The sequence below is a fragment of the Homarus americanus genome, unplaced genomic scaffold (assembly GCF_018991925.1).
Source record: "Homarus americanus isolate GMGI-L3 unplaced genomic scaffold, GMGI_Hamer_2.0 scaffold23939, whole genome shotgun sequence".
In the NCBI taxonomy this organism is placed as follows: domain Eukaryota; kingdom Metazoa; phylum Arthropoda; class Malacostraca; order Decapoda; family Nephropidae; genus Homarus; species Homarus americanus.
The window spans coordinates 111,231-183,319 of record NW_024755797.1 but is presented as its reverse complement, the minus strand read 5'-3'; the positions used below and the strand labels follow the sequence as shown (position 1 = coordinate 183,319).

The window sequence follows — 72,089 nt, the reverse complement described above, 5'->3', positions numbered from 1 at the left end:
ACCTGGTGTGTCTCACTGTCGATATTGACCATGTCTATACTGCTTGTTATTACCCTATATGTTTAGTCCTCTCTCTCTCTCTCTCTGTTCACCTCTCTATTTCTCTTGTTATTTTTTCATCTCTCTCTGTCTCTTTCTGTATATATATTTTTCCCTCTCATTCCCATCTGGTTCTTCACGTTATTATTGACTTCCGTTCGTGTAGATTAATTAAGGGTTATTAATTCATGTTTATTCTCTATTCTCTCTCACCTCTGTTTCTCTCTCCTTCCCTCCCTCCCTCTTTCTCTCCTTCATTACCTCTGACATTAACAATTAGTTAACACGACAAAGTGACTGCTTGGTCAACACCTCTGTTAGACGCTGTGTAACTAACGTGAATAATGATATTGTCGTTCACTTATTTCTCCTTATTACTGTAACTATGTGTTCACTGATTTCTCTCTATCATTTCATCTATTTATCTAACAATGTATCTATCTTTTATGTCTATATATGTATGTGTGTCTATGTAGGCAGCTACCAAACAGGGAGGTACTACCGCCTGGGAAGATATTGGAAGCATAATGTGTTGTCTAATGGTAGACCCTGCTGCCATATGGCATCACGAAAATTGTGACCAAGTCCCAGGTTGCTGATCTGACTTTCTGCCTCATTTACACACAATTGCAGGGTCTTAATTGTTTCTCTTACTTTGGCAACACAATATTTCTATCGTTTCTCACTCTTGATCGGTTTTTATTTTTCATTTTTCTAATATCTGTATTTGCCCCGGTGTGGGTCGGTGACCTTTGCCCCGGTGGGCTGATCCCCATAAAAATATCTATCTATCGATCTGTCTATCTGTCTATCTGTCTAGTCCTGTCCTGAAATAAACTATAGAACAGGGGGAAGAAGAGAAAGAGACGAAAGACTATAAGTAAAACATGAAATAAGAGAAATGGGTAGAAAATTGGCGAGGGAGGGATGTCTGCGATAGCACAGTCAATGAACGAAGTCGTGTTCACTCGCTATGCACTCCCTAAATATAAAGTAAATTAGGCCAAAAGAAACAAAATAATATCACCACACTCACCATCACTATCACCACCATCACTATAATCACCAATATGAACCGATCAGACTTCGTGTTATTGGAACGTTACAGTATCCACCAATCAGAATTGACGTCATTGAAGCCTCGCAGTATCCGCCAATCAGAAGCTGTGCTGTAGCAGTAAATTCGCCGCTGGATATAATGCACTAGAATGACGTCATTAATTGCCGGCAAACTTGTTCCCCAAAACGATCATGTAGTCATTTACAGTGATAGCGGTAGTTAGTCTGTTTCATGGTGCCATTCTGCCATGATGGTGCTGAAACTTCGTGTTTAATGTCACGAAACATTACTACCCATAAAAGACTTGATCAGTGTATTTTGTCGTCCATGAGAGAACTTGGGTGGTTGTTATCGTTACCTGTTGTACTAGACCTTACCTGTGTCTGAGGTATTAATTTGTAGCAGCCTCCCTCCCTCTCTCTCTTCCTTTATCATGTCATTCTTCTTACAAGTCTCCTTCAGCTTGAACAATAACAGGACGAGGCACACACCTAACAGCGAGGACCAACACAGGGATTCTGCCAATACTGTGACCTACATTCAAGAGGAACTTACTGTTGTACTTAGTGAGGGAAAGTGATTATTATCCAAGGGTGCCAAACGGTGCCTCGCGTGCCACATATCTGAGGACCTACTGTAGAAGTGTGAGGGGAAATATGACTTTAAAGGTTCCTGATGTTGGTTCGGTAATAGTTAAGGGGAAAGACGTGTATAGGAAGGGAATTTCTCTGACGCTAAATTACTCGTGAGGTAAAAGAACCTGTACACGAAGAGCGCTTGTTTCATCGTCAGGAGGTAAGGAAAAGGGCGTAAACAGTAAGTGTATTACCACTCTCATCTAGTTGCTGGGAGTCTATGATGAGGAGGACGAGCAGGTGGCTGGTGGTGCTTCAACAGTGTGTTAATGACAGGCATCAGCTTAACGAGGAGAGAGTCTGGGTGGTTCAAAGAGGCGAATGGGATGAAGGTTTGAATTTCGCCAGAGCATTGACCCCTCACTCTACCCTTACTCCCTCACTCCTCTCCTCCTCCCCCCCCACCTTCTCCCCTCCCTCCTGCCCTTCCCGAGTCTTGCTAACCGGGGGTGTTAAAGCTGACCACTTGAGATTATTCTAACCAAAAAGAACTATATTTTTCTTAAGTTTTCACAAGTTGTATGACTTAGTGGCCGGTGATTACAGAGTTTTCAGTAGTTTTTGAGACACATAAGTGGGAGTCTTTGAATTCATGCTGTTACCTGTTGGATTCACCTGGTAATTGAATTTTTTATAATGTATAATTGCATTTAATAATAATAATAATAATAATAATAATAATAATAATAATAATAATAATAATAATTTTATAATAATAATAATAATAATAATAACAATAATTATAATACAAATTACTGCAACGTAATTTGTATTATATTATTATTATCACCATTATCATTACGTCTCATGTGTTTGAGTGTATTACTGTTCCCCTCCTATTAGCAGATTGGAGGAGCACGCTTCTCTCCAACGTACACAAACTCCATTAACCAAATGCTTACACATACACACACACACATGCACACGACCGACTAAACACCCTCACGTGCCTTCCTCCAATGCCCTTAACCTCTCAAGTACGAATACAGGATCAGATATTATTACCTCACTATATACTAGATGGCAGATCATTAGTGTTCAACATGGCATCGAGTTACAATTCCACAAAAGGGCTCTCTCTCTCTCTTCTCTCTATTAGGGCACTCAGTTTCTTTGGGGATGTATGCTTCTCCTCCTCCTCCTCCTCCCTCCTCCTCCTCCTCCTCCTCCTCCTCCTCCTCCTCCTCCTTCTTCTCTCTGTATCTCTTTTTCCAGAGAGGCACCTCTTCTTTCTGGTAGTGAAGCATCTTCCTCCCTTCTCCCTCTCTCCCTCACCATGGTACTGCACTCCCTCATCCAACGGTGAATATATCTTGCTTCTTTTCCGCGTCTCTCACCCTGGGTACGTTTCTCAGTCTTCTCTTCCCTAGTGAGAGAATTCCCTGTTTCCTCTCTTCTGGTCTCTCCGTCCGTTTCTTCCTCACCCCAGGGAGAGAATAACTCGTTCCCAGTTTTCTCTCCCTGGTCTCTCCTTCACCCCAAGAAGAAAACCTCATGCTGTCTCTTTCTCTGTCTGTCTCTCCCTCGTCCCTTGGAGAGATCTTGCTCCCTGTCTCTCCCTCACCCCATGGATATATCTTGCTCCCTCTCTCCCTCAACCCATGGAGAGATCTTGCTCCCTGTCTCTCCCTCACCCCATGGAGATATCTTGCTCCCTCTCTCCCTCAACCCATGGAGAGATCTTTGCTCTGTCTCTCCCTCACCCCACGGAGAAGATCTTGTTCTGTCTCTCCTCGTCCCTTGGAGAGATTCCTTTGCTCTGTCTCTCCCTCACCCCACGGAGAGAAGATCTTGCTTCCTGTCTCTCCTCACCCCATGGAGAGAGATCTTGCCCCTGCCCTCCCTCACCCCATGGATATATCTTGCCCTCTCTCCCCCTGCCAACCCATGGAGAGATCTTGCTCCTGTCTCCCTCACCCCACGGAGAGAAGATCTTGCTCCCCTGTCTCTCCTCACCCCATGGAGATTCCCTGTCTCTCCCTCACCCCATGGATATGGTCTTGCACCCTCTCCCTCACCCCATGGAGAGATCTTGCTCCCTGTCTCTCCCTCACCCCATGGAGATATCTTGCTCCCTCTCTCCCTCAACCCATGGAGATATCTTGCTCCCTCTCTCCCTCAACCCATGGAGAGATCTTGCTCCCTCTCTCCCTCACCTCACGGAGAGAAGATCTTGCTCCCTGTCTCTCCCTCACCCCATGGAGATATCTTGCTCCCTCTCTCTCCCTCACCCCACGGAGAGAACATCTTGCTCCCTGGCCCCTCATCAGGAAGAGAACGCCATCGCCAGAGTTGCAAAATGTGACATAATTTGTTAGCCAACTTTCCTTCGATATTTGATACGAACATTAAATTTATTCATGAACTTTCTCTACCCCGTTACGAGAGTCTTCCTGGAATGGTGAGGAGATGGTGATGGTGATAATGGTGACAGTGATGGTGAATACTGTGATAGAAGTGGTGATAATGGTGTCAGTCATGGTGAATATTGTGATAGAAGTGGTGAAAATGGTGACAGTGATGGTGAATACTGTGATAGAAGTAGTGAAAATTGTGACAGTCATCGTGAATACTGTGATATAGGTGATGGTGATAATGGTGATAGGGATGGTGAAAACAGTGATAGAGGTGGTGAAAATGGTGACAGTCATGGTGAACACAGGATAGAAGTGGTGAAAATGGTGACAGCCATCGTGAATACTGTGATATAGGTGATGGTGATAATGGTGATGATGGTGAAACAGTAATAGAGGTGTTGTAATTATGGTGAATGGTGATAGTAGTGACTACAGAATATAGATATACTGTTGAAGGTGAAAATGGTGACAGTGATGGTGAATACTGTGATAGAAGTAGTGAAAATTGTGACAGTCATCGTGAATACTGTGATATAGGTGATGGTGATAATGGTGATAGGGATGGTGAAAACAGTGATAGAGGTGTTGGTAATTATGGTGAATGGTGATAGTAGTGACTCAAGGTGAATATAGATATACTGGTGAAGGTGAAAATGGTGAATGTTGTGATAGTGGTGAGAGTGATAATGGTGAATGTTGATGAAGTATGGTGACAACAATAATGATGAACATGGTGATGGCAAGAACGATGGTGGTGATAAGGTTGATGATAGTGATGAAGTTAGTTGTAATGATGATGATGATAATGACAGTAGTAATGGTGATAATGGTGATAGTTATAATGATAGGGAAGAAGATGGTTGTAAGTATTATCCTGGTGATGATAGTACGATGGGTGGTGATGGAGACAGGCGATTGAGGGATAGTGATGGTGGTGGTGTTGGTAGTGCTAGGATGATGGTGAGAGTAATAGTGTTAGGATGATGGTGACGATGATGGCAAAACAATATCGAGAATGTTGAATGGTGAATGTGATTGGCTCGATGTGTATGTATGTATGTATGTATGTATGTATGTATGTATGTATGTATGTATGTACCCTGTATATGTATGGATAAATATGTTTCTTTATCTATACTTAATTCATACATTTAGAAAACTAATGGAATACTTATAGTCAGACATTTCACAAAAAACAAAAAAAAATGCAACTTTAGATAAATAAATTCGAGTTCGATGACAACTTGACCCCTGGCAGTGTGAGAGAGGAAGGTCACATTAGTAAGAGCTCTCTGTGGACAGTTCTAATTACATCGTATAATTACCCTGTAAAGGCACAGTTGATTAGCGCCGTCTGTTGACCATCAGAAATGAAGCAGGGACATAGGCTTCACCCAATCAGAAGCCTCGAAGCCTCTGGATGATGAAAGGTAGGGGAGAGGAAGGGGGATAGGAGGGTGGGGGGATAGGGGGAGGGGGGATATAGGGGAGGGGGGTGTAATGACTCAGTTGTTAAAAGACGAGCGACTCGAACCTTTACGACACTGGGTTTGAACTCCCTCCGCGTGCCTCTTGATATAAGTCGTTCATTCATAATTAGTTCAGTGAATCCGGGGAGGTTAACGGCGTTTACCTTATGATTGTACTATCGAATCCCGTGACGTGACATATAGTAGCTAGCTGATGGGTTATTAGAGACTGTGTTAAGACCCGACGATGCAGGGTTCGAATCCCCTCGAGTGTTATATATGTATTTTTTTTTATCGATTGAAAAGAATGTTGTTCATTTTTAAGAATGTCTGTGTGTGGGATTGTCGCGACTGATTAGTAGAATGATGATGATGATGATGATGATGATGATGATGATCTCTACACCACCAATGACAGACGATCAAAGAAGAATATGACAGTGAAGAAGGTGAGGAAGATAACAGTGAAGATGTGCGTTTATCTTAAGGATATCGATGACTTCGACGGCGACGATGAAGGAGACGAATTTGCCCTGAGAGGTTATCGACGGTGGGGGCGATGATAATGACAATGTAAGCGCTGCAGATACTGTTCTTGACGGAGGAGGAGGTGGAGGGGAGGAAGAGGAGGAGGAGGAGGAGGAGGGGAGGTTGGGGAGGGAGGGGAGGAAGAGGAGGAGGAGGAGGAGGGGGAGGAAGAGGAGGAGGAGGAGAAGGGAGGAAGAGGGAGGAGGGGTGGAAGAAGAGGAGGAGGAGGAGGGGAGGAAGAGGAGGAGGGGAGGGAAGAGGAGCAGGAGAAGGGGAGTGGGGCAGGGGAGGGGAGGGGAGGAAGAAGAGAGGAGGAGGAGGGAGGAAGAGGGAGATGGGGAGGAAGAAGAGGAGGAGGAGGAGGGGAGGAAGAGGAGGAGGGGAGGAAGAAGAGGAGGGGAGGAAGAGGAGGAGGAGAAGAGGAGGAGGAGAAGAGGAGGAGGAGGAGGAGACCCTTGTCAACGTTTACAAAACTCTTCAAGTGAAGAAGAAGATAATACTGCTGATGGCCCTGTTTTCAGCTCAGTTTCTCAGAGGATCTCGTAAATTAATTTTTTCCCCACCCTAAATGAAGAGGGCAGAACGTAGCTAAGTGACTTCCTTAAAGCTACAGTAATAATGACGTCAAACTTGCACTGAGACACAACCTTGATATTTACGAGAAAGGAGAAATAATCGTAAGTACTTTCTGAGAATTGGGGGCCTCGGGGTTTGACAAATGGGGAAGACCGCGAACTTTCGGTAACAATAACATTCTCTCCCCTCCTTGTCTTCCTCCCAATCCATCCATCCATCCATCCATCCATTTCGCCTCCTAACTCTTGAGTTGACATCATCAGTGGAGATTGATGGTGCTATTGATCTCTCTTCGATGTCGCACTGTTTTCAAGGTACAGATTGACGTCACGTGATCAGAATGATGGGGAGGGTTGGGAGAGGTACTTGAATAATGGCATACAAGGTAGAGAGAGAGAGAGAGAGAGAGAGAGAGAGAGAGAGAGAGAGAGAGAGAGAGACCTGCCTTGTGGTTCATAACACTGTTGTATCGGGAACACCTGTGTTAATACCTTTTACTCTGGTCTTAAATTCAATCTCACATATATATTTGTTTATTCCACCACTGCCAGTCTACAGGTGTGGAACGAAATACCTGTAAGTTAATAAAAAACACCTATATATTTGATCATTTTTTCCCCTGGTGTGATGACTAGTAGACCAATGAGACTGGAATTAAACTGTAGAAGTGTCAGTGCCCAAGGCTCTATGATTTTAAACATTGGGACCTTCGCAATTATGATTTAAACGAGCGTACCTGTGAGTGGAGGAAACGTTTAAAACAAATTCTTGGTGTTAATCCTTGAAGTTATAATGAAATGTTGCCTGGCCAGATGTCTACACCTTTAGTAAAAGTGGAGTTATATCCGTAGTGCATGAGAGTAAGTGAAACGTGAAGGGAGGAATCCGTAGAGTTTATATCTGGTTGCCGGAGATTGGACCTGGGATTTTTCACGTGCGAACTGAATTACGCCCTTCGTCGTATGTTGTTATATTACAATACTATCGTGTGCAGATGTAGGAGGTGGTGGGGATATGATAGGTAATTGAGGTAATTTCATTGTTCACCATGATTTATTTAGTTAAGTTTGTTTAAATATATGAATATAAAGTACCATTACCTTATAAAGTATATGATTAACGTCCATTTATATAAAGTATGTGTGTGTGTATGTGTGTGTGTGTGTGTGTGTGTGTGTGTGTGTGTGTGTGTTTGTTAATTTGTATTTTTTCATCTTCCTTTCATGAAATAATATGTAGCGTGTTAGCCACTTATCTACAGGCTTAATAACAGTTATGAATAAGTGAAGAAATTAATTTAATTTTATAGCAAAAAATGAATTTAGCCAAATACGTACATTAAGCCTCGGGAGGTCCCGGAGGGGGCGAACCAGCGTCTCAGAGTACACGAGATGAAGCTTGTACTAAGTGACTCGCTACACTTAATACAATAATATGTAATTTGTACTAAAAGGGGTTGATGGATACGTATGGTCCCTACCTGACGATCTGACCACGGAACAATAGGAAGGTAATAGGTAGTAATAGATTAGTAGGTAGTAGGCAGCTACCAAACAGGGAGGTACTACCGCCTGGGAAGATATTGGAAGCATAATGTATTGTCTAATGGTAGACCCTGCTGCCATATGGCATTACGAAAATTGTGACCAAGTCCCAGGTTGCTGATCTGACTGACTTTCTGCCTCATTTACACATAATTGCAGGGTCTCAATTGTTTCTCTTACTTTGACAACACAACATAAAATCGTTTCTCATTCCTGATCTGTTTTTATTTTTATTTTTTCTTCAATTTTTTTTTGTTTATTTATGGTGCAATTTTTTTTCGTCCCGCCAGGCCCCGATGTGGGTCTGTGATCTGTGTCCAGGTGAGCTAATCCCCGTAAAACAAAAAAAGTAGTGAAACTTACGATCGGGGAATGACTTTACAGACAGAGAGAGAGAGAGAGAGAGAGAGAGAGAGAGAGAGAGAGAGAGAGAGAGAGAGAGAGAGAGAGAGAGAGAGAGACACACACACACACACACGATAAAATAAACAACATTTTTAAGCATCTCAGCGGTCATAACCAATGCAACTTAACAACCATTAGCGCAACAAATACAACTGTTAACACAACAACTATAATATCATAAAGAAAATGAACACAACAACCACAACATCTCCTCGGCAACCTTAATAACAACAACTAGAATATCAACAACCACAACTCGATAACCTGAACCACATGAACCACAACCTACAACATCAACAACTCGATATCAACAAACAAAATAGAGTACAACATCTTGACAACAACCGCAGCCATACCCGTACTCAGCCTCCCCTCACTCACCCCTTCCACCACCCCCACCACTCACCCCACCACCACCCCACCACCATCCCCCACTCACCCCCACCACTCATCCCCACTCACCCCACCACTCACCCCCACCTCCACCACCACCCCCCACCCACCACCCCACCACCACCCCCCACTCACCCCTTCCACTCACCCCTCCCACCCATCCCTCCACCCACCCCCACCACCACCCCCACCACCCCCACTCACCCCTTCCACTCACCCTCCCACCATCCCTTCCACTCACCCCACCACCCCCACTCATCCCCCACCCACCCCACTCACCCCTCCACTCACCCCCTCCCACCACCCCACCCCATCCCACTCACCCCCACCACTCACCCCCACCCACCCCACCACCACCCCCACTCACCCACCTCCCACTCATCCTTCCACTCACCTCCCACCCACCCCCCACTCATCCCCCAGCCCACTTCCCACTCACCCCACCACTCACCCCCCACACTTACCCCCCACTCACCCCCACTCACCCCTCCACATACACACCAGCCAAATGCCTCTCACAGGAGGACCTCTTGAAATTTCCCCTTTGTATTCAAATTTTGCCTCCCAGCAGCTTAGGATGATGAAGCCTTGGGGGAAGGAGGTCAAATTACCGGGCTCAGGATGCCGGAAGCCTCAACCTTAAGAAAAGAAGCTTTATTCGGAGACAAAGAAAAGGGGATTTTTGACAAAGAGGAAGCCATTTTTATCTTACAGTTACTGAGATAGATAGATAAATAGATAGATTGATAGATAGATCTTAATATAGCGAGATTAATAGATGGATAGCTTAGATAAATAGATAAAGGATTAGAGAGAGAGAGAGAGAGAGAGAGAGAGAGAGAGAGAGAGAGAGAGAGAGAGAGAGAGAGAGAGTTTATTTTAAGGAATGGTCGTTGTATACCGAGAAAAAGTCGTCGATTTTTAAGGAATAAACTCCTTTGTCTGGGGAGATTTTTCGACAGCTAAAATTTACTCTTGTGTTAATAGTTAAAGGTAGAGGAACCATCTGTTGGCGAAGAGAATTAGAGAAGGATTTTTTGCTTGGGTCAGATTTATGAATGAAATATCTATTGTTGGGGAAACCTTATCGCCCAAACCCATTCTGTTGGGGAAATTTTAAGACACAAACGCCATCTATTGGGGAAATTTAAGACACAAATATCATCTATTGGGGAAATTTAAAATAAACACCATCTATTGGGGAAATTTAAGACACAATATCATCTATTGGGGAAATTTAAAATAAACACCATCTATTGGGGAAATTTTAAGACACAAACACCATCTATTGGGGAAATTTATGCCACAAACACCTTCTGTGGGGAAATATTTCAGATACAAGCAGCTTTCTTATTATTAAAGAAAGAATTGTGTTATGAAAGGAGGGAAGGTGTATGATAAAAGACTGTGGAGAGAGAGAGAGAGAGAGAGAGGGGCTAGAAATAGTTCAATCATTCCATCTTGTTTTCCCTGTAAATATTTAATCTTAGAAAACCTCTTTGGGACTCACGAAGCTTTACCTGTAGTGAAGAATGTAACTTTTATGTGTAGTAAAAAAAATGTAACTAAAAAATAGAGAAGAAAAAAGTTCCACCTCCGATAGATGAAAACACGCTGAGACAGACTGTTGAAAATATCATTGTGGCAGATGATTCTTCGTCTTCGTCTGTCTTAATGGGGTAGGAAGCAGATCGAGACAGCCTGCATTAACTCTTGACACTTGCAAAATTGTCGAGGCGTCTCTCTCTCTCCTCCTTGACGGTGCGAGAATTTTTACCCACTGCTGCCTTATAAAGCTTCTGGGAACCTAATTGTCGCTGTGTTGATGAAATTGAATATAATACTGAGATACGGTCTGTTCCTCCTCCTCCTCCTCTCTCCCACCTGAGCTCTGATGGTCTCTTGCTTGCCCGCCACCTCTCCCTCCCTCCCCCTCAGTCCTCCTCAGTTCCTACCTCAGCTGAGATCTTCTAGACACTTGGTGTCGGTATAATAAAACAAAAATATATATATAATACTCCATCGTCAAATAATTGTGTTATTACTCTTTAACCAACCATGTCACTTACCGTTCACAAATAGAGCTCTCCTATAATAATTGTATCACAGTATAATTACTTAATCAACTTTACGGTACTTTTGTGTCCTGAAATAATTTTTTTATGCCAAGGGAAACAATTTGTATCGGGCATAACAACTTCCTCGGCAGGTAAAAAACCCACAACATGCTATTTACATGGTAAACAGATAGAATATTCCTTTGTGATTGGACACTCTCCTACACTTATAATGAATTCAACTTTATAATTGGATTCCCGTCAGTAGTGTTGAAGCAGCGACGCCTCACTATGAGGGTCTCTGGTCAGCATGACATTTTGTATGACACTGTAATATAGCTCTAGTCAGCTTGGTCAGGGACGATTATTAAATTTGTCATAACATTGTGAGAGCCAACATGGCACTGTCAGTTGCTTCCAGGTAATATTACACTTGCATGGTGGCACTGTGGGGTTATACTAGGACGGTGGCACTGTGGGGTTATACTGACATGGTGTCACTGCGGGGTTATACTGAAATGGTGGCACTGTGGGGTTATACTGGGACGGTGGCACTGTGAGGTTATAGTGGCATGGTGGCACTGTGGGGTTATACTGACATGGTGGCACTGTGAGGTTATAGTGGCATGATGGCACTGTGGGGTTATACTGGGACGGTGGCACTGTGAGGTTATAGTGGCATGGTGTCACTGCGGGGTTATACTGACATGGTGGCACTGTGAGGTTATAGTGGCATGATGGCACTGTGGGGTTATACTGGGACGGTGGCACTGTGGGGTTATACTGACATGGGTGGCACTAGGGGTTATAGTGACATGGTGGCACTGTGAAGCGGTGGCATGGTGTCACTGCGGGGTTATACTGACATGGTGCCTGTGGGTTATAGTGGCATGATGGCACTGTGGGGTTATACTGACATGGTGGCTGACTGTGGGGACATGGTGGCACTGTGGGGTTATAGTGACATGGTGGCACTGTGGGGTTATAGTGACATGTGGTGGCACTGTGGGGTTCGTGACATGGTGGCACTGTGGGGTTATACTGACATGGTACTGTGGGTTAACTGACATGGTGGCACTGTGAGTTAACTGAAATGGTGGCACTGCGGGGTTATACTGGATATGGTGGCACTGTGGGGTTATAGTGACATGGTGGCACTGTGAGGTTTATGAAATGGTGGCGCAATTATACTGAAATGGTGGCACTGTGGGGTTATACTGACATGGTGGCACTGTGGGGTTGTCTTGATATGGTGGCACTGTGGGGTTATAGTGACATGGTGGCACTGGTGGTTGCTACATGGTGGCACTGTGGGGTTATACTGCATATGGCTGCATGGCAGGTATACTGGACATGTGGCACTGTGGGGTTATACTGACATGGTGGCACTGTGGGGTTATACTGACATGTGGCACTGTGAGGACATGGTGGCAGTGAGGTTATAGGCATGATGGCACTGTGGGGTTATACTGGGACAGTGGCACTGTGAGGTTATATGACATGGTACGTGGGGATTACTGACATGGTGGCACTGTGGGGTTATACTGACATGGTGGCACTCAGGGTTATACTGGCATGGTGGCAATTCACTGTGGGGGTTAGCTGGCATGGTGGCACTGTGGGGTTCTCTGGCATGGTGGCACTGTGGGGCTTATACTGGGACGTGGCACTGTGGCACTGTGGGGTTATACTGGCATGGTGGCACTGTGGGGGTTATACTGGGTTATACTGACATGGTGGCACTGTGAGGTTATACTGACATGGTGGCACTGTGGGGTTATACTGGCATGGTGGCACTGTGGGGTTATACTGACATGGTGGCACTGTGGGGTTATACTGGCATGGTGGCACTGTGGGGTTATACTGGCATGGTGGCACTGTGGGGCTATACTGGGACGGTGGCACTGTGGGGCTATACTGGGACGGTGGCAGCATTACAATAAAATATTTAACAACAAAGATGAGGAAGAACATAACAGTAGATGAGATAAACATACAGTACATCCATCCCTCACGCGTCAGCAATATTCATCAGTCATGTTAGTAAAGGATTAACCAACTTGTGTTTGACTTAATACAACTTAATACAACCTGCACATCGAGAGATACTTTTTGAAATAGTTTCTTATCTTTCTGTATCTCTGTTCTTTATGTACTATTGTTTATCGCTATTGTTTATCGCTATTGTTTATCGCTATTATTTATCGCTATTGTTTATCACTATTATTTAACGCGTCGCCCCAGATGAATGACAGTTTCATCTTTTCGTGTTTTTAATTTTCCCTATTTGTTTTTTCTTACGTCTCATATATTGACTGAACTTTCTATTTTAATAAAGTCAGTAATTAATTGTTCCTCTTCCTTTAACCCCGTAATTGGCCGGGGCTTCCTCTCACCTGAATAAAAATCACCTGCCATTAACCAGAATAAAATACTTAAGTACGACACTGTTCCTTCAAGGGTTAGAGAAGACTCATGAACTATTGTTTTATCTTTTGTTGCATCGATCATGGCATTGTTTTTATGTTTTTATTGCTTTTATTTACTAGAATTTTTTTTTTGGCCTTTTTTGCTCATGTAAATTGGGATGTTTGGTCTCTGTTCTTCTGTCAGTCTCTGCCTAACTATTTGCCTCTAGGTCAAAGGTCAAGGTCAATATTCATTAAAAAAATAAACAAGATTTCGTTTCCTAATTATAATTCTACTTCCCAATGTCAGACTCTTAAAACAGAAGGTCACTATTGATTACTGGGTTCACTGTGGGAATATTGAGAGAGGTTTAATTTACTCGGTTTAACTTCTTTCTTAATAGCTGTAGTAATTATCTGATTTTTTAAAAACTTTTTTCTCAGTTGCTTGTGTAATGTCTTGGTATTTTTTTTTTAACTTTTAATATTTTTTGAGTATTTTTTTCTTCAATTATACAGCTCGTCTGATTTTTCCTAGGTGTGTGTGTGTGTGTGTGAGAGAGAGAGACGAGGTTGCTATATCCATGGTTGAACTGGTCTACATTCATCCTCCTCCTCCTCCTCCTCCTGCTCCTCCTCCTCCTCCTGCTCCTCCTCCTCCACCTCCACCTCCTCCTCCTCCTCCTCCTCCTCCTCCTCCTCCTCCTCCTCCTCCTCCTCCACCTGCTCCTCCTCACCTCCTTCTCCTCCACCTCCCCTCCACCCCCTCCCCACCTCCACTCCCCACCTCCTTCCTCCTCCTCCTCCTCCTCCTCCTCCTCCTCCTCCTCCTCCTCCTCCTCCTCCCTCCCCTCCTCCTCCTCCTCCTCCACCTCCACCTCCACCTCCTTCTCCTCCACCTCCACCTCCTCCTCCTCCTCCTCCTCCTCCTCCCCTCCACCTCCTCCTCCTCCTCCTCCTCCTCCTCCTCCTCCTCCCTCCTCCTCCTCCTCCTCCTCCCTCCTCCTCCTCCTTCCTGCTCCACCTCCTTCTCCTCCACCTCCTCCTCATATCAGATGTAAACACCAAACATCCGTAAGCTGCTTCCTTGAGCGGCCCAAGGGACAGACAGACGAACAGACCCAACACACAAGACATGGGTGATGATTGACAGATAAAGAATAAACAGAGAGAGAAAGAGAAGAAGGATAAGATAGACAAAGAAAAATAAATAATTCCTTGTATCTGTTATTGTCTCTCTGTCTCATTGTCTCTCTCTCTCTCTCACTCGTTACATCTCTTTCTCTCTTTCTGTTTGCTCTGTCTGTCTATTTGACTATGTCTCTTCATCTCCCTGTCTCTCTATCTCCATTTACTATCTTAATATCTCTTTATATATCGCTGTCTTTTTTTTCCTTATTTTTTACAACTGTTCATTAATTCTGTTTGTCTGGGGGGTTTTTTCTTGCTCACTGTCAATTTTTTTTCTCACTTTTTGTCTCACTTTCACTTTCCTTCTTGCATAAAATTAAATGAAAAAAATAAGTCTTGGGCGACAGAAAATCTCATGAGACAAATGCAGTGTGGAAGAGATGGGAAATGGGAGGGGAGGGAGGTATTCCAGAGAGATTTATGAGGCTGGGAGAGGTGGAAAAGAGGATAATATTCGCGTTAGGAAGTGAACGAGGAAATGGTGAGAAGTGATAATGAGGAGAGGGGTTGACAATGAGTGAGGAGAGAGGAAGAGGTGTGAGGAAAGGGAGGAATGAGTGTGTCTAGTGAGAGCGGTGTGTGTGTGTGTGTGTGTGTGTGTGTGTGTGTGTGTGTGTGTGTGTGTGTGTGAAAGGCAATAAGTATGGTAAGTATGTATATCCGAATTAATGATTATAACTAATGTTTATCTTATTGGAAATTGTTCTAAAATGTTTATATACGATGCGAAAAAAAATTATGGCTAATGTTTAAACGAAAAGCGAAATTTAATATATGTTTACATGAAAGTCAAAACTAATATTAAATATGTACACGAATAGTGATAACAAATATTAAAATGTTTACATGAAAAGCAAAAGCCGAGATCAATGTTTACTAGAGTACACGGGATCAGAGCTAACATAGGCTGTATGAATAGTTGTCAGGTGTGCTGTCTCAGAGTTTATGCTGAAGTGTATGTAATAATAACTACTATTACTACAACTACTATTGCTACGACTACTACTACTATTATTACTACTATTCCTACTATTACTACTACTACTATAACTACGACTACTACTATTACTACAAGATTTTTTTTTAATATCGCCTCCAACCTCCCCCAATAACCACACCTTAGGTCAACTTATTCACGTAGAAATCAGAAACATAGAAGAATATATTTAAGGTCAACTAATATATCAGAATCTCCCCTATAGGTCCTTGTCCAGGGTCTTTTTTTGACTTAATGCCGACTATTGTGAAATGAATGTAAAATCCTACGTTTATATTACAAAGACCGAACAGTGGCGTTGATATATACTCAGCGTTTACCACCCTAAGACTCAACCTTACAACTACCTCCTTTAATTCCTTTTGCTGTAGTTCTGTCATTCGTAGTGAGAAAAAAAAGACCAACACACAAGAAACAGACCCATTTCTTAGCCAATTTTACCTGAGAAATGTCTCCTAGCACGGATAAGGGGCATTACCACTGGTAAAGTCGCTGCATGCAAATGATGTCATTGTCGACCCCTATTTTCTTTCTTCCTATAGGGTTGGTGAAGGTAAATCCGCCTACAACCCAATGGCATAAAGATCCGTCCTCAATCCGTTTCCTCACACCCCCTCCTACAGTAAGTCACTCCCAAATTAACACTACTATTTATACAGGCGTTAGAAGCCGGATAAAATTTGTAGCAGCAATAAGATTAGTCAGTGCTCTTGTTAGTGTGTGATAATGTCCTCTTGCTCCACTACGAACAGACGAGTGCCCTACTTTAACCAGCTCTGTTGGATGAGACTCTTGACTTTACTCTCTGAAGAATGACGATATAAACAATGCCGAATAGATTGTTATGGTTATATTGATGATATGTTTGTTTTACGTACTTGGGTGTAACATCTATTAGGAGTCCAGGGGGATAGTTCTCCCCACCATGACTCCAGGGAATGACGTTCTCCCCACTATGACTCCGGGGAATGACGTTCTCCCCACCATGACTCCAGGGAATGACGTTCTCCCCACCATGACTCCAGGGAATGACGCTCTCCCCACCATTACTCCAGGGAATGACGTTCTCCCTACCAGGCCTGGCCGTCGTAACGCAGGTGCCGTTGTGGTCTTTGATCTTCTCGTCACCTGAGGCACAAGTGAGTCTTCTTCCTGCCTTTCTCGACGGCTTATTTCTTTTCAATGTTGGTTTTTCTGCGTGTGATCTTTTCTCTCTCCGTTTAAGACTCTTTGCCGCTGGCTTCTCGCTTGATTTCCTTCCAATATTCGTTTTTTATCGCCTTTCTTTTTATCTTCCTTGACTTAGTATCTGAGGTTTTGTTGTAGCCAGGGGGAGGTCCCGGGGTGTTCCATTTGCAACGATGTAATATCTACACAGCTTCTTGTTATTTGGTGGAAAATCTTTTCTCTTCTTGTTGTATTTTTCTGGACCGTAGAAGGTATATAATGCTTCTTTCTTGTCAAAAAATTGCCAGAACTTTTTAGACTCATGGTTATGTGTGTACATGACATATAACACGGGTCTTGTGGAAGGTTGGCTGAGCAGGTTCAGAGCAGCCGGTGTCGCTGTTTTCTTTGATATGTGGCCATGCTAATGTTCCCAGCAGTTTCCTAAACTTTCCTGACGGCGCCGTATGTTCCGCCCGGCGCTGCAAATGCTCTTTCTTTAACCGGGTCTCTCTTTTGTCTTGGTAATTGCTTACAGTAGCAGCTTTTTTTTTTCTACGAACGATACAAACTACAAACAACGAACCTCGACCCTGAGAAGATTGACTTAGATCAGTGAAAGAATTATTATACAGCAGATAAAACGAATTATATCCTTACATAATCCTTCATATATTCTTATTTTCCGTAATTACATTATATTTCTCTCAAATGGAATAACACGACCTACCAGGCAGATAACAATAGACTAAAAAAATAAAAAAAATCGAGGCTAAAAAGTTGGGAGAAGAAAGACGAGAAACTTGTAGACAATAGAGAAAAAAGCACTATGGTCTCTCAGTGGCCGGGTGATTCTCTTTCCTTTCAGTAATTGGTTTCGTTGAGAACTCTTCGCTTCAACTTGGTCACCCTCACAAGTCACACATATCTGTTTTCTTTTGTTCTGTAGTCTTTAGAACTATGTCCTTGTTAACGACACTGACTGGAGAGAGTTTTGTTCACCTGGAGACTGTCTTTAGGGAGTAAACGGGAAGAGTAGTAATTCTGAACACGGAGATGTGAACTAGGCTTTATTCCTCGGTCTTGGATGACAAAAGAGAAATGGTGTTCAGCATTTTAATTCATTTTCTTTCTTTCTTTCTTTCTTTCTTTCTTTCTTTCTTTCTTTCTTGCTTTGTTAACCTATGAAAGAGAGATGGACAGTGAGGACACAGCATACTATTACATTTTCGGTATGCATAAAGGCAGCCTGACAGACACAACATTTTACCACCTTCACGTTCTGAATTAATTAAGGTTAAATACCTGTGTGTGTTTTTTTTTTACATAATATGGACAAAGAAATGTTTTAAAACTCGCAGTACATTTAAAGTCCTAATTTATCTATCATCAATTGAAAACAAATTATAAAGTATTACATTTAAATTATTTGGAGCTTAAAGCTCTTGTTTACAGCAGGGTGGACTGGGAGTGCATCAAGATTGAACTTGCGACCCTGAGAATAAAAGAATTTCGCTGTATATAACTTTTAACTTAATACAAATTACAGAAACATCAGACCTTTTCAGACGTATCTCATAATCAAGTGTTTCTTTGGTAAGTTTTCTCTATAACTAAGCAACTTTAAAATCTCTCGTTAGACAAAAGGATTATTCAGAGATATATAAGATCTTTTAAGAAGTTTTCGAGCATTTAAAAGTTGTTCTCGAGTAACAGGTTCACATAAACTTATTTAAAAGGTTAATATACTTTTTTGGGAGAATCTTTCCAGAAATATAAGAAAGATTTACTGGGAATTATAGGAAAACTATTAAGCCTTTGGATAACTTTTTTTTATAAGATTTATCAAAGATTTAATTTTTACATCTCCAAGAACTTTTTTTGTCTTTTAAGAACCGTTATGGGACTAATAAGTCACTTGAGAAATATCTAAATATTACCTGGCGTTGTGACAGTGAATAAAGACTGATAGATAACCAAAATGTTCCATAGAATGTTTCCAGAAGCAATAAACATCTTGAGAATTTGTGAGCTCGTAAGTCATTTTTTTCATACTTAAAAATAAATAAATTTGTTACGTTTCTTTTAAATGTTAATCGAAAACTAAAAGGCCTTTTGAGAACTTTCCCAAACTAAAGAGGCTGTTTCGAGATTTTTTTTCCAGGCTTTTTGAAAGGAATTCTAGCCTTTAGAAATCTAAATCAGAGCTAATAGGGTTTTTTAAGACCTATTCCTGAGGTAAGAGACGACCTGGAGACTCCCCTCGTCCATGGCTTAAATTGCACCGTCAGGAAGCTCCGCCCATCATGCCCGTGGTGATGGTCACCCTGGTGAAATATTCCACTCATCCCAAGCCTTCCCATTAAGACCAACCTCTTGCCGCCCTCCCCTCACTACTTGAGCATTCTTCAGAAACCACTCACTCCCCATCCTTCCGCTCACCCTCTCTTTTCCCTCAGGCCTCTCCTCTCTCTCTCTCTCGTGTGTCTCCTATCCTTAACCTGCCATTCCTTTTCCCTCTCCTCTCCTCTCACCCACAAATACTTGCTGTGTATATATCTCCATCCTCCCGTCCCCTCCCATCCCTTCCCTCCCTCATATCACCCACTCCCCCCCACACAACTCTTCCTCCTCCTTTCCCACCTCCTGATGATCCATGGAGCTCGACATCGAACGCGGGATTGATCTGTAGACGCCAGAGTGGTCACATTTACACTGCTATCGTCGAGGGTTCACCTTCTGAGACAACCAGTTGACGCGCCTCTCAAGTGGATTGTTGTGATCTCTACCAGACTGTTGCAACTCTCCGGTCATCCATGGCTTGATTTATCGTACCGGGGCGAGGGCAGGGAGGTTGTCTGGTGGTGGTGGTGTGGTGGTGGTGTTGAGGTGTTATTGGTGTGGTGGTGACGGTGAGAGGTTTTGGTGGTGTGGTGAGATGGTGTTGAGGTAGTGTGGTGTGGTGATGATGGTGTTGCTGGTGTGGCGTGAGTGTTGGTGATGTGATGGTGGTTGTATTAGTAACCGCTCTAGTAGTGTCTGGTCATAATGGTGTTAATGGTGTTGATGATGGTCTTAGTGGTGTTGATTATGATGGTGTATATGTTTTGATGGTGATGATAATACTAATTCTGGTGTTGACGATAGTGGTAATGGTTCTGGAGATGATGATAGCTAGTGGCTTTAGTGGTGATGATAATGGTGCTAGTGGTGGTGGTAGTAGTAATATTGACGATAATGTTGATGATACCAGCAGAAGTACACATCGCCTTTTGTTTACAGCTGGATAAGTACTCGAGATTCTTACCGTCGCTGTCATAACTCGGAACATTAAAAGAAAAAAATTATAAATAAAATAAAAAATTCATCTCCATTTTTATTCCTCGGGACTTTTAAGATAAATTTACATTGATTATTCTTAATACCATTACTATTTTTTTGTTTAATTGTCGACTGTCAATACCAGATTAGTTTAGGATGAGTCATACTACCTACACTTTCCTATTAGTACTACCTGCGCCTACCTACTACTGCTACTGCGTTCACCTACCTTCCTACTACTACTACCTACACCTACTTTACTGCTCCTACCTACACCTACTTTCCTGCTCCTAAACGCACCTACTTCCCTGCTACTACAACTTACTCACAGTACCATAACACAAATTTTACGTTCATGCTGTAAGTCAAGAGATATTGTGTTGGTAAATTGCCTCCCGTGGATAGCGGTGATACTCTGAACGAGACTACTTTACACCAACGAGAGGTTGTTATTCTGAACGAGTATATTTTCTACCCTGGACGTGACGTACCCGGCCATGTGTAGGTTACGTTCTCCACTAATTGTAAATGTTGTCATAAATCTGGTATTGTAGTTTGTGTTATGAGTGGACGAAACGGAAACACAAAACGGCACTAATAACAGTTCACGAAAAGTTGTTTTAATTTTCATGTGGATAATTAGGTTCTCCCTCAGCCGTCTTCTTCAGGGCTCATGGTACACAGCTTCTCTCCTACACAGGTTATGAGGACTCAGGATAATCACCAAAAAAATAATATCCCTGGGAATTCACCTCAGGAGATAATGAACGACTGATAACGTCTTGAGGATTATTGTCTTAATACCCAATTCTCGGAAAACGATATTTTGGAAAAGACAATTCTCATGGAAATATCCCTTTCGGAATAATCTGCAGGGAAATCATCTTAAGGATTTAGACACAAGGTTTCTCAGGGTGTCCTTCAGGATTTGTGGCGTCTCCAGGGGTCTTCAGTCTCCTACTAGGACGTAAATGATGCTTCTGGATTTGTCTCCTGCTTCTCCTAGATCCCAGGAGAGAGCGGGCGTCTTCTCCAATTCGTCTCCTGGTGTGGGGTTCGTGGAGGGAGAGAATTGTGACCGCTTGGCTGGTTTAGTGACCCTCCTTCGCTGCCTTATGAGGTTAATTGCTGGGCTTTATGCTTCATATTTCCCGTCGCTGGGTTAATCTTGGCCACCGCCGAGTCTCTCACAATTTTTGGTCCTCGACAAAACTGATGTATGAACCAAATTAGTCTTGATATTAGACTCTTCGTAGGGAGATTTTGAAGCTTATTATATATTAAATGCGAGAACTTGAATTTTTCCTGCTGATATGTTTAAATACGAGTGAAAATTTAATAAGTAGTTTAGCCGATGTATATAGAGCTTTCATATTATATACAGTATTTCTCATTGTCCAAGATATAGACATATTTATTACAAGGAAGTACAGAAAGTCAGACATCCAGGCGAGAAACCTTCTCACTTGCATCCTGGGTAAAGTGAAATAAATGTGAAGTGTCACTCTCCCAATTGATGCTCTCAAGTCTGGCTTCAGCTGCGTAGGGGCGGGTGAGAGATGGGGAGGCCAGGTGGGGGAAGAGGGGATGGAGAGGTCAGGTGGGGAATGTGGAGAACGGTGGAAAGGAATGGATGGGGAGGTCGGGTGGGAGAGAGGGGATATGGAGGTCGAGTGGGAGGGAGGGGATATGGAGGTCAAGTGGGAGGGAGGGGATATGGAGGTCGAGTGGGAGGGAGGGGATATGGAGGTCGAGTGGGAGGGAGGGGATATGGAGGTCGAGTGGGAGGGAGGGGATATGGAGGTCGAGTGGGAGGTAATAGAAGAACTGATCGACCATCATTGGAAGAGGGGCAATATTTAATTCAATATCCTGCCGACTCTGACAAGGTTGTGGCGTGTGGAGTTGGACCTAATAACCCCTCCGTGCCTGCAAAACAGAGGAACAGTGACGAGACAAATACCGTAATCAAGTTGACTTCAATAATGCGAAGTTCGAAGTTGTCACGCTACTTAAGAGACTCCGACCCTCGGTTCGATACTCAACTCAAGTCTTTCCTTACGTTCGTTTATTGTTCAGGGAACTCTTGAAATACCTCTTCTACTTCGGAGTTTCGCACGTTCATGCCCCAACACAGTGGTGAATGAGGAAATATTTGCCAAGGAGTATAATGCATTTAGTCTTTACGGCCAATATCATTCGCGTGTGAACTCATAAATCGAGATATTAATGCAATTTTCACTCGTAGGTCCCGGTAACTACACCCTACCTACCAGAGGAACAGTCCCAACTTCTGGCGGGAAATTACAGGGCAGACAAATTGCTCGCATGTTGCCTGGCGATGAAGTCGTTAGTTAAGAGTTGTGAAGATGATAGAAGCAGCCGACGAGGACTTGATGTAGTCACCCTTGTTACTACCCGCCTCCTTCTTTATGTATATTAGTATCCTCTCAACCCTGACCCCATCTTATGATATAGGTTATTTGTACACGTGTCAGTATATCCATCTCATGTCGATGTGAGAAAAGGCTTGCTAGAGTTGTGTGTGTGTGTGTGTGTGTGTGTGTGTGTGTGTGTGTGTGTGTGTGTGTGTGTGTGTGTGTGTGTGTGTGTGTGTGTTTATGCAGTTGTATATGTATATATTCATACATTTATATATATTCATGTATGCAGGTGTATTTGGACCCTTGGAACTTCAACGTGTGTAAAAATTTTACAGCCTCCGGTGTATCCATGTCCAAGACGGTCACGACACTCGGTAATCTCTTCCGTTCTACCTCTTCACCTCTCCTACCTCCTCACCTCTCCTACCTCCTCACCTCTCCTACCTCCTCACCTCTCCTACCTCCGTCTCTCTACCTTTGTTCCTTGCCTCCTGCACTTATGTATCTCTTTATTATCCATTCCCTTTCTCATCCACTCTTTGCTTAGTTTCTTCCACTCTCATTTTTCGTCTCTCATTTGATATTTATCGTTATCTTCATCTCTCTCTCTCTCTCTCTCTCTCTCTCTCTCTCTCACACACACTCAATTTTTAAATATTTTAGAACAATCTTTCGTCAGTTCTTTGATGTTCTTACGTGTCTTATTATGCTGACGTTCCCTTTGTGCCAGATTGTATTTTCTTACCTTATTGTAAATGAAAATCCTTTGTTGCCATGTTTTTTTGTTTTATGCACGCACGTTATGTTTAAATTTTACACACACACACACACACACACACACACACACACACACACACACACACACACACAGCATGAACATTCAACTTATTAAAAACCAAAAATTCAAAGTTGTTACAATTTACGTATCCTTCAATAACTATCAAATATACCTTTCCAAACTTTCTGACAACTTTTTTCACATTTCAACACATTAACCTTACCCTCGTACTGTGGGCTCCAATATGACGTACCAGTTTACCTGTTCTAATATAGCAAATCCGGATCCATGTTCATCACTTTGCCAAACTTCACGAGGAGGATTAGTGTGTAGGGGTGATGAGAGGTCACTAGGATAACAAGAGCTAGTATCCAAACCGACATAAGGATATCAAAAAGTTTACACGTCAAGAAAATCAGTATTGTAGATGACATGTAAATTATATGATCGATAATATTTTTTTCTGTAGTTTTTTTTTAATATATGATTTATTTAGAAATATATTTATTATCTCATTCCACAACTTTCAATTATATTTTTTTTTACTGTAAACATCATTATCGCATTGTTTATTTATATTTTATAATTACGTTTATATTAATTATATTATATTCTTGTAATATTAACACCTCCATATTTAACTTCTCTAAACTTAATTTAACATCGTCTCTCCCGGTTTAATAATCTAGTTTAGTGGACAAGAGTATTGAGTTTTAGCTTGAGGTTTACCGCAGTTTATTTTCCATTTATCTCAAGTCTTGTCCGGGTAGAGATTGTGTTGCTGTTAGTGGAGACGTATCGTAAACAACTCGTGGAAGAGTGGGACATATATGTAGCAAACAGAGAGAGAGAGAGAGAGAGAGAGAGAGAGAGAGAGAGAGAGAGAGAGAGAGTAAAATCGTCATGTAATACTGATACTAATAAAATAACAACAACAATAATAATAATAATAATAATAATAACAACATTAACAATACTATTACTACTACTACTACTACTACTACTAATAATAATAATAATAAAAACATACTATTGCCCACAACCTTCCGTGTGGTGTAAACATTTGCCCATATTTACTGATAGTGAACCGTACACACATTCATCCCCGTCAGGAACACAATGGTTGACGCTATAGGATGTGGGGAGCCTCAATATTCTTCGTGGGTGTAATAATAATCAGGTTCTCTCACTAAGGACACGATGATATATGTCAGTGTGTGTGTATAGGTGTTTTTATGTATGTACGTTTTCTATTTTTATGTCTATTACTGTTTCTATGTCTGTTTTCTGTGTATTTCTGTCTGTTTTCTGTATTTCTGTCTATTATTGTTCCTGGGTATCTGTTTTCTGTCTTATCAATATATCTGTATTTTTTCCTGTTTCTGTACATGTTTTCTGTCTATTTATATATCTGTCATTTTTACGTCCTGTTTATCCTCGTTAATATTTATAAATAAATAGTAATTAGGCGTATTTACACACACACACATACACACATACACACGTACACACATGTATATATATATATATTTCTCAGAATTTCCTGCAATAAAACCTAATGCCCTGTGATACTAACCCCCCCCCCCCACCCTTCCACCCTTCCATCACGGCGAGAATTTAAATAAAAGCTTTTTTCCATTGATTATGTTTTATTAAAGCTTCTAATACTGAGCCACTGAAAATTACATGCTTAGAATATTAGTTAATTCTTATGGCGAAGTATTCCTTTCTTTTGGTTATTTGTGGTTCAGATATACGAGAGAGAGAGAGAGAGAGAGAGAGAGAGAGAGAGATTTTACATGCTGGTATATCGAATAACCACATATTTTAACACGCCTTTGTGAAGTGGATAGAGAGGATAGTGAATACCCTCAGGTGTCGCACTCATTATCATCATCATCATCTTCATCATCATCATCATCATCATCATCGAAATTCTTAATGTATTTGTACTTATAAATAGTGTGCTTGATATATGAAATACACGAAAGCGCTTTTGTGTGTGTGTGTATGTGTGTGTGTGTGTGCGTGCCAGCTCGAACATACTAGAAGCAAAATACATTAATAAGTAAACCTGTCGCATATCTTGGGTGAGTCATGCCGGATGTGTTGGTTAGATGATCTAATCATTTTTATTTTTTTGTAGGAACTTGAAGGTGAAGGTCGAAGGTTTATGTCAGGTGGTAAACTGATGCTGTGGTGGACAACTTAGTTTATTATTATTATTATTATTATTATTATTATTATTATTATTATTATTATTATTATTATTATTATTATTATTATTATTATTATTATTATTATTATTATTATTATTATTATTATTATTATTATTATTATTATTATTATTCTTGCTCTGGAACACGAAACTGGAATACAAGACTGAAACACAATACTCTAAAACACAATACTGGAACACAATACTGAAATACAACACTGAAACACAAAACTGGAACACAATACTCTGATCAGATCTTAATGGACTCATGCTGCCTGATAGTATTTCCTCTGATGCCTCTCTTTAAGTTTTCCTGCCCCAGAGGGATACGCTACTGTAGCCAGATAAATAGCACCTAAGTCCTCGCATTTCGTTGAGCTGTGTCATATATCACACTAAATTATGGGGAGTAGGAGAGGAGAGGTAAGAGTGCGAGAGGAGGTAGGTACTGTGGTTTTGTGTGGAGGGGACTGGGTATACAGGTAGTAGGCAGCTACCAAACAGGGAGGTACTACAGCCTGGGAAGATATTGGAAGCATAATGTGTTGTCTAATGGTAGACCCTGCTGTCATGTGGCATCACGAAAGTTGTGACCAAGTCCCAGGTTGCTGATCTGACTTTCTGCTTCATTTACACACAATTGCAGGGTCTCAATTGTTTCTCTTACTTGGACAACACAACTTATATAATGTATATAATTTCTCACTCGATTTATTTTTTTTTTCAATTTTGTATATATTTATGGTTATTATTTTTATTATTTTTATTGTTTTATTTGTATTAATTTGCTATTAATTTTATTAATTGTTGTAATAATAATAATAATAATAATAATAATAATAGTAGATTTTATTATTATTGGGGGGAGGGGAGGGGAGGGTTGGTTGGTTATAGAGTTAATGGTAATGGGCGAGAGAAGATGGCGTTAATCAATACAGGTCATGTGGATGGGAAAGGAGGAAATTAGATTGAAATTGGTTCAGGAATAGGGAGAGAAAATCTATTAAAATTAGATTATGTAAAGGATATAAATCATACTAAGTTACAGAAGCTTGCATAAACCGTATATATTAACAAGTCTTATATAATGATTATGTTTGGCTTGATGTATAGGTTAGGTTAGGTTAGGTTAGGGTATGTTAGGTTGGGTTAGGTTAGGTTACATACAAAAAGTTAAATGACTTGTTATTGCGTGATATGACAGGTTACTCGGCGTGACTATTGCGTATATGAGAATGGGTCAATCTGTCTCCGTATATATATTTAAATTCGACCCTTATGATCAATGACGAGTCTCTGGGAAATATTACACTGAGACACAAAAGCTGTTCTAATATTAATAAAAAAAATATTAATTAGGGTAATGATATTGTACGTACTTATTGTTGCGAGGAAATTAAATCAGTGTTAGTCTTGTTGTAGTTGTTGTTATTAATGTTGATAATGACCTTGATGTTGTAGATGATAATAGTTATTCATTGTATTGATGTTCATGTGTGTTGTTGTTTTGTGTTGAGGTGATACTTGTGATTTTTTTTAAACCTGTTGTTGCTCTTAAAGTTGTTGTTGTTCTTGTTATTATTTATGTTTTTGTTGCTATTAATGTTTTTGTTGTTATTATTGTTTTTATTTTTTGTTTTTGACGTTGTTTTTTATTATTGTCATTGATGTTGGTGTATTTTATATATTTCAAGCAAAATATTGTCTTTATGCTCTCTCTCTCTCTCTCTCTCTCTCTCTCTCTCTCTCTCTCTCTCTCTCTCTCTCTCTCTCTCTCTCTCTCTCTCTCTCTCTCTCTCTCTCTCTCTCTCTCTCTCTCTCTCTCCGTAAAATCCCGTTGATACAAGTGGTGACAGTCTCAGATATTTCAGCGTGGCCACACAAACCCATCATCTTATAGGAAAGATCAGGTGGAAGAATGTTGGACTTGTGAAACTCAGGTGGGGACGAGGGAGACATTTTTTTTTCTTAATCTCAGGGGCTGGATTACGATTATTTTGTTAGAGAGAGAGAGAGAGAGGGTCTTTTAGAATCGATGATATGGAAGGGAAGAGAAGAGAGAGATTAACTTAAAATAGGTTATTTAAAAGAAAGAGAAAGTAAAATAGTGAGAGAGTGAGAAAGAGAGAGAAAGAGATATCGTCTACACCCTCTTGCCAGTTGGTTCACGAGAGTCTTGTAAATCCGGGTCACGTAAGATAGCTGGACATAATTTATGGCTATCCGAGAAGTTGAAGAAATAAGCAATAAAACCTTGATTTAGCGCTGTCAATGCTGGTTCACGGCAGGATGAGATCAGCAGTTTCCTCGTGCACAGAAGTAGTACGTGGAAGTTGGATATTCACTTAGTAATACCACTTACTCACTCACTTGACAAGTCTGAGATCTCACTTTATAAGTCTGAATATTTATAAGACTGATATATCTCTCTAAAAGACTGAAATTTCACTTTACTTAACTGCACACTGACTTTTGACGATTACATTGTCATGACTACAGACTGACAATGCAGTATTGAAATATGGATAAAACTCAGCCCAGGAGACGCAGGAGAAGAGAGAGAGTCAGCTCAGGAGATGTAAGATAAGAGAGAGAGTCAGCTCAGGAGATGTAAGATAAGAGAGAGAGAGCCAGCCCAGGAGACTAGAGATAACTCCCACATTAGCTTTGGAGACTTGAGACTGGCAGGGTAATCCGTACAGCTGGATTAGAACGTATTAGATGTCAGTATGGACGTAATACCAGCTCTATTTCCATTACTGAGATTGATGATAGATAATAAATAATTCCCTTTAAGTTAATAAATTTATTTAGCTGGCGAGACATATCTAAAGAGTGAATATTTTTTTTTAGCAATAACGATTAGGTTTAAAGGTTTAAAGGTAATTATACGTTAAAGTCTCCAACAAGGTGATCAAGAGTAAGGCAGGAACCAAGTGTTTAAGTTCTCACTCCTCTGGGGATTAATATGGAGAGATGCTGAACACATTTCCAGGGATTAATTTCGTGTATTTCCTAAGAATAATTAAATGAAACGACTTTAAAATTAAACAATTACACTTTTATTATACACGATGATGAACCAAAACGAAAAAGAGCTTCAAATTTCATAGACTTTATATGTATTCATTGGAGTCAAGGCAATTACTGGTAGGTAGATACTCTCACGGCACAGTTACACGAAATGGCTATGACACTAAACGAACAGAGTTGGGAAATGGACTAATACCCGGGAACAAGGCGAGCTGGATATAACACGAAGCGTGACTGAGCTGATACAGAGACACGCAGGAATTGGTAGAGAAATGAAAATAGAATAACTTTGGGATTTCAGGTTTTCGACTCATGATATCGAGTATTCCAAAGGGTAAGTTGATCGTGGTTCGAAGTTGATGGAAATGGTGTTAATTGATCTTGTTCTCATTGTGGTTTTGTTTACAGTTACTTATTTTTTTATTACGATGCCGACATTAGGCTTCTCAGACCCTCCCCAAAAAGATGAACCGGGTTGTAGCGACCTGAGATATTTTGCGGTTTTTTATTTTTATTTTTTCGTCAATCAACGCGCGAGGAACATAGTGTGATGGGTGAAGTAACTTGCTAACATAAATCAGACCGACTGTGTGTTGACGACGAAACTGATTGTACAGTAAAAGAGTAAGTTAGAGAGGTTATATTAAGACGTGTTGTGTATGTCAGGGGGTTGGTCTTGATGGAGGGTGGGAAAGAGTACATCTAAAGGTCTCTCTCTCTCTCTCTCTCTCTCTCTCTCTCTCGCTCTCGCTCTCTCGCTCTCTCTCTCTCTCTCTCTCTCTCTCTCTCTCTCTCCTCTCTCTCTCTCTCTCTCTCTCTCTCTCTCTCTCTCTCTCTCTCTCTCTCTCTCTCTCTCTCTCTCTCTCTCTCTCTCAATCAATGATAGATACAGCAGAGGGACCGTGTTGTTTGTCATAGGGGAGACCAAAGAGAAAATCAAGTGATGTGTTTACATAACGTGAAAATGAGGTCGTGGGAGCGCAAGTGTTTTAACAAGTCTTGGGGATTTTAAGGCGAAAGGAAGATTATTACTGTCAGTGCAAATTAGTACAGTGACCATCAGAGTATAAGACAGAAAAGAGGGAGGAATTGGTATAGATATGGTGAATATAAAGCAGCGAAGCACAAATAGACAAAGCTTAGACACGAGTGAACGAGTAATCAGAAACCTTTATTACACGAGATACATAAGCGAGAACCCTTGTGGAGATACGAAGTGGTCCACAGATGAAGCTCCTAAGGTCATGTTGATTTGACTCAAGAAACTGTTATACCCGGCCAGGAATAACTTAATATTTTGTTTACAGAGGTGCACAAAACAGTTACTGGAGGTGCAAGTGGTAAATCGTTAAAAATGAATCCTAACACGGCATTCTTTTGGTAACTCTTGCTGGCGGAGAAATCAGACTGCCGTGTTTTGTAACGATGTTTTAGCCAGCATTGAGACATAGACAGACTTGCAAGGTCTAGTAGCCAGTAGTGTTCGTGTCAGTATCGAAGAAGCGAGACAGATTCCAGTAAATACAGCCGTATGTCCCTGTAGAGTATAGATCCTTCCTCGGAAATGCATTTTCCAAGACGCAGTAAAGAGCGGAAAGGCGCAGCAGATCACCAGGTCGACAAACCATCGTCTGGTTCCCAAGAAAACAATTATATACTTTGTCATATTTTCCTTGGCCTGGTTGAGTAAGACAGTCAAGTTTGTATTCATATACGAACAAAAGGTGTGACAATAGTTTATGGCTCCAAGGTTTAGGCAGTTAGGTGGCAGGTCTCTCCTCCGTTGTTACTGTTTGACACCTACAGTACAGAGCATCCAACAAGAGGTGACTCAGAACGTTTAACAGACGATCAAAATACCATCAGAGACGATCTCAGAGAGTTACAGGACCATCTCACAGGTATAAAAGTGGCTATAATAGTATACGAGGTGATAATACCGTGTTCTGAGGCCAAGCTCTGAGGGCCAACAGAGGACGTGAATACCTTTAAACATTATCACAAGACAGAAAATCAATTAAAGTCGAATTCTAAAGACCTGGGAAGAAGGTTCAGTGATCACAGACAGTTTGACGGAACATGCTTACCGCTGCTCTAGATGAGGTCAGGGACAATCTCTTTCCTCCTGTTCCTCTTCCTTTTCCCTCTCCTCCCACCTCCTGTGACACAAATGACACACACACATACACATATACACACACACACACACACACATATATATATATATATATATATATATATATATATATATATATATATATATATATATATATATATATATATATATATATACGGTAGTTCAATGTCATGGGTGAACGGTAAGTCTCACCTTCGCACCACACGCGTGAAATGTCACGTCCAATAACAGTAAATGCCAAACTGACACTTTGACATGCAGAGAAGTCGTGAAAAATGCATTCTAGTATCACTGTATTATTTTCCTGTCTTTGTTTTACAGATAAAGGTAATTTATTTTGCTTACATTACCTTTGTCTGTTGTAGCTACTGTATACGCCGTTGTACACATGGTATCTACTTATAGTGATATCAGTAAGTGTTACAAGCTTCTGGCTGGTCTCTTTATAATAAAAAACGCCCAAAAGAACAACATTTAGTCATCAACTTCCTCTTGATGTAAGAGCCTGTGACCCTGAACAGTGAGACACTCTGAGAAGCATAAACAGGCAAAAAAAACAAATAAAGATTTTCTATACAACTATAGTTTATGCTAAGTAATAAAGACGTTAAATAGAAAACGTGAATCATATCATGCTATAGGAATATATAAGATGTGGCTAATGGAAACATTGTGAAAAATACAGATGTTAGACACCAAAATACTACTGAAATATTTAATTTATCACGACAGTCATAATCTTTTGAACAAAAAAATATAAATGAATATTGTAATGATATTCCGTAGAATAAATATAGTAGTATTTTACAATAATTATCTGTTTAATAAAGAATAAATGTAATTTAGTGTAATGTTTAGGTAAATTTGTAAAAAAAAAAGTTGATTTCCATTGTAATAATCTGTCATAGAAATACAATTGTCTATTACTGTAATATTATGTTAACTAAAAAGTATAAATGCATCCTGTACTAATGGTAGCTACTAAAGCCGGATTATATACTCACCGTCAAGGTATATGGAGTGAGTCCAGGTGGCGGCAGCGAGAATGAAAAAACACGTCCTCACTATCGTGCCACAAGCCCCCGTGGGTCGGCTCAGGTCTCTTGGGTTCATGGTGGTGGTAGAGGAGAAGTGTGTTGATATGTCGCGCAGTGGTAACGATTGGTAGCACGCAATACCCTTTTTCTACGTGTGAATTATATTATGATTTTGTTTTCTGTATGTTAGCAGGTGTTACTTAAATCATGTTCTTTCATCAGTACGTGTAACTTAAATCATGTTCTTTCATGTGTAACTTATATCATGTTCTTTCATCAGTACCTGTAACTTAAATCACACTTTATTGTCAGTAAGTGTGACTTTAATCATGTTCTTTCATCAGTACGTGTAACTTAAATCACACTTTATCGTCAGTAAGTGTGACCTTAATCATGTTCTTTGCACTTTAGTTCAGAACACTTCCTTCAGTTCGTCATGAGAGAGCAGCTTAAAAAACGCAATTATCCTGGTGACTTTCTTGCGTGTGCCCCAGAAGCATAATGACCTAACCTCGACTCCTTGTAGGTCAGTCACATAACCTCATCCACAAATACCTCAAGGATCCGTGTGTGTATGTACGTATATATGTAAGTCAAACGTCCACACTGGCCCATGACACAACTGTAACCCTGAATCAGAGTACTATTTCCCATCAGTATAATAGTAGTAGGATGATAGGTGTTGCATTTATACACGATACAATGTGGATTTACGGTGACTTCTCAAGGGAGGGAGGCGTACAAAACCCACATATACTATATAAGAAGTCTGTAAACGTGTATTCAAAGCACACACTAGAGCACTACACTATCTTGCTGTTAATACGAGTGTGTGTGTGGGGTATTGACCTCTAATGGGGGAATGTAGCTTGTGGACTTTTGTTTTATTCCTTGTTTCTACACTTACAAGGTTTATTATTAATTTTTTTTGTCTTATTCGTTATTTATTCATTGTTTTTTTTGTTATTACACTATTTATTCACTTTTTGTTCTTTCACTATAGTTTTTTTTATTCAATTTTGTTTTTCATTATTGTTTAGTCAGTTTTTTTTTTCACTTATTCAGATTTTTTCTTTCACGTTGTTTAGTTTTTAATTTTCACGGTATTTATTTAGTTTTTTCTAATGTGTCTGTTCAGTTGTTTTTTTCCAATGCATTTATTCTGTTTTTCTTACTCTGTTTTCTTTTACACTGTTTATTTAGGTTTTTTCTTTCACGTTATTTATTCAGTCACTTCCACTGTCTTTATTAATTTGTGTTATTTCTCTTAAGTTTCGTTCTTCTACAATGTTTATTTAGTTTAATTTGTTTTACATCATCTTTATTCTGCTGTTTTCTTCAATTATTATATTTGCAAATTTCTTTCTTTCACTACGTTCATTCAATTTTATTCTTCCATTATCATTATCCACTTTTGTCTTACAACTTTTCGTGATTATTCTGTTTTCCTTCTTTCACTCTTTGTTCTTGTTCTTTCTTCACCCGTGTTCATCAGTGTTGGTCTTCCACGCCTAGTTCACGTTTCGTTCCACTGCTCTGCTTGTCTCTACTCGGATAGAAACACACAAACATTCAATCCGACAAACTATGAAAATGTCCAGTCATGTTGGTTGAATATTTAAATTAGCCTTGTAAGCTACGATTTTACCTGAAAAAAAAAATTATTTGCGTTAAGTAAAAAAATAATTCTCTTTTCAACAGTGATAATGATGAAGGCAAATAAATTATAAGAGTTTGGATTCAGTGGTTATAATATTCTTTAAAAGGTATAAAAAAAATCTAATATAAAAAATAGACATTAATGATAACATTAGTGGTTGAAAAATTTTACTATACTAATTTTGAGTTCGTGTGTCTGCGGATTAATTAAGGTAAGCCCTAAACAATGTACTAAATGTTTACCTGTGCTGGGATGAATGTTCGTTAAAAAAAGACACCCATGATTGTGAATATTAAAGGTGACCAGAATGTACAAAAGTTCACCTGGGTGAGGTAGATCAAGTGTATTTATATCTCTTCCCACCTCAGGGGATTTTTTTTTACCTGGGAATACTTTAAGGGTTCATACTTGACATTATACAGGTGTTTGTTTTTGTTTTTTCTCAGGGATTGTATTTTCTTTTATGTTTCATGTCCCAAATTCCAACCTGTAGCCCTCCAAATATTCCCACCCTCAATCCTTTCCCTTCCCGAACTCCCTTCAAAAATTCCCACCCCGAACTCCCTCCAAAAATTCCCATCTCTAACTCCCTCCACAAATTCCCACCCCCATCGCCCTCCAACCCCCTCTCAGACCCACGTCCCCAACTCTCCCACCAAACATCCAGAAAAAGACACAATTTCTCAACACAAAACAAAATAAAATAGCCCCCCCCCCCACACACACACACCGAGGGGGTGGGGGGGGGGAATGTGTACTGAAGACAATTAATCTTACAATTTTTTTTATTAACCACCTGGCGTTTCTACAACTATTACAACATATATCTACAATTGTTGGAAAAATGTATATTCCCCTGAGTCTAATTCTAAGTCAGTACTCTTGTGCCAATGATGAATGACCCTTCCAACATGTACTTCTAACTGGGATAAAATATATGTCTTCTTTCGATATGATATTTATACACGTAATTAACTCTATTTCAGAAATTAATATAAATACTTATTAATCTTCAATACTTATCTAAAACACAGGAGATATGTATGCTAGCCACATATAAATCTAATTTCTTTGAACATTTAAACATTACAGGTTTATATATATATACATATTTTATTCAAACTTTAGTCGGGATAAACTTTGTTCTGAATATGAAGCGTAAATTTCAGTGCCTCAGCGGAGAGAATTAACGGCCTCAGTAACAGTAGCAGGCAGGAACATGTACTGTGTTGCTGCTCCGTATTAACACTTAAATGGGGAAAATTGGAATATTTGTAATACCGTGTACTAGCGTGTAATACCGTGTAATACCGTGTTATACCGTGTAATACCGTGTTATACCGTGTACTACCGTGTTATACCGTGCTATACCGTGTACTACCGTGCTATACCGTGTACTACCGTGTAATACCGTGCTATACCGTGTACTACCGTGTACTACCGTGTACTACCGTGTACTACCGTATTATACCGTGTAATACCGTGTAATACCGTGTACTACCGTGTTATACCGTGTACTACCGTGCTATAAATGTACTACGTGCTTGTACCGTGACTAGTGGTTTTTATACCGTGTCAACATACCGCTTAACGATGTGTCTGAAACCAAGTGTATTAGTGGCTCATCCGGTTGTCTGAAATGCCGTGTGTTATGTTCCAGGAGTGTTAGCTGAACCTCTTGTACATATGCAGATACCTCTCTCTCTCTCTCTCTCTCTCTCTCTCTCTCTCTCTCTCTCTCTCTCTCTCTCTCTCTCTCTCTCTCTCTCTCTCTCTCTCTCTCTCTCTCTCTCTCTCTCTCTCTCTCTCTCTCTCACCTACTCCATACATCCCTTTCTCTCATATCACGCCCCTATTGTTGCCTGACCAAGCCCTGTGACGAAGAGGGGGAGACGATGATGATGATGATGAGATAATCGATAATGATACTTCGATTTGATCTGATAGCCAATGGGGGAAACGAGGAAAGGAAGGGTATATGTTGATTGTTTGGTGGAGTGTAAGTAATGTAAATAATTGGCTGATTGTTGATTCGAATGGTTGATTGTGTTGTTGTTTTATTTTGTTCTGTTTGCTTTTTGTTTTAGTCATTCTTATGTTTTTCGTAATCCTTTTTCCCTTCACTTAATTTATGTTGTTTACTTCTCTAATATTGTTTTTTTTTCACTTTATTCTTGATCTTGTTTGTCATCTTCTTGTTCTTCTTTTGTTGTTGTTGTTGTTTTTGTTCGTGTTCTTTATTTTATTGTTTTTATTTGTCTGTGTTATTATCTTATTGGGAGAGTTATTGATGCAACGTTCAATGACGTGTAAATCATTGTTATGGATATATATACACACACACTCACACTGCCATTCACATACATTTTAATAACACGGTTCATAAAACACAACACACACACACAGATACACATACGTACATACATAAACAGTTATATACACACACACACACACACCTACTGCCACTCACACACATTTTTAATCACATGGATCATAAAACACGACACACACACACACACACACACACACACACATAACAAAACAGATGTACGATATACACGCCAACACATGGCAATACACTGATATGCATGACAACACACACACATCTAGATCCACACACTGGCGTCAACACACACTCATACACACACACACACACACACACACACACACACACACACACACACACACACACACACACACACACACACACACACACACACACACACACAGTCACTACAACAATGTTCATTAGTTTCAACTTTTTCCAACGGCGGAGGTCCAGAAACACGACGGAAATAGACGGAAATTACAGTGTGTCTCTATGACGGAACACACACACACACACACACACACACACACACACACACACACACACACACACACACATACACACACACACACGTACGTTCAGGCTCTCAGGGGACAGTGGTCGACAGAATGATCAATGATGATGAGACTTTTACGTTTGTGATCAAGGAAATGAGTTATTCTGTCCCTATGGAATTCCTGCTAATGACAAACACGAAATATTATTAATACATAAATTATATAGTTCCTCGGTCATTGCTCCTAGATAGAAAGATAGATATGAGTTATAAATATTTAGTTCTCAGACTGGAAGTTAGAATTATTATATGTTGAAAAGTTATATTGTTGATGTTATATAGATTATTAGATGGTAAGGTAAAAACGGGTTATATAAAAATGTTGTACTGTTTTGTGTAGTTACTATTCGATTCATATTCCTCGTTTCTGTTTTTCTGTAACTCTGTATTTGTATTTTATGTAAGATGATGACACTCCTGTAATGAGGTTGTTATTGTTATTATTGTTGTTGTTGTTGTTTCTCTCTCTTTCTCTCTCTCTCAAAAAATAAATAAATAATAATATCCTACAAAATGGAGTCACACACACACACACACACACACACACACACACACACACACACACACACACACACACACACACACACACACATACACACACACACTACACAGCACAAATATTGTTTCAATTTACCATAACAACAATACTGGTTGAAATTCATCCGGTAGAGTCATGATATTTTTCACATTTTTCTTTTATATTGTGTTGATTTTACTTATTTGTTTTGGCTTTTAACACTCATAGACAACACCCCGGATGACTTTTTTTTTAACTTCACTCTTACAACCTCATCTGATATAAAGTAAATGTGGTAATATGTAATTTTCTCAGTAACAAACATCAGATATCTATAGGCTGAATTGTTTATATGGATTATTACAGGTGTTATTATTTGTGTTATTTTTAATTGTTTTAATGGATGGTTTTTTTTTTGTTATAGTGGTGATTTTTCTACAGCTACAGTAAAGCCTATGTGATTTATATCTAGTTTAGTCCTGAAGATTTATGTATCCAAGACTCCTCACTCCCCCTTCTCGCTTTGCCCCCCGCCCCCCCCGCCCCCTGTATAACGCGGCATACCACATGTTTCATCCTGTCACACACACACACACACACACACACACACACACACACACACACACACACACACACACACACACACACACACACACACACACACACACACACACAGACACACCGTTGCTTCCTACATGTTCGCTTCCCTCTTAATTGATGGTAATAATAATACGCACAGTAACAAAAATAACAGCACTAACAAGAAAAACAACAGCAAAAACTAATAATAATAATAATAATAATAATAATAATAATAATAATAATAAATCATGAAATACAAAATGTAAAAATACACACCACTGGGTATGCAAATGAGAATAAAAGTAGCGTGTGTACATAGTCTAAAATCTGGAAAACAATTGTTAGCACAGGAGGTGGGGGTGTTTAAGCTGGAGGTCCTATGCCATTGTTATGTGGAGGAAATAGAGTGTGTGTGTGTGTGTGTGTGTGTGTGTGTGTGTGTGTGTGTGTTACTTGACCCTAAGGCAGTGATATATGTACATAATTATGATTTACTTTATACAATTAAAGCAACACTAATTCACACACACACACACACACACACACACACACACACATATATAGAGTCAATGAACCCATAACCATTGTTACTCTGAGTACAATACCATTATAGAGCCATAACCAAAGTGTTTTCGCCCTTATGACGAAGCTTATTAGAGATGCAATTGTGATTATCTTGTCGCTTATGAAAGGAGACAGCTGAGTTATCCTTTTATCTTTTCGACCTTCTGTCAACATGCTGAGCCGGGTGGAGCTACTGATAAGATTTTCTGAGCCGGGGAGGATGAGAGAGAGAGAGAGAGAGAGAGAGAGAGAGAGAGAGAGAGAGAGAGAGAGAGTTATGGTATCGTCAGTGGGATAAGACATCTTTATAATCTGATAAAATACACAAAGTACAGTTCTATCTCCCTGTCACACTTATACTAGGTCAGGTCAGGTCAGGTCAGGTCAGGTCTAATGATCATAATGTATTTAATTATCATGTTTTATCTTTTTTATATGTAAATTTTCTGATACTCAAACAAATGACAAATAATGCTTAATATAATCAACAGGTATAAGATGTAATACTCGTTATAGGGTTTATAACAAGGTCAATCAGTAGAGCGAACGTGAATAAAAATTAATCTTACACGGAAAAGAAATCAGGTGCTAAGAGGCTTACCTGTAAAGTTTGGAGTTACGTGCGTGTGGTCTCTCTCTCTCTCTCTCTCTCTCTCTCTCTCTCTCTCTCTCTTTCTCTCTCTCTCTCTCTCTCTCTCTCTCTCTCTCTCTCTCTCACATATAAGCTGTGAGTCGATCATGACTAATACACAAAGGTAAAAGAAAAATATAGCTTATATATGCATTGCTAATTTTTGTATTGATCTGCAAGATAATTATTTCTTGCTGTTGAAACTAAATGGGTTATTAGAGTAAAACGATCATTGATCCTTGTATTTATTTATGAAGCCTGTAAATATGAAAATGAGATACATATTTATACTTAGCCATAAACATTCACCGTAATGACCTTCAGATTTTACGAGTTAAAAGGTCAAGGCTTCTGGAATATAGAAAGGCTCATCCGGTGTGAATTAGCATTTCGCTCGATTGAAATTAACCAAAAACATGATGTAATTTTAAACCTTATACTGAAACTACAATTTTTCTCTACCAAATACTAAAGTTTTTTGTTTTTTTTATCTGTACTTAACGTCTTTTGATTCACATAGAAGTATTTGATGTTTTTGTTGAGTCTGAGATTACACGTAACGTAAACAAGAGATTAAGATATAAAATTAAATACCCTCGGGAGGAGACCAAGCCAGGCCGGGCTCTTTAGGGACCTACGCCAGTACAAACAATGTCACGATTTATAAAGCAGTAAAATCTCTCTCCTTTTTCTCATTCTCTTTGTATCCCTTTCTCTCTCTCCCTCACCCATTTTTCACTGTTTCTTTCTTTCAAGTTGTTCTCAGTATTTCTTCCTGTTTCCTCTCTTTATCTTCTTCTTTACCCTTCTCTTTATCGATTTCTGTGTCTCATTATTTCTGTAAAGGCAGACTTTTGACGGCAGCAGACTCCTAACCCTCCCCTCTCTCTCTCTCTCTCTCTCTCTCTCTCTCTCTCTCTCTCTCTCTCTCTCTCTCTCTCTCTCTCTGAAATTCAAAAGCTAGACAGCCTTCGAGAGGAATATTGTATTTTCTTTCCTGGACGAAATGTCAACAATATAGAAAATGGTGTTTGGGATGGGCACATCTGGGGGAACTATTGTGTAACCAGGCTGGGGATTTTTGGCCGTCGCCCCAGGATTCTTTGCTGTGTGTCTCCTTCCTTCCTTCCTTCCTTCCTTCCTTCCTTTTCTTTCCCTTTTTATATCCGCCCTTCCCGTACATCTCTTATCTCCTTCCCCTCTTTCCTCCACCTTCCTCTTCCCTTCCTTTTCTCTTCCTCCTTCATGCCTTCCTTCTTCCCCCTTCTCTCCATTTTCTTTACTCTTCTCCCTTCCTTTCTTCATTTTCTCATATCTCCTGCTGTCTTCCCTCCCTCTTCCCTTTCTTTTCTTCACATCCTTCCTCCCTTTATCCTCCCTTTTATTTTCTTCCTCCCCTGCACATCCTGCCCCTTTCCTTCTTCTCCATTTCCTCTCCCTTTTCTTTCCTTCCTCAATTCCTCATGGACATAGATAATACCATTTTCTCGCTCTTCATGTATGTACACATTTATCCTATAAGTACACACACACACACACACACACACACACACACACACACACACACACACACACACACACACACACACACTAAAACATACTTTACGACCGTACCAGAGGGAGCGTTGAAATGGCGTAGTCTAGCATGAATTTTAGACAACCAATTCTCAGTCCGAATTCTCATTGGGTGGTACAGTAGATTTATCTCATTACTGGGGATGTGAGGACAGAGCTAACTGGCTCAAGCAGACTACTTCACTTTATCCCAAAACTGTATACGTGAGAGACCATTTAATTAGTTCAATAAAATTACGACGATGGATGTTAGGAACTTTTCGTCAATTTTAGTTGGCCAGCTTATGGTGGTTACCGACGACTGAAATAAAATACACAAAATTTGGCCATACACGAATTAATTTCGGTGAAGTTAACAAAAAAAAAACAAAAACAAAATAGCTTGAGCAGGTAGTAGGCAGCTACCAAACAGGGAGGTACTACCACCTGGGAAGATATTGGAAGCATAATGTGTTGTCTAATGGAAGACCCTGCTGCCATATGGCATCACAATAATTATGACCAAGTCCCAGGTTGCTGATCTGACTGACTTTCTGCCTCATTTACACACAATTGTAGGGTCTCAATTGTTTCTCTTACTTTGGCAACACAACATATATATCGTTTCTCACTCTTGATCTGTTTTATTTTTTTCCATTTTTGTATTTAGTTATGATGCAGTTTATTTTTCGCCCCCAGTCCCCGATGTGGTCCGATACCTTGTACCCGGGTGGGCTAATCCCCATTAATTTTATATATTTTTTTATTTGTATATACACGCGAGCATTTTTTTGCCATTTATATATATATATATATATATATATATATATATATATATATATATATATATATATATATATATATATATATATATATCACCTCAGTAAATATGCATCTGTGTACCAATAAATCTTAAGATAATAACGGATGTATCTGTGTACAGTACATAAACGAGAGAGAGTGAGCCACAACCACGAGAAGTTTGGACCAACAACAGGGCAGGAACCTCAAGGGCCCGACGATGGATATTCCTCGTTACGGAAGGTGTAAGATTACACTTGATTAATTACCCTGAGCTAAGGCATAAAATTAATGTAAAATAAAATAGTTTCGAAATTACGCGGGGTTTATGCTTTGATTATATACGTTCACTTAATACGAGGAGCAATTATGGTGTAGAATATTGTCCAGATAGTCTGTGCTTTAATTGGCACTACGTGGAGGTTATCTGTATTAACAAAGTCTTTATATAACTGTTATACCACATTACAACGTATATATTAGGTTTTAGCTTAGGTCAACCAATTAAGTGCATCCTTACATTTTATATTTTGAGAAATATCTCATGGTTAAAAATACGTGGCTTAAGTCAACTAACCATTTACTTGGATTCTTAACACATATACCTAACCTAACCTAATCACATTCACCTGTGAGGCATATTCACCCTTACGAACCTTAGAGAACTACCGACCCCAGGACCCTAGTTGATATACTGGTCCCAGGCGCCATTGTTAATTACCGTGAGAGGATTCTTTTAATAGCCGTTGTGGAATTGATGACTGGATGTGATATTGATGATCCGTGTACAAAAGGGGAGTCGTGATCAAAGGTTTATCCAGGGAGGGGGGTGAGGGAGGAGACAGACAGACACACACACTATACTACATGGTAATTAAACTACCCATTGGTTTTTGTTGTACTTTGAGGTCGTGATTGAGAGATAAAGAGAGAGAGAGAGAGAGAGAGAGAGAGAGAGAGAGAGAGAGAGAGAGAGAGTTCTGAATCACTCTCAGGTTGTACGTTCGTAAAATTTTCCTTTTCCATTTTGCAGTTGTCAAAACGTCATCAATCTTAGCTTTGACTCAAACAGCTTTCAGAAACAACGTTCCTCACAGTTGTAGAATATTTTAATATCCTGTACTTTTGTAACACACACACTGCTGCATTAAACTTTCATATTACATTTTAAATATTCATTGTAACTCGATATATGGAAAAACTGGAGTTAGGAAATAAAAGATGTGTTATTTATTTACGAGTCTGAAAAGAATTTGTGATATTTGTTGTGTAAACTCGGTCATAATGAGGTGATTAAATTTGGATGGTGTTCTTTATTGTTGATTAATACGGGCACATGGACAGGCAGAGAGAAAGAGAGAGAAAGAGAGAGAGAGAGAGAGAGGCAGGATAATTATGAATAAAGTAAAGAAAGACTAGAAAGAAAATTATGATTAACAAGAATTATTAACCCAAGCAAGAAAACATTAACCATTAACTGTTTAAAAAAAAAAGGTTTATACTGTACTCAAGATAGTTCACCAGTAACCCACACACCGTTCTATAACCATTGCCAGAGTTGTAACCCACTAACCCTTGACCTTGTTTGACCTCTATAGTAACTCGGAAGGTTATCAGAGTGTATATATGTACAGGTTTGTTCAGTTCCCGAGTAGGTTGTAATAAGTAGGTGAGGTAAATACTGGAGGGTACTTTGCCCCGAATAGATTGACTCCAGGTTGGCAAGAGTAAATACGCAATTAAGTAAACAGGTAAACATGACGATTGAGACAGCCGAATGATCTCAGAGTTTTGGGGAAAATTAGTAATCTATGTAAAAAAGGATAAGAAAAAATTAGATGGGGGAAAAATATCTAAAAAAAAAAAAATAGAGGTATATGGAAATTAAATAAAGTGTTGCGAAGAAGAGGCGTAAATAATAAAGAAGGAATTGGGGAAACAGGTAGAAAGGGGGATAGTGAAGTAATAGATTTAGAGATAAGAATTGGAGGAGATGCGGATAAATAGAAGTAGGAAATTGAATCGATGAATAGAAATAAAGGAGAATTGAAGGGAACGACGATAGGGAATAAAGAAAGTAATGAAGAATGAATAGATGAGGAAATGATAATAATTCTCAAGGTCAAAAGCATAAAAAAAATTATTAAACTAACAAATAACAAAATAAAAGAAAATGGAACACGTATCAAGATAAGAAATAAATTAATCATAAAAAAATTGATACAAAAATAGTCAATGGATGGAAACTAAAATAAAAATAGCTTCCCTTATCACAAAAAAAAACACGCACACAAAAAAACACGATGCGACAAAACAAGAGTAAACACCAGGGCCTAGGGAAATGGATAGAAAAATGAGAAATGGTTAGAAAATCGCTAAAAGGAAAAGGTGAAATGGAAACTGGTGCACACGGTAGACAACTAGAAATTGTGCTTCAATTAGAGGACAGGGTTAAAACAGGTCACTGTGAGAGGACAGGTCGGGGTATAGGGCGATGTAATAGAACGATAAAGGGGAAGAACAAAGAGTTGAGAGAGAAAGAGGTGGAATGAGAGACCTGGAGAGAATAACAAAATGGGTTAAAAAGAATATGATAGGAAACACAATGAATAAACAATGAAAATAAGTGAATAAGGTAAAACAATAGAAAATGGAACAAGAGAACTTAATAAAAAGGAAATAACCAAATATCAAAAACAGACATAGAATGAAGACGTAAAGGAGAATGTAATAGAAAGGGTAAATATAGGAGACAAAAATAAACAGAACGAAATAGATCGAGAGAAAATGGGAGGAAACAGTAGAAAGAAAACGGAAACACGGAATAAACAGAAAATAAGACAAAACAAAGATGAAAGAAAAACGACAATATAGGAAAGCAAACAAGACACGAAGGATAGGAGAACATGAAAAGAAATAAGAACAAAAAAAACGAACAGAACAGAAGAAATAGAAGAAAAAACACACAAGAATATACGACTCAAGAAAATAGATGACAATGAAGAATAAAACAAAAATAATGAAGGAAAATTATATAACAAAAGAATGAAGAGAAAGAACAAGACCTGAGAAAATAAAATTACACGATAGAATAAATAAATAATTGAATAAAAACATAACAGGAAGAAAAGAATAAGTGAAAAAAGAGGAAGAAAAATGGAGGAATGAGAAAAAAAAATGAGAGAAAATAAAATGAAACAGAAAACAAAACAAAAAATGACAATAAAGGAAAAGGGTAAAATGACCAACAGAGTAAAGATATAAGAGGTAAAGAGAAAAGAAAAAATAAAGGTGATAGAGACGAAGAGAAAAACACAGGGCAGAGGTAGTGAGAAGCAACCAACAGACAACAGAGAGAGAGAGTTGGCCCCCGACACCTACCAGCATAATAACAACGTCGTACCAGTGTGTATTTTGTCCCTGTAGTTCTCAACCCTCAACAGATTCTCCAAGAGTCAAAGTTTATGTTTTTTTTTGGGGGTTTCTTAAGTTTGGTTACGTTGGTTTCATTTTTTCCTCGTATAAGAACACTCTTGTTAAATCAAAGGTACAGGGTTAAAAATGAATGATATTTGCGCGGAAGTTTATTTTTTTTCCCTTAACTTAGCTATGGTACAAAAAAAAAAATTGGTCTTAGGTATTTATAGGCTAATTTTTTTCTCGTAAGTGTGGATATGAGTAAACATTCTATTGGCTAAATTTAGTTGAGGGACAAAAATGGATTCATGAAACATACGTAAGGGATTTTTTTCAAAAACTTGTAATGATAAACTGGCTAACGTTTGGTTTGTATCGATGGTGATAATAAAGGTTTACACGTTAGTAGTTTAATGTAACAGGTGAACTGAAAACTCATCTTAAGTTACACCTCAAAGACGGATTTTCAAGTATTTTCAAGTATTTTCAAACTAATTTTACCTTTACTTGTTGAAATGAGAATGTATCTGTAGATGACTTCCAAATCCTCTGCTGCTTTTACACACTTCCAATCTGATAACCGGACCTGGTGTGTGCATTATGTAGTGTGTCATTACTCAGGTGGAACATGAAAAGAAAATGTGTTTGTCAAAGGAAATTCAGATTACGTTAGGGAAGCGATGCATTTTACCGGACAGCTAACTCAGTCACACAGACGGACGCTCGAACTTGCAAACAAAAATAGGTAAACGAATTCTTATATTACAATACTCGTCTAACAAAGAAAATGTAAGAAAAAAATCACTACGTGTAAACGATTGGAATAAAAAACATTAGGGCGATGATTAAAGACACATGTACTAAGAATAATAAAAACAGGAAATTAATGAAAGGTGAGTCGTCCCCCCCCCCCAAAAAAAAAATAAAAAAAATAAAATAAAAATAAATAAGAAATATGTTCCAGCTTCGAGGCACCAACTCACGAATACCAGCACTGAGACATTGGTAGGTAAATATAGCAGATGACACGCACACACCCTCCTCACTACCCTCTGAGGACTGTCATAATTCACAATTACTTTTTTTCCTAATGCTTTTCTTTGACAGTTCACGTTGTAATAGATCAAAGTAGACAGAATCATCTTGGGGTAAATATATATTTACTTTCCTTTTAAATATAGAAGTTGGTGATTTTTTTTGAGTGATCGCCATTTTCTGTTGACAAGTAGATGTTTATTATTATTATTATTATTATTATTATTATTATTATTATTTCCAGTTATCTAGCTAGTAAGTCAGTCAGCGGGCCAACTAGCAATGCATAAAAGCAGTCAACTAACGAGCCTAGCAATCAATATGTTAACCATCCAGTTAGTCAGAAGACCAAGCCATCCAGTTAGTCAGTTGTCCATCCAATTAACATATCCAGCCAGTCATTCAAACAGTCAATCAGCCAGTCATTCAGCCAGTCACTCAGCCAGTCACTCAGACACTCATCCACTTACTTCCCATCCTCCCACCTACTCATTAGTTTGCTTATTCATCGACTCATCAAACCTGTTTAATCACCGACTTATTTACTAACTCACATGGTATTTCATCCATTCATCCACCTCCTCACTCCTCCTTGTCAGCCAGTCATCCACTTTTCCCTTAATTACGTACTGACACACTCACTCAATCCACACATAACAACCCCCTACTCAAAACCCCCCTCGTACTCATCCACCCACTTATCCCTCCCACCATGTACTCACCCACACCATTACCCACGCCTCCCATGTACCTGTCCATTCACCTCCTCCCACCTACTCACCCAGCTGCGATCTGGCCACCCCGGCGGCAAGCAATCATGAGCTCAGTGTTTGCTTATTAACCTCAACCAAGCAAGAGCTATTACACTGTCAGTTTACTCTCCCCAAATTCACAAACACTCATCTTTGCCCCAACCCACAACACTCCACCTTGAGGCATATCCAAATATAGCGACGGATTAATCTCTTATTTTGAGAGATGTGGTGTGTGTGTGTGTGTGTGTGTGTGTGTGTGTGTGTGTGTGTGTGTGTGTGTGTGTGTGTGTGTGTGTGTGTGTGTGTGTGTGTGTGTGTGTGTGTGTGTGTGTGTGTGTGTGTGTGTGTGTGTGTGTGTGTGTGTGTGTGTGTGTGTGTGTGTGTGTGTGAATTTAAGCCCTGTCACAAAAGATTGTTATCGATTTTGGTATTTGTCCTTCAACTAGTAGATGACAAAGTCCCCTTTTGGGATCTACCTGACCTGTATTTTCTACCTAAATTACTACTTCTTATTATACACCCGAATGAAGTTTCTAAGTATGATTCGTCAAATTACAGAGGTGTGATGTCAAGAACTTAATCTATAATACCCCGTAATTCGTTATTCATGTTATATTTACAATCAGTTGGTATTCATGATAATACAAGACCTCCTGCGTACCGCTGATTGTAAATTCTCTGTGATTGTGTTGTAAATAAGTCATGCTTATTCATTTACCTCCTGGGGTCGTTATACACTAAGGTGGAATCTAATGCAGAAATACACTTATGTATTTTCTTGACTTTATCAAGAATTTTTATCAGGAATAAAATAAATTATATATAACGAAATAGACCTCAAGGTAAACTATAAAATATTAATGGAGGCAAATAAAGGATTTAGAGATAAATATTAAAAGGAATTAGTAAAACATAAATAAATAAACTGGGATATAAAACAAAAGATGAATAATCACGAAACTAAACAGACCCGTAGCTCAGACAAACAGATTCGCAGAGACTAAAAATGATTAAAGAGAAGTTGAGCAATAAAGAAAAATTCACGTTGTAAATCAGAATTACGGTTCACCAGACACTCAGCTGAAAGATAAAACATTTTGGGTGACCAGCGACGAGAGGGAAACGTTTACTCAAAAAAAAAAAAAATCATATTGAGAATTTCAGAAAGATATTACTTTTTTTTTTAAGCAATCAACTGTTTTATAGATAATTAAGTGAGACGATTAAAAGAGATGAGGAGAAAGAGACGAGGAGATTAAAAAAGCATTGGAGAAAGTAATTAGACAAATATACATAAAATGAACAACACGAGACATAATGAGACTGCCCATCATGTTTACTATTCAGAAAAGCCAATTACAAGTACAGAGAAAAAGGATCGCCGTAGTGTATCAAAACTTTCATTTATAAACTTGTACATATATAGAATTGTATATCAGAAAAAACACTTGAACAAGAATATTCATTGATTACGTACAGAAGAAGATGAATTGGATATTTATTAAGTAATTATTAGTTTTTCGTATTGTAATTAATGTAAATATCTCTTAGAGTTTACATTATTAGCTAATTATTATGCGTAATTTTATCAGGTAATATGAGATGACGTGACAAATAGCATCTAGTCCATCGTGTCGTGTAATACCTGATCAGTGTAATGAGTGTTTAATTAGTGATACTTAAATGTAAATATTGCATCTGCTATTTTCAAATAATATGTCCACATTTTCACGACAATAAACTAAATGATAAGGTTATACTGTTTTTTTTTTCAGAGACAAATATATCTGTAGTTGTCTTTGTGTAATAAAAACTAATGCAAGAAAAGGCAACCTGATTGTACAGAAATATAAATGATGAATAAATAATAGTGTTTCCTCAGATACAATACTAAAGGACAGATGTTGTGACGATGGGGGGGGCGGGGGGGGGGCAAAAAAGTGCGCCACCGCCGCCATTCATCAGGACCGGCAACGCTCCGTCATTTCCTGAGGGCTCAGAGTCCGTGGCACTTAGTGAAGATGAGGAATTGGTGGTCCCTGAGCAGCTCAAGCCAAGGATTCTCAAAGCTTCGTGAATCAAGCTTCTCCCTACCTCCCCCTTCGTTACTGATTCAAGTTGTGAGGATACATCTTACTTATTCCAGTTTTAGCGACGACACATGATGATGGCCAAACCAGCGTCAACATTTCATTAAGACTCTACCGTAAACAGCCGCGATGTCTTGTTCCTCAGTTACGAGAAGAAAAAATAAAATGGTGACGTACGAATCTTTGAGATTGGACACCGGTTCCTATAGCTCACAGTGGTGTTATTAGAGAGGGTGGGCGTCTCGGTTCTACGCCCACCCTAGAATCTGTCTTTATTTTCGATTTACACTGCTTCTTTACTGTCAGTACCAAGAGGGTGGGTAAGGAGTCTTCAAAGAGTCGTTTCAAATTCTCTTTAATTGAAGGAAAAAAAACCAGTTCATAAAATGTTTCCTCCTCATTAATTAGAGTTTTTACTTATATTTTCTACCACCACTGTTGCTTACTTTATTTTTCAGTCATTTCACGGTTGGTATTTTTTTCAATGTTATCTATGTATACATTTTCAATCCCACCAGTGTCTTGTACTGACCTTTAGTGGGACTTAGGAATTTAATTTATTTATTGGTAAATATTATGTCTTCATCAGTGGAGTTACCGTCATGGGTGTTTGTATATACTATGGTGAGTGACCAGTTGTATTGAGCGTACACCACCACCACCACCTTCACCTTCACCATCACGAGAACAGAAGAGATATACTACAAACGATAGATTTCAGATAGTACGTGATTTTGGTCAGCATCCCTAAATAGTAGTACGCTCGGAGGACTGATGTTCACGATTTTTTTTTTTGGGAGGGAGGGGAGGGAGAAGACTTGTCGACCCGCTAGTTCCATTATCGTTATTGGCACAGCGTCTCACCTCTTCAGGGACGCACGGTAAACTTATTCACACTAGTCAAAAAGAAAAAAGAAAAAAATCGAGACAAGTTACAACACCGTCACTGATGCTAAGTTTTTCTTGTATTTATCTCATGCTAAAACACCAGTCACTGCTTCTATACCGAGTAATGATCAGTGCACATCCTGGTGGTCTATGTATTCTATTTGGCAATCAGAAGATACGTCTAGATTGTCAATCAGAAGGGATTATATCCTATTGCCAATCAGAAGGGATTAACTGATTGTCCATCAGATGAGGGACCGAGGCCGCCACTAGGACGCGAGGAGCAGTAGCAGGGGGATACAGGTAATCACAGGTGAGATTAACACGAAAGAGAGCGACGGTAAGGCTGGAGCGACCGACCTCCACCGTTGGCTGGCTGAGGGATACTGATGGTTCCGCGGCCTCCAGACCTTCAGCACACTCCAGGCTCGCCGCCGCCACCCCTACCACCATCACCACCACCCACACCGCTGCTGCCTCCACCCACTGCCACCCAATGCTACCACTACCACCAACTACTACTACTATCATTTACTGCAACCACCACCGCCATCCTTGGCTGCCACCTACTACTGCCACCACCATCCATTGCTATTGCCCCTACTGTCACCATTCATTGTTATTGCCCCCTACTGCCACCATTCATTGTTATTGCCCCCCTTACTTCACCATCCATTGTTATTGGTCCCAGCTGTCAGTACTCACTGCTGCTGTTACCACCCACGTCTGCCATCAGCTCAATCATCATCATCATCATCATCATCAAACCCTGAGCTATCACATCTGTTGACTCCTCATACCTTGGCCATAGAACTTAGCTATTCCTGAAAAGATCCATCCCATGACTTCACCGTCTATAGGGAGATGAAAAAAGTATTTGTGAACTTCATCATACTTAAGAAACTCCCGAGCAGATGGCGTAACTTTCTCTCTAACGACTGAATCTAAAAACAGTTGAAATGTTTTCCAGAGACAAGAATATGCGAGGGTATATATATATATCTCTCATGCCTAACCTACCACTGGACGACACAATACTACTACCACCATCACCCACTACCATCACCACCCACTACCACCACCACTCACTATCACCACCACCACCACCACCACCACCACCCACTACCACCACCACTCACTACCACCACCACTCACTACCACCACCACTCACTACCACCACCACTCACTACCACCACCACCACCCACTACACCACCACCACCCACTACCACCACCACCACCACCCCACTACCACCACCACCACCTACCACCACCACTCACTACCACCACCACTCCTACCACCACCTACTACCACCACCACCATCCACTACCACCACCACTCACTACTACACCACCACTCACTACCACCACCACCACCCCCCACTACCACCACCACCTACACCTACTACAACCACCATTACCACCACCACCTACCCTCACATATCTCTTTGTTAACACTGATACACATCTTAGGGCTCGTCATTATCATCCACGCCAAAGAGGCATTATGCTTTTACCCCGTTAAAGTGAAATGTGCTAATGAGGAAAGTTTGTGCCACGAGACATGCACAAAAAATTCTTACCACTGCTTTCTCAAAATACAACCCAAATTTCTTCTTATATACACATTAGGAATTTGTCCATAATTCTCAGTTTGGGAATCACATGTGGAATTATTTTTTTTTCCCTAAACCTTTTAATACTTTCAAACTTTACGTTTTTTTTTTCAAACCTTTTTATTAATTTGTGTAAGGTATTAGATAAAGCTGCAGTATTAAAGAAAAGATTATTTAAACGTAATTTCAAGTGGCAACAAGGTCAAGTGTTGATGGATAGAATAAGTGTTTGGAATTATAACTATTCTGTCGCCATTAAGAATACTTTTATTATTGTTTTTATCAATAACTGTCAACACCAATAATTAATAACTCGGACTTTTTTTTTGGGGGGGGGGGGATACGCGGATGAATTATTGTCAGACATATAGTACCATCATTGTTAAGTGATAATTCATATTTTGGTTGTACAAATGAACCAGCATTTTAAATATTATTGATTTTGATAATTAGTACACTGTTTTATCTTGTATTAAACTGTAGTGCACTGTTCTATATTGTATTAAACCGTAGTACAGTGTTTTATGTTGTATTAAACCGTAGTACAGTGTTCTATGTTGTATTAAACCGTAGTACAGTGTTCTATGTTGTATTAAACCGTAGTACAGTGTTCTATGTTGTATTAAACCGTAGTACAGTGTTCTATGTTGTATTAAACCGTAGTACAGTGTTCTATGTTGTATTAAACCGTAGTACAGTGTTCTATGTTGTATTAAACCGTAGTACAGTGTTCTATGTTGTATTAAACCGTAGTACAATGTTCTATGTTGTATTAAACCGTAGTACAGTGTTCTATGTTGTATTAAACCGTAGTACAGTGTTCTATGTTGTATTAAACCGTAGTACAGTGTTCTATGTTGTATTAAACCGTAGTACAGTGTTCTATGTTGTATTAAACCGTAGTACAGTGTTCTATGTTGTATTAAACCGTAGTACAGTGTTCTGAAATGCATTAGAACTTAATATGGTTTCTGTAATTACATCACATCATATTCCACAGTTAAGTGTTTTTTGAGGGCATTATGTTATATCGTTCCGTAACATAATTTTTTACGTTTTAGTGTTATGTATAACGCTGTGTTAAATTTTATATATACAGTGAATCGCGGTGTATCGTGCTGTTTTTGTATTGCATTGAATTGTGTTCCATTGAATTGTGTTCCATTGAATTGTGTTCCATTGAATTGTGTTCCATTGAATTGTGTTCCCTGGGATTTTATTGCATTGCGTTATGTCTTATTTCATTACATATTATGTTTGGTTATATTGTATTTTATTGTTATAAATTACTGTACTTGGTATTGTTTTCCTTTACAGTGTGTTACTTTATTATTTTGTGTTGTATTTTCACGTCACACAACTCATTATCGGGAGACGCGCTAATGTAGGTAAAAAATGGCTGCTGTATAGACATTTCTTTCCACAAATGAAATAAATTAAATGTTATCAAATGATTTATTCGGGTCAGCAAAAATGGATTGCGCGCTCACCTGAATTTCCTTTATTTTTTCCCTTTTTTTTTTCGTTTTCGTTATTAAAATTTCACATTGTAGGTTTAATCATTAAGGTAATAAAGCGCAGGAAATGTTAATGTTTTTTTATGTTTTTTTATTCCTGTCTTCAGTCTTGGTCCACGAGGAGCTATGTCAAAACCTTCGAAATATAGAATAATTTACAGTATGTAATTCGTAGTCAGTAGCCAATTTTTATATAAGGAATGCACAGTGAAATGAAATATGGTGTGTGTGTGTGTGTGTGTGTGTGTGTGTGTGTGTGTGTAAAAGTACGACCTGTGACGTAATGGTCATTGGTCAGTATGTTCGCCTCACACGTCAGTGGATCCGGGTTCGATCCCCGGGCAGCTTGAAACTATGGGCAAGTTTCTTTACGCCATTTGCCTCTGTCTACCCAGCAGTAATTAGGAACGTGGAAGTTAATCGATTTCCGGATCGTGTTCCGGGGTAATGGTTAGCCAGTGCAGTTGGCGTGTTGTCCGGTCTTCTCGGACTATTCCTTGACACTGGGTCATGCAACTTGTTAACTCAGGGTGTGGTTGTTGTGTTGGCGACAGCTTCTACACCTTAATCAAATTCACGCCTATTGTAGGTGGCCCTTGGGCCGGCCATCGTCGTTAAACGAGGGGCAACCATTATTAAGTACTATCCTGCTAAACGAAATTAAAGGAAAAAAGTAGGACAAGAATTTCCTCTTTTTATATTCACGGGTAATAATAATAATAATAATAATAATAATAATAATAATAATAATAATAATAATAATAAATAATAAATAATAAATAATAATAATAATAATAATAATAATAATAATAATAATAATAATAATAATAATAATAATAATAATAATACCTCAGGTAACGGAGATATAGTCATTAATCTCGTCACGTCTCAAAGCACACAAGTCGGAGCCATTAACGGGAGGAGAAAACAGATCATTAATTAACACTGTCTGTACACCTGCTATTACCTGTTCTGATACACGGCCTTTGCAGTATTTTGTTTAATCTGGCAGGTTAGACAATGTGTGATACAAGCCTACGGTATATAATCGAGGGAGTCGTTGAGGGAGACTTTGAAGAAGGTGTTGGAGGTGTTAGAAGAGGTGTTGAGGGAGGTGATAAGGGAGACATTGAGGGAGACTTTGAGGAAGGTGTTGGAGGTGTTAGGAGAGGTGTTGAGGGAGGTGATAAGGGAGACATTGAGGGAGACTTTGAGGAAGGTGTTGGAGGTGTTAGGAGAGGTGTTGAGGGAGGTGATAAGGGAGGCATTGAGGGAGACTTTGAGGAAGGTGTTGGAGGTGTTAGGAGAGGTGTTGAGGGAGGTGATAAGGAAGGCGTGTTGGTGGAGCAGCACTAGGTGAGGGAGAGGGTGGAGAGCCGCTACGTAAACAGGGCGGCGCGGCAGACACCCTGAGGTAATGTAACACGATAATAATTATCATCATTATAATTTTTGTCTCATCTAGCACAGTTTCCGAGAAAATAATTCTAGAACGAAAATATTTCTTCAATGAAAAAAAAAATACAGTATAATAACAGTGTATCAAACCCATGTACTGTAAAAACTACTTTGCATCACTCAAACTATAAAAATATTCAAGTGACCCCCCCACAACCAAAGAAACTCGCGCATTAAAGTTTTACGAAGTGTATATAATTTGCTGCGAGATTCTGTCCTGTCCGGTGTGTTCGTGTTTATCTTCATCATCTACTGGTTTCTTTGATGTCCTTAATTCATTAATTCTCAGTTACATTATGGGAGGATTTAAGTTTGTGCTTAGTCCATTGTTGATTAGTCTTTGCATTAATATTTATTTGAGAGAGAGAGAGAGAGAGAGAGAGAGAGAGAGAGAGAGAGAGAGAGAGAGAGAGAGAGAGAGTATACAGTTTTACAAATGATAAAAAAGACTGTTCGGTAATCACTATATAATTATATAAGGAGGTAAACCTTGCCCTACCCCCCGGTCTTCTGTCACCTGCAGATATTTGTTAATGGCGTCCTGGGTGGGGCAAAAAAGGTGTTTCCTACGATTAGCGTGATGTAATTGACGGGCAACTCTGGAAAAAGAAATCAACAGAAAAATAGACTGTGAACATTACTGTAGTACGGCCACAAAAGGAGCTGAGGTGGCCGTGTGAACAGAGCACTCACCGTCTGTCCTGTGGTTCACCTTACACGTAGAATTGTTTAGGTTAGGTTAGGTTATATTATGTTAGGTTAGGTTAGGTTATACTACGATAGGTTAGGTTAGATTATGATATGTTAGGTTCGGTCGTCGGTAAAAAAGAAAAATTATACAATTGTCTATTGATCCAAGAATGGTCGATAAGTTCCGTAAAGGCAGAAACTCAAAGAAGCTACTCAGAGATCTCGATAGTTAATTTGCATGATAATGACTGTGTGTGTGTGAGGCGCCGAGGTCAATTCTAAATAAATAGATCTCTTTTTTTTGAGGGTGGGGGGGGGGGGTTATAAGAATTATTTGTTATAATATATAGTAATATATATATATCATACCTCTAGTAGTTTAACACACACACACACACACAGTATATACTTACGTTACCCAGTCACTCACACGATACTGGTAGGATTTCAACTCTTGTTAATGCTTGGCTCATCTTTACGGTGAATTGGACTTTGTACAGTATATTAAAGTTATGAGTGAAGTAGAGGATGTATACAGTATGATATAGATCAGTACCGGTGAAATAGAGAGAGTTATCATCGATTATTTTGGATGCAGACAAATGATTTACCAAGGAGAAAGAGGTGAAATATTTAAGAGATGAACTTTCCGTATGCCAATAAAAAATTCCACAAACAATTTAAAAATAAAATGTCTTTAATCAATAATTTTTAAAGTTGTTATCTGCTTCTTGATATTGTTTTTAATATCATTGTTTTTGCTTGTTGCTGTTGTTGTTTGTTGCTGTTGGCGGTGTGTCAGATGTTGGTGGTTCAACTACCAGAGCTATTAAACACTCAGCACAAGTCTGCTATTTATAGCGGAAAACTTTTTGAAAATTCTGGACGGCACAAAACTACACCATTTATAGCGAGAGTTTCTACGTTAGTTTAACAAGAAGAGAGAGATAGTCTTCAGGTATAAAGGTTACTGAGAACGAGGGATGAAGATTTCGATATTCTCTTACGTCACACACACACACACACACACACACACACACACATATGTATATACTCGTACGGGTCATGTTCATAAAGCACAAAAATGTGTATGATATCACTCAGCGGAGCTTGGGCAAGACAAGCCACAACCTGCGCCACATTGCGCCTCGCCATTCACTCGCCTTCATCTCGTGTTTACGAGGTGACGCCTCGGCTAAATATCCTACGATACAATGCCCTCATAGGCAACACTGAGACCGACTGTAATAAAACGTATATCCCCCCATTAGTCTTTATGTGATGAGGAAGGCCAGACGAAATACTGAGAAGAATTCTTGCCGTGATCAATTTTCCCAACTAGATGTCTTCTTGATGTGGAATTTCTGTGTAAGAAATTATCATTATCTTACCACTACTGACTCTTGATTTTACCTCAGAGGTTTGTTGGCTATCACTCACTACCTCAACCTCCGTCGTCATTTTTAGCGTATTAAGCCGTGAATGATTTATAGACGCCACACTGCAGAGGATTTTTGCATGACTTCCGTTAATGGCTCATTGTCAGTCTGTTTAATACCTCCTGTAAATGTTTAATAGTTCAGACCTTTCCGGCGTGTTGTTTTAGTTTGTTCTATGTTACAGTGAGGAACTTTGAACAGATCCTGCGGTTCTCTCTCTCATGACCGGCTGGTGAGTCTTGGTATTTTATATATCTTTCTCTTTCTCTCTCACAAGCGACTGGTGGATCTTAATGCTCTCTCTTTCACTGAAGCTTCCGGAATGTCTTAGTGTCAGACCAGGAGTGAGAGGAGTTTTTAGCCAATCAGATTTACAGATAGCTGAGAAATGGATATCAATGAGATGACAGAAAATTTGGGGGTTGAAGTTTCCATTTACTAATATTGGTTTATTGCAAAAGTTAAACTTATACTCAGACCTGAAGAACAGTTAAGAGCGACGCGAATACAACACACTATGGAGTTAATTTTTCCGGTATAGTAGATTCACAGTGGTTAATAATACACGTAGGAGAGGAGGAAAAAATGGCATCGACTACTACTACTACTACTACTACTTTTTTTTTTTACTACTACTACTACTACTACTACTACTATTACTACTACTACTACTACTACTACTACTACTACTACTACTACTACTACTACTTAATCCCTTCTTCTGTTTACTTATTTAGAAAAACTCAGTTTAAGTGGTTTATTGAACACATGGAACACAATGATTTTATAATGCACAATAATATTAGTCACTGACAAACTATATATTTTAACTAACGCTATTTATAGGTTTACCTTAAAACAGTCGAAGGTAAAACAAGAAACGAAGTATAGTATCTACGCACTACTGTTACATGAAATGGTTCCTCCCTCTAAGTCCCTTTTAGCTCTGCTGGCGATGGAAATGTGTTTTGGCATATTCATTTGTTGGTCATTACTGGCCCTCACAGGGGAGTGTGGGCTTGTTGGATTAGGAGATTGGAAATCGTCTTTAATAAAGGATTAGTAATGAAATGCTCGGTTATATTTAGTGTGTGTGTGTGTGTGTGTGTTATATAATAATTAACGGTTTATTGAGAGCTTTGTGTAGAGGCTGAAATATACGTTACATGTTTGGGAATGGGTTTATGAATTACAAATATATACAAGTGACATAAGTGTGTGTGTGTGTGTGTGTGTGTGTGTGTGTGTGTGTGTGTGTGAAAAAGGAAAATATTTATATGTATAAACACAACTTTTGATGCTCGTACATTTGTTAAGTTTATAATAATGATAATACTCTGTCTTTACTATCTGTCAAGTCTTTGTATTCTACTTAGTTCCTCATCTTTATTATCATAATTGTTCATTCATTTATTTGTACAGGCTCATTACTGCGCCTATCATATTATTTTATTTTCTTTATTTTCTTTATTAATCAGTTACTCATCATTTATTGTTCTAACCTTTGTCAGAGTTTTATCGATATTCCCAGATTTATTTTATCACCAAAAACTTAATTGCAAAGTTTTCATCGCCTTTATTTATTGCTTCGTATTTTCTCCACTACCCAGATTTTGCATTTACTCCCCAAACCCATTTTATTGTCCATTGCCCCTTTATTATAGCCTCCCTTGTTTATCACCTTCCCTCAATTTATTGTGCCCTCCATTTGTTTACCAAATCCTCTAATGTGTTTGTCCTGCTCCTCCAATATCGCTTATTGTCAGTACCAGGTATATTTTGTGTATACTTTTAATTATATATATATATATATATATATATATATATATATATATATTTCAGGTTGCTCATCTGACTTTCTGCCTCATTTACACACAATTGTAGGGTCTCAATTGTTTCTCTTACTTTGACAACACAACTTATGTATCGTTTCTCACTCTTGATCTTTTTTCATTTTTGTATTTAGTTATGGTGCTTCTTTTTTTCGCCCTCCAGACCCTGATGTAGGTGAGTGATCTGTGCCCGGGTCGGCTAATCCCCGTGAAACCAACAAAGAAACAAACAAACAAACAAGCACACACACACACACACACACACACACACACACACACACACACACACACACACACACACACACACACACACACACACACACACACATAAACGCTGTATACTGAGCTAGGTTCCGAGAGTTTATAGAGCCATCAATTTCCTTTGAGTAAAAATACACCGAATAACATGGAAACTGTTGAGGCAATAAAATAGGTGTGTCGTTGTGGCACTTGTATTACGTCCTCCAGGTGAGTGTGTCCGTCCTACCCTCGAGTGATGGCTGCGGCGGTGCACTATTTAGCCCTCTTAACCCCAAGTCATTCACACCCCGCCTCACTCCTCCCAACATCCTCTCACGCAATTACGGAATGCCTCCTAATTTTTAGCTGGAACGAACGCCCACAGAATATTATTTCCTTAATCTTCACAATGATAAACTCGGTCAGGAGAGACGAGGTAATGGGTAGGATAGGGGGCACCATAGTCTTTGTGTAACAAGAACTTGAAAGTCAATGCTTATGGCAAGTTTCTCCAATACAACAATAATACTTGTTTATCCTGGAGCTCGGTATACTGTAACAACACTAGTTTTGGTTAAAGCCATACATGCTGATATAGTATTCATTTCATACTAACTGTGAGGAAGAGAACACGTAAGCAACTGTAATAAAAAATAAAAAGTCAAATCCTTCCTCTATTAAACATGTTTCACAGTCAGATCGTCTCAGTGGTAAGTAGGTCGCTGTTGTAAATATACTTTGTACACACGGGAGGAAAATTGGTGTCAGATGAATGCTAGCTGAGGTGGCTGTATGGGGAAAGGGAGAGAACATGGCCTCAAAACCTCAAATTGAACACAAACTGGGGTGGAAAAATGGATCCAAACATGAGCAGGAAATCCCAGAGGTGCAGGGGACGCCATAAAGACCCACTTGTATGTCGTTACTGTACATGTAACATCTATTGGCTGCAGGAGGAACAAGAATGTAACTCCAAATAAGAGATATATAGGAAGGATTTTATTCAAACGGGATGAGAGAAAAAGGTCAAACCCGCCTCTCCTCCCTTTTTTCTTTCTCCCTCACTCTCTTTCTCCCTCACTCTCTTTCTCCCTCACTCCCTAACTCCCTCACTCCCTGGGTTTGAAGTTAACTCTAAGACAAAAAGGGGAGTGAGGGGTATTTGGGCTGTGTCTTCTGATATATGCTGACTGACAGACAGGAATGAATAAGTGACTGGGGAGGATGGGGGAGAGAGTGTACTGTATGTCTGGTGACTGTAGACCGAGATGGGGAAAGGCGGAATCCCTAAAGTAGAATTCTGATGCGTTTTACTTAGCTGATGTTTTGCTGCCTTTATATGAGAAAACATTGGTACACTCTGGTGGTTCTTATATATTTGTGGTGAGTTGCATTACATATAGCGGCACTGTTACTATCTAGGTAACATATAAGAATCATTACAGGTTACGTGTTAGCAATATATAAAATGATGTAACGTTTAGAAATAATTTCTTCCGTCTGTGAAATAACCAGAGTCCACAAAGAAGTTCGACGTCGGGTTTAATGGTGAATTCTAACGCTCGACTTGACAGTGTAGGAGAGGTGAGCATGTGTGTAGTGCCTGATGATACTTCACTCCTGTGTCTCACCTTAATGATGGTTTTATATCTCGTCTCGACTCCGTTGGTGTCTGATGAGGTCGCCTCGCTGTTAGTTATTCCATCTATTATTCTATTGTTTATTACATGATTCACATAAGGAGTCATAATGGAAGGAATTTAATGAATATTTGATAGTGTGTATGACTGTATCTATTGAATAATAATTGGTGAATATCAGAATAAGTATCAGCAACTTAGTAAATACGATCATGAAGAAAAAACAAATGTAAGAATAAACGAATGTAGAGAGAGAAACAGGAAAATATATGACACCTGAAGACCTGTCAAGGGCGACACTGAGAGCTTACCAAAGTGTCACTCCGGTCTGGCTGTTGTTGTCAATATAGATTTCCCAGAGCGACGTAATGGGGGGGGGGAGGGGGACGGGGTGGCCACACGATATTAATAGTCTCCGCTGACCGACCATAACCCACGCCACCCCTGCAGTGCTCGCTGGTGTGTGTGTGTGTGTGTGGAAGGGAAGCAGGTGGAAAGAGAGAGTAAGAGATGTCTTCTATTCGTCATCAATCATCTATAACGGCATTTTACCTGTCAGGTTATTAGTAACTTCGGGGATTTTGTGAATAAATCTCACCCGGGCCAATAAGCACACGACACTATATATACGTGATGGCTGGATGTGAATATTAACGCTAAGTATCATATTAAGGTACTTGATGAAAATTAGGTGTAGTTTGGTGATAAAAAAAAATGATTTGATAAGTAATAAGAGATCATAAAACAAGCGGGTCGTAAAGTGTGAGGCATTGAGGAGAATATTAACTCCTGGTACTACTGAGACTCTTGGTAGGAGTTAAAAGCCTCGAACGATAGACGTGGATTGAGGTAATGAAAGGAACGTATAAAAAAAAATATAGGCTTTGAGTTGGACAGTATTGACGCTGTGTGACCCAATAATTAATGTGAGGCGTTAGGCTGATAAGGAGCTGAGAGAAAGAGCAATTATGGTCTTATGGCTGTAATTTTCGTTAAAAATATCCCTCTGTTATCACCGCCACCCCCACCATAAAACGGGTTAATGACAATAATAATCTGTAGTGAATCCATAAGGAGAAATATGACTAGATTGGCCATTAATCTGGACTTGCAAGATATAAAAAGAGTAATAACTTATATAGGGAAGTGTGTGATTTTTTTGTGTCACGTTCACGGAAGTTCTTGATAGATGTCTCCATTAACATAGTTATTATTATTATTATTATTATTACTATACGGTGGTATGAAGTATAATGATAGTCATACTGGAATAAAAAAACCGAAGACGTGTCTGTATGAGAGAGAGAGAGAGAGAGAGAGAGTGAATTAGCATATGTCGCATGAAAAACTAAAACAAAACTACCTGATGAAATTTTCAGTGGTTCGTTGCCATAACTCTGGACAAATACTGCCAGAGGTCACGAAACGCCGAGCTGGAGTCTATCAATACATGATTATCTTACCAGCGGTGGAAAAAAAATATATCACATTAAAACCTATAAATAAAAGCTCTTTCTTACTCATAAATCGTCAATAACATATAAATCATTAGTTAAAAAAAGACACTTGAAGGAATTTTTTTTATTTAAGCTGATAAAAGAGGGATTTTATCTTTTATTTTGTTGTTGTGTTGATGAAGAGAATAGTTAATATGGTTGGTTTAATGGCTATAATCATCTTGTGTATAATTAACGGCAGCAGTATAATGATAACGATTAATCAATTTGTATGATGTATTCTTCAGTAGTGTTCTCTCTCCGTCATCTCTCGACGTGGAGCCAACCTGATACTTTTACCGCGGATGAACAAGAAGGGACGGAAGTTTTAATGTTATGGAAATCGTGTAAGAAGTTTCTTTCGCCTTTCTTTCCATCTCTCTCTTGACAATTAACTTTTAATTAGCGCGATCATTCACGTTTTCCTCGACCAATTCTGACTCGTGAGAACGTTTGTGAAGCTTCAACACTCGCTCGAACTCCTGTGGTGGAAATGTGTGAGGCTTCACCTGGCCCACTGGCTGACTTGGTTGGGTGGGCGTATTGGCTATACAGAAAAAGGCTTCCACACACACACACACACACACACACACACACACACACACACACACACACACACACACACACACACACACTTACTCTTGTCTTCTTTATCTATCTCGACAGTGTGTATGTGTGTGTGTGAGGGTGGGTCTATCCCCAAGACCAAAAACACATTAAAAAGTTTGAGGCAAGGGTCTGAATTGACCACCACAACAACAACAGCAACAACAGTTCACAGCTAAACTACAACAGCTGACGGACAACATCTTCGTCTGTCTTCATAAGTCGACGGAAATCTGTTTATATCGACAGATTTTAATGGATTTAGTTAAGCAATGATTTAAAAAGCCTTATATTTTAATTTTTTGGGTCTAGTTTCTTGACACTATGAAGCTTTACTTGTTATGTAAGCACTGAGGAGTTACAGAGGAAATCAGCTTGCCTTCTCGTGACCTCCAGCAATCATTGACCTGAGGTATGGCGACTAACTATTGAAAATTTGATGAGGTTGATGTGGTACAGTATTTCGTGCGACATACATGCATACATACATACATACATACATACATACATACATACATACATACATACATACATACATACATACATACATACATATATACATACATACATACCTTAAGATAGTAACAATACCAGCGATTGAGTTGATGTTAACATTTAGCTGCGATATATTCTCTAGCTATGATATATCGCTAGTAATTCGATGTTCTCCCAGCTAATCTGTACACAAAAGCACGAGGGTGAAAAACAAAAACATAATCCCTATCATATTAATTTAACTAAAATAAAATGTTTTCGCGAATATGACTCAAATTACGCTCCCTCTTAGGAATTAATTACTCTTTATGTCTCGGTAATTATCGTTAACGACCATTCGAGTCACAATTCATATTAATTCATTGTGTGTCATTATTGTAATTAATTTTTTTTCTTTCTTTTTAGTGGGAATTGGTGATATTCTTAATGATAATTGTATTAATAAACACCTTGAAATGATTGTTCACCTCACTGCTTGCTAACCTGATGCTATTTCTCTGTGTGTTGGATCATGTCATTTAGTGCCTTATCTGAGAATATATAGCTGTTAATTTATTTATTTTTTTTGTTTACCATCTCTCTCTCTCTCTCTCTCTCTCTCTCTCTCGTTTTTACCTTCACTGGATGCTGTGTTTCCTTTTCATTAAATGTTAAAATTGTCCAGTTATCTTTGACCATAACTAATGATACGTCGTCACTCATCTACAGGTCTATCCCTTCCTACATTCCTTCTGTCCTTCCTGCCCTCCCTCCCTCCCTCCCTTCCTCAAGTTGTCTATTGTCAACCTCTCCCCACCTTTCCCTTCCCTTCCCTGCACGAGATATCACCAGTGTGTGAGTAGGGTTTAAAAGCTTCATTAAGGTGACTAATGTTAGTGAAGTACCATCAGATGCTTCACATATGCTGACGTCTCCCAGATTAGCGTCAAGTCGAGAACCATAATTAACCACTAAATTCTTCGTCGAGTATCCTTGAGAACTCCGGCTGTCTCGCTCAAGGAGGTAATGATTCCTTAATGTTACGTCATTTGTGGTACTGTGTTATTTTATGTGATTTTTTTTTGTGATTTTTATGTGATATTTAGTTAACCTTGGGTGTTATTTAGCTTGTGATATTAACGCTATATGTGATCCAGTTTGTGTTGAATGTGTGGCTATTGTGACTGACCCAAATGGCAGGATATTATTTAAGCATTAACCTAAAATGACTTTACTGCAGCAGATGTATTATGTATGTAAATCTTAAACTATTATTATTTTGTCGGTTCTGTTGGAAATGTTAGAGTGGGAAGTGTTAATTTCAATTCGTTCCTGTAGTTTCATTCATTTTATTTTGTTTCTTTGTGAATGTTTCATATGTTAAGCTGATAGATTTAGGCAACACAGTGAACCCTGCAGATCATAGCCACATTGGAAAAGTAAAATATTATATTTCGTCATACAAGGCCAAGTAACGAGGTCGCAAAGTAACGAGGTCGCAAAGTAACGAGGTTCGCAAAGTAACGAGGTCGCCAAGTAACGAGGTCGCAAAGTAACGAGGTCGCAAAGTAACGAGGTTCGCAAAGTAACGAGGTCGCCAAGTAACGAGGTCGCAAAGTAACGAGGTCGCAAAGTAACGAGGTCGCAAAGTAACGCGGTCGCAAAGTAACGCGGTCGCAAAGTAATAGAAGGTAAAATATGGTTGGTGATTCCTGCTTCCTCCTCCTCCTCCTCCTCTTGTCTCGAGTCTTAGTTATTTATTAGATTAAAAGGGGCAACTTCCCTTCCCAGATCTCCGCCCCATGTTATTACCTGGGGAAGCTGCGCTCTCCTCCCTTCCCGTCTTTCAGCCCATCGATGACAGAACCTCCGCCCCCTTAGCCCCTCTCACTCCATACATCATACAGTCACCTTTAATCTCCATTTTTTTTCTACCCTACTTTACCTTATTCTCCTCCTCCTCCTCCTCAGATACTTGGACTCTCTAGTAATGATACGCATCTGTGTCTTTATGCCGAAGAACCCCCCCCTCCCACCCTGTGCTCCCTGGTGATTCTAACGCTCGCTTTTATCTTTTATTATTTCACTTCACCATCCATACATAATACGACTCTGACCGTATATCCCTCCCACCACATCTCTATACCCGGTCTTGTGATCTTGTGACGTCAATCTCCCTTCCTCAAGAGATACCAGCGACCTCCATATAAGAGTGTGTTGTAGAAAAAAAAAAAGAGAAGCTAATTAAATACAAACCAACTGGCTTTGATCCTACTTCTTTTCTTAAGGATTTATTTTAATGTATTCCGAATCCACTTCCAGTGAGTTACATAACGAAAATGAAATTATATGAAGATGTAGATTAATTAGATTTATGATTTTATTCCAATTCTTCACTTAATAAAGAACATCTTCAAAGGTCATTAAGTGTATCTATAGACCATTTCAATTTAGTTAGTTGTATTTATTATGTGTTTTTTCTCGGTTAAATGAAACGCTATCATTTAAGTTACTGTGTAGAGGAATTTAACTACATATTGGCCACTGGTTCTCGCCCTAGGGGGGGGTGGGGGGTGTTCAATGGCGTGTCTTACCATAATAAAGAACTGTATATCTTATGGCCTCGACCTTCTTGAATTTTCCACCGAGACCAACAAGAAAAGGAAGGTTCGTGTATGTACGATCTCACGCACATGTACATTACCACGAGGCCACTTATGTAAGTACACATAACATAAACAGACACGCACATACACTCGTTTATAAAAACACGATACAGACACGCATACAAACATACAACACACAAGCAAGAAATGCCTTTAGGTCGTGTATTCATGGGGGCATTTGTTTGTATGTGGTAATATGATTGTTTCGTGATATTCCTTCAGTTAATTACATATAGAACCGCAATTATTGTCTTTCCATTATCTTTATCAATCCTTATCTCTCATATTGTCTTTTTATCTATGTAATTCTATATATTGGTCTAATAACCTAAATACTTCTATTTTCATTTATCTAAGTATATTTTTGTCTTTGATTATATATGTATCTGTCTAACTAATTGTCCTTTTCTTTATTCCGTATGTCTAATTGCATTCTCATTTATCAGTCATCTACTCGTTATTCTACGCCGTCTATGTATCTAATTTCACTTTACTTGTGTGTGTGTGTGTATGTGTGTGTGTGTGTGTGTGTGTGTGTGTGCAGAACAAAAGAGAAAATATTGTTTACACTAGCATGTTTCCACAGTCGCGCCCCTGACAAACAAACACACACGTGGAGCCTCTAACAGCTACACATCCTGCCTGGGAACAGCCATCATCATCACAGTCACTCCGCTGTAAACTACTGAATGTTTACCTAAATACTTTTCCTTGCCACAGTTTTGTAAGCGACCTCTACTGACAAGAGTGAAATGAATAAGTACTTATATGTTATGTGTACAAGACAGATGGTAAATATACGAGTGTTTAGAATTAATGATTACCTGCAGTGTTGTCATCTGAGTTTGTTTATGAATTATAATGCGTTTCGTAACTCTCTCTCTCTCTCTCTCTCTCTCTCTCTCTCTCTCTCTCTCTCCTACTTCTCTCTTTTCCTGCGTTTCTTTGTTTATTTCCTTTCTCTCGTTCTCTCATCTTTCTACAATTCTCTATACCTCTCATTCTCTCTCCCTTTCTCTCCGAGCAGGGACTACCGAGTGTGCTGGGGTGAGGCTCTTGACGCTACGGTCAAAAGTGGGGGACAGACTCAAGTGTTTAACTTGACCCAGGCTTATGTCAGCTGACGCCAGGGGCCCCTCCTCCACACTGCTGGCCTCCCTCACTCCTCCCCGCCACTGCTCTTCTTCCTTCACACTACTGCCCTTCTCACTCCCCGCCACTGCTCTTCTTCCTTCACACTACTGCCCTTCCTCACCCCTCCCCGTCACTGCTTTCTTCCTTCACCACTGCTCTTCCTCACCCCCCTCCCGCCACTGCTCTTCCTTCCACTACTGCCCTTCCTCACTCCTCCCCTGCCACTGCTGTTTTTCCTTCACACACTGCCCTTCCTCACCCCCCCTCCCCGTCACTGCTTTCTTCCTTCACACCTACTGCCCTTCCTCACCTCCTCCCCCGCCCTGCTCTTCTTCCCACCTTTCTGCCCTTCCTCCCTCCTCCCGCCACTGCTGTTTTTCCTTCCACACTACTGCCCTTCCTCACCCCCTCCACGCCACTGCTGTTTTTCCTTCACACTACTGCCCTTCCTCACTCCTCCCCGCCACTGCTGTTTTTCCTTCACACTACTGCCCTTCCTCACTCCCTCCCCGCCACTGCTGTTTTTCCTTCACACTACTGCCCTTCCTCACCCCCTCCCCGTCACTGCTCTCTTCCACCACACCACTTCCCTCCAGCTCGTTCCTTTGGTATATCATTTCTTGTTGTTTGTTATGTCTCCTCTCGTTTGTCGCTTTGTTTTTCGTGTTGTCCTTCTGTTTCTGTCCCTGACCTCTATGTTATTCACCTCTCCGCCTCTCAGTGTTCTTAATAATCTCAATTTACACCCTCTCCCTTTCTTTCCCTTCCCTCCCTCTTTCCTCACCCTGTTCCATCTCCACCTCACGCGGGAATCTTTTCCATCAACGCAATATTTCTGTTTATTCTCCTCTTCTGTTCTTCTTTGTCTTGAAATTCTTTCAATTTTTTTCTCTATTTATTCTCTCACTTAACTAGTTTTTATTTCTCTACTTTCTCTTAATATTTAGTCCTGTGGTGTGTCTAAATCTGTTGTTATTGTTTGTGTGTTTCATTTTCGATAGCTGGTGGTGTAGTGTTTGCAGAATCAGATAAGCTTCTCATTATGTGTCCATCTGTTGTTGCTTATCTACTGAACTACTAAACAAATCCAATTCAGTGAACTTTATGGGAAAGGTCTTGCATCCAGAGGGTTTCCTTATCACTTAATCGGTAGACAGTCTGGTTTATACATTTCACATTAATAAACACGAAATAATGATACATTCTATTTTAATGTCGTCACACACTTGGGTTTTTCTCTCTCGTATTTACAAAAACTTTACAAACTTTTTTTTTTTTTTTTTTGCACTTTAGTTGGTTTTTATTTTATGTGCAGCAAATATTAACGTGATGACGTGTGGTATTTCTTAAGTATTTAGTTCTACTTTTTTTTATCCATTCCTCTCTGATTTTATTTGTTTTATATTCGATGCATTTCTCACTTACTTTTTTTCCCACTACACTTCAGGACTATTAACACGTCAGTCAACACTAACGTTTCAGAATTTTGTGTTGCATGTATTCCTTCTTTCTTTTACTTGCTTCACTGTCACTCTTTATTACTGTTGTTTTGTTTAATATTTTATATTTTCCACTATTTCAGAGTGTTGGTTTGTATGTCAGGGAACGTTCTTCTCAGTTAAGTTATATATTACATTATATTTTGGGCTCTTTTTCCCCTATAGTCTGGGCAGCCAACGTCTTCCTCTACCACTTTACATTTTTTCAACGTTTATTGTTATTCAGAGTTACATGCATGTTCTTATATCAAATTTCGAAGGTTCCCTCGAGCTTCTCAGGTGAGGGACGAGATCCCAGTATGCTGTAAGAGTGTAAGCATTCCCCCTCTGGTACACTATGCTGAGGCGCTGGAGCAAGTAGGTGTGTGTGTGTGTGTGTGTGTGTGTGTGTGTGTGACTACATTATATAAATCACAGTTTTTCTTCGCTTCATTTTCTCTTATAATGGGGTTTCAGTGTTAGGATGAATTATGACGAATTCTTATATTTTCCTCCGTGTAAATAGTCTATAGTCTATACTAAAACCTGTCGGCTTACGGGCGGCCAGACACACTGCCACCACTGGCTACCAGCGGCCACTCCCTTCAAAGCAGCTAATGGTTATCGCACCTGTTTGACCACCGGTAACACCACGGTCATTTATCTCTACATTGAAAAGTTAGAAAGTGAGAAATAGAACAATAGTAAAAATATAAATATAAAGGAGATAGTCAAAACATAGTGAATTTTTATAGAAAAATTAAATACAAAAATGAAAGGGTTTAAACACTTGCACGGTGATTAACCTACAGTAGTTAAGGTGTTCCCGCCTAACCCAAAGTTCTTCCCACTCCCGGGGTCCTTAAATACCCGGAGGACAGAGGGAGGAGGTCAGTGCTGATCATAACCCCAGCCAGGGCAGTGCACCGTGACCCAAGGATGTACTGTACATCTCGACACTCTTCAGCTGCTTCTACTGATTCACCTGAGTATCTCTCTTGTCTTACAGGGTTAGCAAAGTGTTGTACAGGGATTTGTTTTACTAAGTATAACTAAGCTATTTATTTGTGTATTTAGAGACGTGTTCTTATTCATGTGTACGTGTAGTTCCCTCTTGACATCTTGTGAGTGATAAGTTCAGGGACTTGCATTTAATTTAATTACGTGTGTTGTGTCTTAACTCTACAGCTCTTATGTTTGAACCATTTTAACTTTAAGTAAGTGTTGAGGATTCAGATACGTTTCAACTCTTTGATTTTGCGTATATAAGTGTTTAGTTATTTAATAATAACCTTAGTTACAATATAATTAAACTATAAAATTGACCTACCCTATTTCTTATCGTTTGTCTACTGTTATAACCTTACATGTGGAGATGTGATTACGCCCAGAAATAATAAAAATCCTCTCTTTACCCCTGAAATGTCTTGAGGCCCGTGGCTGCTTATGCACGTATTACCCGTTGCCTTGTCTGTCTCTCAAGTGTGTTATCGCTTCATCGACCAGGCATACCCCACCCCAAAGAAATAGACCTAATTCTCTGCCAGATAAGTTGAACTCCGTAACTCGTCTGCATACTATACCACCGTAACTGTCCAGTCATCTCAACACTGTGTATTCACGTATGAGGCCCCGACAGCCTCTCCATCTCCCTCACGCACCCTCACCAACAGCATTCATACATCGCCTGCTTCAAGACGTCCCCAGATTCTCCCTCTCCACACTCGCTTTTCTTTTCTTGTCTTCCTTTATCATCGTATTGCCTGTCTATACCACCCCTCTCCCCCCTTCCTCTACCCCCGTTTATGTACGTGCGTCTCACATTTCTTTGCTTTCTTATTGTAACTCATTTTACCCAAAAGACTTTCACTGACTTCCTTCACATTCTTTACATCTCCGCTGATCATCATATGTCTCCTACTTTCTCTGCCTCCACCTTCGCTCCTGACTGGTATACGCATTACCAAGCCAGGATGAGTCTCAGCGTCATAAGGTTACACCATCTTTACATTTCCCTTCTGAGGATGACCCATGCTTTCCTCCACACTCGCGTTCCCTTCCTCCTATTCCCTCCGTTTATCCTCCCATGTCTCCTATATCCTCGCCTTCTCTTCCTGTAGACGTCTCCTGTGCCTTCCCTCAATCTCCCTGTGTCTCCCCGTCTGTTTATCCTTGTATGTCTTCAACTTGCTCGCTTCCTCCTTCGGTTCTGACGGGTGTACGCATTACGGAGGGACAGGAGAGCCGAGATATATCCCACTATGTCCTGGTATAATCCGTATGTCCACCAGTGCGTCTCCGCCTGCCTTTCACTAGCGTCAATAGAGCAAATTGAAGCAGTAAACTCAGGGACGTACAGAACAGCTCTGGCCTGGTGACTGGGTGTGTGTGTGTGTGTGTGTGTGTGTTTTGGAGAGAGGGAGAGATGGAAGGAGGAGAAGAATGGAAGCCAGAAAGATGGAGAAGGGGAGGGGGTAAAGAGAAGAACAGAAACCAAAGAAAGGGAAGGAGAAGACAAAATATGAAATATAAAACAGGATTTTTAAGCATGCATTACAAAGACAAAAACAAGAGAAACAAAATAAAAAAAACGAAAGCAGAGAATACGAGAATAAAAGACGAAATAAAGATAATTCCAAACTTTGATAATTATACTGAAAATACAGATAATTATACCCCAAAACATCAGTAATTAAGACTATAACAGCGTAAGTTCAACGCCCCTAAAAGCGTTTACGAGTAATCTTTACACGCCAGGATGACGATGGTAAACAAACCATTTCCAGCATAAAGAAAATAAGCGAAATAGCATTAACCTTTATTTTATTTTTTTTTTACACTTTCTCGTAGGAAGCTTTTAAGGTGTCGAAAAGAATTTAATGAGGCGAGAACTGTTGGTGAAAGGAGAGAGAGAGAGAGAGAGAGAGAGAGAGAGAGAGAGAGAGAGAGAGAAGCGATTTTATACAAAGCTGTATTTTTAAGGCTGCTCTTAATGGAGTCACGGCAAGAAACTGAACTAAGAGGAATTTGTTGTAGGAATTGAACGCGGACACTATCGTTGCCAGAAGTTGGGATTAAGTGCTGAAGTTTTCGGTAAATAATCTATCGAGGTTGTGGCGACTAAGGGGAGGGGTGGGGGGAAGGAGGAGAGGAACTAATGGATCCATCATTTATCCCGACGAAGGAGTGCTGCGACCCGCCTCAAGTTGGGCTCAAAGGGAGAAGCGAATGGATACATTATAATAGTATATGGCGTGGTAACTTCCCACCTCGACCCTCCCCCACCCTCCAAACATACACTGTGGTAATACATATTTGGGGGAATATTTGCATTGTGTGAAGTTGGACCAAGTGTCAAAGTTTTAAGGGGGAATACTTGCATAGCTTTTTTAGCATCAAAACCCCCCTTCCCTCCCCTCCCCTCCACCTCCTCTCTCCCCTCTCCCCCCTCCCTTCCCCTCCCATGTAGATAATGGCTGGGGGGTGGGGAAGAAATATACAACGCGAGTGAAATATAAATTAGTTTGAGTCGGCTTGCAAAAGATTTTTAATAGGGACAAAAAAAAAATTCCTTTTATTTCTGTGATTAATGTTAAATGTATCATACACATACGATACACTAAGCACTTTTTGACATTAGTTAATACATATACACATCTATACAGCACATCCGGGTCCTCATTATCACGTTCACTCATCATTATTTTACACATTCATTAGCGCATCAGTTATCGTCATCATTTATCACATTACTCAGTCAGCATATTCACCATCGTCAATTATCATCATAATTAAGTATTCACACACCACCACTAACATCAATCATCATCACCATCATCCTCACTATCATCATCCACATCATCACCATCAAACTTCTATCAATATTCATCAATCATTCATCAATCCTCACCATCAATCATCACCATCATCATCACCAATCACCATCAATCATCATCAACCCCATAGTTAATCGTCCTGTTCATTATCATCATCATCACACTTACCGTAATAATCCTCACCCCATATCCATCCATTAGAGGAGTATAACCGACCTGCAAATCCTTACAATCCCACGCCACTATTAGGGAAGATAATCAATCCTCTTAAATGGAGCGATTAGCCACCAGCGCTTATAAGGCCCTCTGTTAATGGGACATCCACTCAAGAGCCCAGGATTATCAAGCCACAAAAACAACGCTGGCAATCATTTAGGTTTGGTTAGGTTAGGTTATGTGTTCTCTTCAATTCTGATATGGGATCGAAAGGTTTCAAGTCCTTTATCGTGTTTTCAGAAGCGGATCTAACACTCTAACACTCTTCTTTGGTTTTATTTTTAAGGAGTTGACAGTGTTTTAATTATCTATGAATAGGGGTTGAATTCGATACCTTTAAGGCTTTTACGGGCATGGGTGTGTGTGTGTGTGTGTGTGTGTGTAATTTCATTCTTTATAACTTCTTCAATAATGTGATGGTTTTCTATACCTATATACGAGACTGTAAATCTTATATTTTCTTTTTCAAACAATATAATTCAAAGTGATTGAATTCCTTTCCTCATGTTATTCGTGACGTTTTATCCTCCTGGATTATATGATCAAAGACTCGATGTCTTCTCTGATGATGTAATGGAATACCTTCTGATCTAATCTTCGAAGACTTATTGACCTCTGACCTTCTGATGTTATGAGTAAT

The 72,089-nt window shown here is 39.5% G+C and overlaps 1 long non-coding RNA gene across 1 annotated transcript; it reads right to left on the bottom strand.

Moving 5' to 3' along the window:
• Nucleotides 1-32,872: 32,872 nt before the first annotated feature.
• Nucleotides 32,873-49,510, bottom strand: LOC121856677. Its single transcript, XR_006087020.1, has 2 exons — nucleotides 49,474-49,510; nucleotides 32,873-33,382 (listed from the first exon to the last, which is right to left on the bottom strand). It is a non-coding gene; the product is annotated as an uncharacterized LOC121856677 (long non-coding RNA).
• Between the last annotated feature and the right edge of the window lie 22,579 nt (nucleotides 49,511-72,089).